Source organism: Copadichromis virginalis, linkage group LG3 (genome assembly GCF_057382275.1).
Source record: "Copadichromis virginalis isolate Kocher_CV1m ecotype Utaka linkage group LG3, C_Virginalis_male_GT1.1, whole genome shotgun sequence".
In the NCBI taxonomy this organism is placed as follows: domain Eukaryota; kingdom Metazoa; phylum Chordata; class Actinopteri; order Cichliformes; family Cichlidae; genus Copadichromis; species Copadichromis virginalis.
In genome coordinates, this window is record NC_140620.1 from 37,267,839 (window position 1) to 37,339,716 (window position 71,878).

At 39.1% G+C, this 71,878-nt stretch overlaps 3 protein-coding genes, 3 long non-coding RNA genes and 1 pseudogene across 7 annotated transcripts; 1 reads left to right on the plus strand and 6 right to left on the minus strand.

The window, feature by feature from the left end:
• Positions 1 to 1,769: 1,769 nt before the first annotated feature.
• On the minus strand, positions 1,770 to 3,103 carry LOC146714526 (uncharacterized). The gene is made up of 4 exons (XR_014918821.1): positions 3,044 to 3,103; positions 2,629 to 2,691; positions 2,352 to 2,414; positions 1,770 to 2,240 (listed from the first exon to the last, which is right to left on the minus strand). It is a non-coding gene; the product is annotated as an uncharacterized LOC146714526 (long non-coding RNA).
• Positions 3,104 to 3,560: 457 nt separating this feature from the next.
• LOC146714527 (uncharacterized) lies at positions 3,561 to 19,698 on the minus strand. The gene is made up of 8 exons (XM_085440167.1): positions 19,572 to 19,698; positions 8,640 to 8,675; positions 8,166 to 8,432; positions 7,410 to 7,677; positions 6,426 to 6,434; positions 4,170 to 4,267; positions 4,005 to 4,020; positions 3,561 to 3,925 (listed from the first exon to the last, which is right to left on the minus strand). Exons 1-8 carry the CDS (start codon positions 19,696 to 19,698, stop codon positions 3,754 to 3,756), a joined length of 993 nt encoding a protein of 330 aa, XP_085296293.1. The 3' UTR covers positions 3,561 to 3,753.
• Positions 19,699 to 25,949: 6,251 nt separating this feature from the next.
• LOC146714528 (uncharacterized) lies at positions 25,950 to 27,250 on the minus strand. Its single transcript, XR_014918825.1, has 3 exons — positions 27,175 to 27,250; positions 26,965 to 27,015; positions 25,950 to 26,845 (listed from the first exon to the last, which is right to left on the minus strand). It is a non-coding gene; the product is annotated as an uncharacterized LOC146714528 (long non-coding RNA).
• Positions 27,251 to 27,317: 67 nt separating this feature from the next.
• LOC146714529 (Fc receptor-like protein 5) lies at positions 27,318 to 35,743 on the minus strand (annotated as a pseudogene). Its single transcript, XR_014916577.1, has 12 exons — positions 35,728 to 35,743; positions 35,387 to 35,626; positions 32,412 to 32,684; positions 32,030 to 32,296; positions 31,559 to 31,831; positions 30,261 to 30,525; positions 29,497 to 29,780; positions 29,061 to 29,381; positions 28,604 to 28,903; positions 28,111 to 28,368; positions 27,608 to 27,856; positions 27,318 to 27,460 (listed from the first exon to the last, which is right to left on the minus strand). The product of XR_014916577.1 is annotated as an Fc receptor-like protein 5 (transcript).
• A 9,297-nt stretch (positions 35,744 to 45,040) lies between these two features.
• On the minus strand, positions 45,041 to 52,262 carry LOC146714530 (uncharacterized). The gene is made up of 11 exons (XM_085450943.1): positions 52,121 to 52,262; positions 49,102 to 49,365; positions 48,701 to 48,979; positions 47,657 to 47,917; positions 47,104 to 47,214; positions 46,988 to 47,003; positions 46,807 to 46,898; positions 46,629 to 46,679; positions 46,488 to 46,544; positions 46,311 to 46,373; positions 45,041 to 46,024 (listed from the first exon to the last, which is right to left on the minus strand). The coding sequence occupies exons 1-11, from the start codon at positions 52,194 to 52,196 to the stop codon at positions 46,017 to 46,019; spliced, it is 1,278 nt and encodes a 425-aa protein (XP_085307069.1). The 5' UTR covers positions 52,197 to 52,262; the 3' UTR covers positions 45,041 to 46,016.
• A 3,285-nt stretch (positions 52,263 to 55,547) lies between these two features.
• On the minus strand, positions 55,548 to 58,356 carry LOC146714531 (uncharacterized). Its single transcript, XR_014918822.1, has 3 exons — positions 58,162 to 58,356; positions 56,901 to 57,036; positions 55,548 to 55,616 (listed from the first exon to the last, which is right to left on the minus strand). It is a non-coding gene; the product is annotated as an uncharacterized LOC146714531 (long non-coding RNA).
• A 787-nt stretch (positions 58,357 to 59,143) lies between these two features.
• On the plus strand, positions 59,144 to 62,257 carry LOC146714532 (zinc finger MYM-type protein 1-like). Its single transcript, XM_085450919.1, has 3 exons — positions 59,144 to 60,650; positions 61,077 to 61,191; positions 61,400 to 62,257. The coding sequence occupies exons 1-3, from the start codon at positions 59,434 to 59,436 to the stop codon at positions 61,925 to 61,927; spliced, it is 1,860 nt and encodes a 619-aa protein (XP_085307045.1). The 5' UTR covers positions 59,144 to 59,433; the 3' UTR covers positions 61,928 to 62,257.
• The last annotated feature ends 9,621 nt before the right edge of the window (positions 62,258 to 71,878 follow it).

Genomic DNA, 71,878 nt, shown 5'->3' on the forward strand with positions numbered 1-71,878 from the left:
GACTGGCGTGGAGCAGCAGGTAGGGCAGGATTAAATAGTCCACCTGGTGATCGCCTGGGATGGGATGCAGGTGTGGGGTTAGCAGCCACGCTCGTGGGCGTGGACATCCCAGCAGCACCCCGGACGCCGGGCCGCGGACCATGACATGATGTGTTACAGTATTATTGTTTGGTATTGCTGCTTGAATGAAACAGTCACTTTACTGGTGTGAATTTATTGGAGTTTTATTTCAGCATTTTAAAAGTTTTAAATAAATTAAAAACATTAAACATTCCTAACGTGTAAAACCTTTCAAAAGATGAATTAAGAGACACAAACATGAGTCCAAAGCAACCTACACAGGTCCCTAACAGCTCAAAATGTTTTCACATCTTTAACTGAGGGTGTTGATTTTGACTGTACACTGTGTGTCCAGACACATGATGTCTGTGCTGCGAAGTAAAACAGAACGAGGGCTGTAACAGCAGCACAATAATCACACACTCAGGGTAAACACATAAAAACACTTTCAGCATTAAAAAAAATCTTTAATGACCTGAATCATTGCTGAGAAAAATTACATAAAAATACACAATAACATTAAGCTGTGAAGAGCTGCATGTCAAAACAATATTGGGCCATTCACCTCTTCTGTTTCTCCTTCATTAGTGCCTGAAAACCAATATGAAGGTGTTTTATTATCACCTACGCAGCTGAAATGGTAAATAAGACTCCTACACTTTCCTATAAACGTCACACTTAATGAGACCTTTTCTTAATCTATAAATAACGTTTCTTTCTTTCTTGTTTCCCTGTTGTCTTCACTTGATCCACTTTGCTTCTGTCTGCCTCTGTGTCCCACCTTTACTGACATTTATTTAATAATTTTAGTGCTTTTACTTCAAGTTTATAGTGTCATCTCCACGCCCACCGTGTCTTGTTTAAGTGTCTATTTTGCCAAAGTGTCTGACATTTTATTTCCCTTAATATCCACATGTGCTGGAACACAAATGAGTCTGATTTAATGCCGTGCATGTTCCTCTGTTTTCACACAGGTGAAGTCAGCTGAAATGAAAGAAGTGTTGGAAGGTCTTTTCCTTCAGCACAGCACAGAGCAGGTATAAATAAATACTAATCTATAGGAGGAGTGTTGGTGACCACACTGGCACCCAGTGGGGCATCACTAGTGTTTAGATGCTGTTTTGTTTCTCCTCATCACTTGCTAGAAAGTAGGAGGTGTCTCTGCGCTAGTAGAGCAGTAATGTGCCTGTTGTACAATGTAAGTACAATGATAAGCTTAAATGAATGTTTTAGGTCTGATGTTTCTGAAATTCTTGTGAGATCAGTTAATGATGTAAATGGAGTGGAGTGCAAAATTATAATACTGCGACTTCTCTGAGTCATGCTGACCACGATTGATGCAGAGCTTTAGTACTCTGTGATGTTCTGTCTCCATCTTTCATATGAGATTCATCACATGTACAAATTATCTTTTCCTTTGACTTCATCCTGTGACAGCAGCACACAGAGAGCTTCTCTCTGTAAATGTTCTACTTCAGTCCTCTGTGTCAGATACATGCAGACTGCTGTCATGCTCTGAACTGTTAGTGACCGCTTTGCAAATAATACTCACATCTGCTTATTTCAGGTTTGCATGATAATGCAGTTACAACCTGCTTGTGTTGTTAGTCTATCAATAATCTCAAACAGGAAACAAAAATCAAACATAAAATGTTCAAATGTCAAAAGATTTTATTTCTATCTTCTAGCTACAGATGCAAAAAAATGATCAGAAACACAAAAATATACATGAAATACATTCAAATGTATTCACTGCCTATGATATAATTCTTATTTATATAATGTACGAGATCTTTGGACAAACACAGTTAAAGTATTTGTTGTTGCCCATATCAGTATTTACTTGTGAAACACTGCAAACACTGACTTTAAGTTGTGCTGTCAGATACTAAAGATCACATATTTCACACTTTGTTCTCACTGCTGTTGGAACATGTTAGATACATTCAAGGTTTATTACAAAATCTTTAATAAAAAACTGAATATAAAAAGCATGAATATTAAATAGAAATACACCTGCATTTATTTATGCTATAAGAGAGCAATATGTCTGATATTGTGATTTAATATTGCAACTGTACATAAAGCTGAGCATGTCTGATATTTGGGCAGCAGAGGAGCAAGAGTGGCTTCATAAAAAGCTTCTTCTTGGCTTTGCTGCTACAGCTCTCCTCACTGACCTGTAAGACAAGCACAAAGAGACAAAGTGATTTCCAACATGTAAAGATATTATGAGCTGAAGACATTTAATAATGTGAAGAATAAATCAGCCTGCATGGCAGCAGAATTACTGAGAGAGCTTCCTGATGTGACTTCAGAATAAACTGCTGCATCAGCTGCAGGACTTGATTTTCCTGTGAATGAAGAGAAGATCATTGAAAACAATAATATCATTAACCAGGAGGAAACTGGATGTCTCCACTAATGCAAAGATAAAAGAGTAGATTTTAAATAGCTGACAAAGTGTGAATACATAAATATAAACTATAAAATAAACAGATTTACATTGTAAGAGCATATAAACATGATGAACAATATTCAGTGGAGATGATGGCAGACTTTGCTCACCTTTGTTTTTCTTGGCTTTTTCTTTTTTGGGCTGTTTGACCTCAGCATACATCAGACTGTCCTCTAAAAGAGACGTCAGAGCTCAGCACACATTTGTTCAGCACATATATGATGACAAGAACATTACAGAGTAAAAACATGAGAGAAACTGTTTAGATTGGGGACATATAGATGGACAATACCATACTGTACAATAACAATATCATTCTGTATATGAAGCAGACAAACTTACACTAAACTCTGAACGGCCCTCGATGTGTATAAGATTCAGTCTGCTGATGTGTAGTGGTCGTATGTAGTAGCTAAGCTTGGTCAGTGAATAACTAAACTCCATGTTGACCTATAATTACCTGCAATATAACGATGTGATGACACGTTCAAGTACAAACACTGAATGAGACTGTTGTGACTGTACCTGCAGCTCCCGTCTTCACCTCAGAGTAAACAGCACTCTGCTCTGGTTTATGATGCTTCTCTGTGAAGATGAGCAAATAAACAAAATAAAGTCATTAATATTGAAGCAAAACCCTTTCTAGCCTTTCTTTTCCATATTGAACAAATAAACAAATAAATTCAAATAATTATTTATTTAAAAAAAATCTATATTGTTTTCGACACTCACTGTTTTTTCTGACGTTTTTAAATTCAATACGAGCATATGTGACATCTTGGGGTTCATCTGCACCTGGAATGTAAAAATGTTGCACTTAGTTTCCTCTAACAAAGAAACAGAAATCTGTTTCTTTGTTAGATCTTACATGCCTTTCACAATATAGAAAAAACTGTTTTTGATCATTTTCAGTTTTTCCTACTTGATTCATAGAAGTTAGCAAACCAGAAACATGCATATTTAAAAATAAATGCAAAAACAGAAAAAAAATTTCTGTGGTGCTGTGTGATCAGATATTTTCAGAGCATGAACCCATCATGGTGTTACTGTTTGTGTTGTTCTGATATGAAACAATAACATTTGTGGATTCTTTCAGTCGAGTTAAAGATAAAATCAGGTTGTAAAATCCTGTTTGTTTCTGATCTTTTGTGCATGTAGTCAGTTGGTTATTTGGATGTTTGTCCAGCTGGATTTTGATAAATGTTCTTTGAAAAGCTGCTGAGCACAAACTGAACCTAAGAAATGTTCCTGTTAATGGAGACTGAATGAAAAGTCAATATTAATAATGATAATAAAGATCGGTTTAAGTGCTGACCAGGATGAAGAGAGTTGTATTCATGAGTTTCATTCTGGTTGACTCCATGATTTGTGGAGGAGCCCGGACTGTGACTCTCAGACTGGATCCACCTGAAACAGGAAATAAACACAATAAACTCAAAAGTAACTGATGTTTGTTTAAAATAATAATAAAAAGTATTTTACCAACCTGGTGAAGCAGGAATCTGTGAAAGAGACAAATGTTATTACACATGTTTGTGGTGTGAATTGTTATTTTGTGTCATGAGATCAGAATACATGTATATGTATGAATAATTAAAGTGTGTGTAGTAAATAAACTCTCTAATACAGCATGAAAAGAAGAGGCTCTTACACTTGGACTGTCTGCAGCGATACAACAAGAGCAGGAGAATAATAATGAGAGAGACTCCACAAACCAGTCCAACCATCAACCACACAGGAGACGAAGAGCTGTCAGCTCCTGACACAGTTACTGTGACAACAAACAATAAAGCTTAATTATATTTTAAATTTCATAACATCATTTTATAAAAATGATCTTGAAAAAAATCCAGTTCATCTATTTCCCTCGACTAGAAATCACTTTGAATCAACTCCTGCTGTATTTAAATGACTTGACTCCCAACAATGAACACAAAATGTTGACTTCCTTAAATCTGCTTTACAAACTTTTACTATATAAACATGTCAAACAGTCAAATCTTAATATAAAGAAACAAAAACTGATGTTTACATTGAGATTTTCTGTTTCCTGTCAGAAACTGTCAGCATGACTCTGCTCTGTGGTTTCATGTTGTGACTCCTGTTCTACACTACTTGCAGTCTTACTTGTAGAATTGTTACAGAACTAATTGTGAATTTATGTTGATTTGGAGATTTGCTGAAAGTGATTGTTTCACATTCATAATCCCACCTAGTCTCCCCTCCTTGGATCACATTCCTGACACTGATTCTCTAGACTCCACATTTTACATGACTATTCATGTTCAACCATTTCCAATAAGAACATTATTACAATTCCAAAGAGGTTACCATGAGATATGATGCTCTTTCTCTTCATAGTAATCCTCAATCAACAATCTATTCAACATTGTTGCTGAATACTAACTCACCAGTCATGTTAATCTGAACTTCTTGGCTGTCCTCTGTGTAGTAAACTGGGTTTCCTCTTCCTCCTCTGCACCTGTAGAGTCCTTCCTGTGAGACACTGATTTGTCCATTTGAGTGGAAAACTGCATCTTGTGTGGTCAGGGCTTCAGAGGATTTCTCATCTCTGTACCAGTAGTATTTCCATCCAGATGATGATGATGGGTTCACAGAGCAGGTCAGGGTCACACTGCCCCCTACTGGAACAGTTGTGTTATCAGCTCTCAGTTTGGCCTTTGGTTTATCTTCAGTTTAGAAAAAGAACAAACAAATAAATGACTGAATCTAAGTCATTTAATCAACTAGATGGAAATGAGAAACATGAACAAATCTTGAATAAAATAAACAGTAAACTCATTTTGATCAACACAGTAAAATTTTACATTTACTTTGCTGTATATAAAAAGTAATTTGTCATGGTCTGGTGTGTTAGGGTCCCTGGGTCGTTGACCCAGTGTTTTGTGTTCTTTGGTTCTTTGATTTTGTTATTTCATTATTTTCTAGCTTTGCTTTATGGGTTTTAGGATCATTCTTAGTTTAGGTTCTCTTGGTGGGGTTTGGTTAGAGTTTTAGTGTTCTGGTTTTCTGTCTGTGTTCCATAGTTGCTGTCTCCCCTGTCTGCTGTATCCCCACATCCAGTCAGTGTCTGTGTCTGCCCTGGTCCCACGTCTTTGTTCCCTTTGTTATAGTGCCTGCCTGTGAGTCTGTGTTATGTTTCCTGTTTTACTTTGAAAGTCCATGTCTGATGTTAATGTGTCTGGTTTTGCTTCCCCTTGTCTCGTTAGGCTAGATTTGCCCCAGCTGTGTTTCCCTCCTGTTACCCAATCCCTGATTGCTCCCTCTGTGTATTTAAGCCCCGTGTTTCTTTGTGTCTGTGTTGTGATCTACTCTCATTTATGCTGTGTGTTCCGTTTGCCTGGTCATGTAAGTTTATTTGGATTTTTGGATTTCAGATTTCTGTTACTTTTTGCCATCCAGCAATAAAAGCTGAGTTTTGAGCCACTTTCTGCCTCCGAGTGTCTGCACTTTGGGTCCTTCTACTTCCACTCCTACCTGCACACAGCCTTAACCTGACATGGTGACTCCGTTATTTAGTGGTTTTTCATGGTTTTGCCTTTTGTATTTCTAGTTCCCTTTGTTATTCTTTGGTACTTCAGTTATTATTCTAGCCCTTTCGTTTTGTCACTGTGCCTCTCTTGTGTTACGTCTAGTGCTCCTGGTTTCTATGTTCATGTATTCCTGTTTTGCTTCGACAGTCCCATGTGCTGCGTCAGTCTATTCTGTATTTTTCCTCCCTGTCTTCTCTCATCAGATTAGGTTCAGCTGTGCCTCCCTGTTATGTATTCCCTCGTTACCCACTGTATGTACTGTGTGTGTTTCCCTTTGTTCCCTGTCGATTCGGCTGCGTTTCTCCTGTTTATCACAAACTGCATTTCTCAGGTTTTGATGTTCCAATTCCCACGTCTCAGATCTTTAATTTTTTATTTTGGTTTTTTAACGTTTTCCCAGTTTAGCTTTTGCTTGTTTAGTCTCTTTCACCTTTTGCTTTTGTTTGTATTCTGCTCTGCCGTAATAAAGGTTCACTCTCAGTTCAAGTCGGTTTTCAGTGTCTGCATTCGGGTCTGACCTCTCTCAGCACCCAACTCTCCTCCAACACTGAATACTTTCACTAAAGTGATTGGTCATCATTGCTTTTTGTATTAAACCAGGTCATGTGTATGTTATATTTTAACAAATGGCAGTGCTTTATGACATGACAGACCAGAGTGACTTATTCTTTCTTATAGAAATTGTAGATTTGCTGCTATTTCTTTGAAATTATTATTATGTCATCATTGTCCTCAGGTGATGGAGCAGCAGGTCAGCATTGGCGTCTCTATACCAGCTGAAGGTTCATGACACAAAGTGGTGACAAACTGTCTACAATGAGGCTACTATCAGCTGCAGCTCTTTGTCTGACTAACAATGTAACATGCTTTGTAGACCATTGAATCCATCCTGTGCTGACCATTATGACATTTGTCAAATGGAGATCACACAACAAACATGACTTACTTGATGCTGACAATGTGAAGGCTTCACTCCACTCTGTTGAAGAATATGAGTCATCTCTGCGTCGACTCTTACACATGTAGTCTCCACTGCTGGACTCAGAAACTCTGAATGTCACATCATTATTGTGTGTCCACTGTGTGGGTGTCCTGGGTCCTCTCCAGTCATACTCCCACTCAGTGGTTTCACCTCCTTCCTGCACCTCACATGTCAGAGTGATCGTCTCACCTCTGAATATCTGAGGCCAGTTGGGTTGTTGTTTTACAACAACTTTATTGGAAACTGTTCACACATATTAACAGTTGAGATACAAACATGAAATCAACACAGAAAACTTCATATTGTATGTTTGATAATCATGAGTGAATGTATATTTCAAACTAAATGACTGAACTCACTGGTTTTCTCAATGGTGACATCACTTCTATCAGTGTAGTAAACTGGGTTTCCTCTTGTTCCTCTGCAGCTGTAGATTCCTCCTTCAGATACTCTGATATCTCTGTTTTGTTGACCTCTGATTTGAACTTCAGAGGTTGTTTGGGTTCGTCTGAACCACTCAAATATCCATCCATCAGAGCTCTGCACAGAGCAGGTCAGTGTCACACTGCCCCCTACTGGTATGATTTTTGTTCCTGCTGTCAGTGTGGCCCTGGGTCTATATGCTGTTATGAAAAAAGAGAAGAAAATGTACACTTCATCCATTATAAAGGTAGTTTAAAACATTTCAAATGTTTGCCATTTTTCTGTCTCAACATGGTGACAGAGCTGCAGTAATTCAGGTTGTAGATCTCTAAATAAACACAGTATAAATGTTTGTCCAATCTCAGGCCTGAAGAAGTCACACTGGATGTAAACTAATGGAGTTCACTGTTGAAGGAAACACAATGATGGGTTCAGAGGGATCTGCCTAGTTTCAGGTTTAGATAACAGAAACATCATCACCTTAATTTTTTTTAAGCTTTTGACGTTTCTTCTTCTCCTTATTTAAAATTTATTTCATCCACAGTTATTTTATTTATACAATAAAATACACACATATAGTAATAATAAATGACAGAGTGTGAGTATTGTAGTGCTGACATTAATGTATTGAGAATTTACATCTGTATTTCAAGAGGAATCATCACATTATTAGTCATTGAGGACTTACCTAACATAGTTACAGAGACAGTATTACTGATCTTTGTATAAGATGATCCCCTCCTGCGACCACAGCACTGATATTCTCCACTGTGACTTGAATATTTAATTTCTAATGTGTGCTCTTTGATTGTGCTGTAGCGGATTAATTCTCGACCATCCTTGTTGGTTTTGTATTCCCAGTCAGTGTCTTCTCCTTCATTCATGTCACATTTGAAGGTAACAAACTCACCGAAGAAAAAACTGGACCAGTTGGGTTCAATAGTTAGCAGAGCAGCTAGAATCCAACACAACCACAAAGTTAACAGCCTGAAACACTTTTATGCACGACACAATCTGTGACAGTATGTTCATACACTGTTCATATATTGAATAATAATTACATATAAAACATAGGTGAACTGTAATTAAGATTCAGTATTTTGAGATGAAACCTTACTAAATAAATGAAAAGAAAGAAGTAAAGTCAAAACTTTTCAGTCACCTTGAGCGTGTCCAGTGCCGAGGAGAGTACAGAGCACTACAATAAAGACAGAAACTTCAGGATTTATCAAACTAAAGACATGTTCATGTTTACAGTTACAGTTATAGTTCGTCCATGTCTGGCTTTACCTTTCCCCAGTTCTGGTTATAGTTTAATTTTACCTTTAACTTTTGCTTTTTGCGTTTCTCATCAGCCTGAATAAACAACTTACTTTTTGTTAAAGTTCAGTTCTGTCCCTCGTGTTTTCTGCTGCTAACACACCGGCACTGATTCAGAAATAAACCTTTCTTAGATAAACTAAACCAGCTCCACTCATTCCAACAAGGTCTGACCATGTTTGTCAGATTTTTATGAAAAGGCCTGTAACACACAGACTAAGCTGACCAATAGCAGACAGTAAGTTTTATTACACATACAGTGGCTTGCAAAAGTATTCGGCCCCCTTGAACTTTCCCACATTTTGTCACATTACAGCCACAAACAGGAATCAATTTTATTGGAATTCCACGTGAAAGACCAACACAAAGTGGTGTACACGTGAGAAGTGGAACGAAAATCATACATGATTCCAAACATTTGTTACAAATAAATAACTGCAAAGTGGGGTGTGTGTAATTATTCAGCCCCCTTTGGTCTGAGTGCAGTCAGTTGCCCATAGACATTGCCTGATGAGTGCTAATGACTAAATAGAGTGCACCTGTGTGTAATCTAATGTCAGTACAAATACAGCTGCTCTGTGACGGCCTCAGAGGTTGTCTAAGAGAATATTGGGAGCAACAACACCATGAAGTCCAAAGAAAACACCAGACAGATCAGGGATAAAGTCATTGAGAAATTTAAAGCAGGCTTAGGCTACAAAAATATTTCCCAAGCCTTGAACATCCCATGGAAAACTGTTCAAGAAATTCAGAAATGGACGGAGTATGGCACAACTGTAAACCTACCAAGACAAGGCCGTCCACCTAAACTCACAGGCCGAACAAGGAGAGCGCTGATCAGAAATGCAGCCAAGAGGCCCATGGTGACTCTGGACGAGCTGCAGAGATCTACAGCTCAGGTGGGGGAATCTGTCCAACTATTAGTCATGCACTGCACAAAGTTGGCCTTTATGGAAGAGTGGCAAAAAGAAAGCCATTGTTAAAAGAAACCATAAGAAGTCCCATTTGCAGTTTGCCACAAGCCACGTGGGGGACACAGCAAACATGTGGAAGAAGGTGCTCTGGTCAGATGAGACCTAAATGGAACTTTTTGGCCAAAATGCAAAACGCTATGTGTGGCGGAAAACTAACACTGCACATCACTCTGAACACACCATCCCCACTGTCAAATATGGTGGTGGCAGCATCATGCTCTGGGGGTGCTTCTCTTCAGCAGGGACAGGGAAGCTGGTCAGAGTTGATGGGAAGATGGATGGAGCCAAATACAGGGCAATCCTGGAAGAAAACCTCTTGGAGTCTGCAAAAGACTTGAGACTGGGACGGAGGTTCACCTTCCAGCAGGACAACGACCCTAAACATAAAGCCAGGGCAACAATGGAACGGTTTAAAACAAAACATATCCATGAGTTAGAATGGCCCAGTCAAAGTCCAGATCTAAATCCAATCGAGAATCTGTGGCAAGATCTGAAAACTGCTGTTCACAAACGCTGTCCATCTAATCTGACTGAGCTGGAGCTGTTTTGCAAAGAAGAATGGGCAAGGATTTCAGTCTCTAGATGTGCAAAGCTGGTAGAGACAGACCCTAAAAGACTGGCAGCTGTAATTGCAGCAAGAGGTGGTTCTACAAAGTATTGACTCAGGGGGCTGAATAATTACGCACACCCCACTTTTCAGTTATTTATTTGTAAAAAATGTTTGGAATCATGTATGATTTTCGTTCCACTTCTCACATGTTTGTATTGATCTTTCACGTGCAATTCCAATAAAATTGATTCATGTTTATGGCTGTGATGTGACAAAATGTGGAAAAGTTCAAGGGGGCCGCAAGCCACTGTATGTGAGCTGACTGAGCGGCTAAAAATGAAATGAAGAGATCACAAGTCCAATACTTGTTTAATTGTGAAGAACATTTATTTTATTTGACATGTTAAATACTGTTTGTCATAAACCATCACTAGTATCAAACATTTGTCTTCTCACATGTAAAGATACATTATTTACAATTTTTCAAAACTATTTATAATTTGTTTTTATATTTACAAACCTCCAAGCACACAAATGTATGAATAAAAGACAATAAATATCAATATATAAAAATATAAATAGTTAAACTAAACTCCTCTCTACCTGCATTCATACACTGCAGGAACTAATTAGAGGTGTTTTTACACCTGAAAATTAATTTGAACACACTGATGGATTAAAATAAGTTTAAAAATTAATGTCTTAAAACTTGACTGAGGTCTTACAGAAACAGACATTTTGTTTTATTTGTTCCTTGTTATGCTTTTTTATATTTTTTAGAAACTTTATTGCTAACTTTACTGAGCATAACTACCCTCACAAACATCGATGACAACTTAAATCACAAACACAATGACGCCGTTAATGTATGTGGCAGCCCTACTTTTTAAAATACTGAATTCAGACAGGGTCAAACCGCTGTGGATATTTATATGAAGAAACATGGTTTACAGTAAAGAATATAATGACCTTTTCCTTCCTATCATAGATATAATTATCAAGTACACTGTTGCTGCTTTGTAAAGAGCCACACGTTGTTGATGAGACACTAAAAGCTGCAGTACAAAATACAGCCAGGTATTTTCTTACACTTATGTGTCCAGCACAAAATCATTAAAGTCTTTGAACTATACAGTAAATACATTTCCATCAAGCATGAAAAAAGTAACTTGACTGTACCCGTCTCTCACCCTAAGACAGCTGGAAGAGGGTCAGTTGGAAGTCTTTTTCACACAGAACACACACCAAGAATATCTGAGCAACCAAATCAAATAAATTTCACTTTGATCTGCAAACAAACTAAAGTGATTTCCATGCTTCCTTTAATAGGCAGTGGGACAGTAACCTTTAAAGTTTAAATGGATCTAGCTTAAAGTTTAGAGCTCGCCTGAGAAAGCAACACTGGGAGAGCACTAGTAATTTGTAGTGTCACACGAATGCTCTAGCAACATTATACATATATTATAAATAGGATGAAGAGGAAAAACACCTCACCTTGAGTATTTCTATAGGAGAACGTAATGAGCACTGAAGTAAAGATGAAAAAGTCATGAGGCTCAAACTGACAGAAACTGACTCATGATGAATCCGGGCATTTTGTAAAAGTGAATTTCCAAAATTCATCAAAAGGTTTCTGTGCATATAAACTAATATCAGGACATTTCAAAATTTAAGGAAACAAAAAACCTAAATTTTTAAATTGTTAATAGTTTAAAAAACTAATAATGTAACAAATTTTAAACAATAACAATGAGTCAACTCCAAAAACAGTGGTGTATCCAACAAAATGCTCCACCCTAAACTGAGCCAAAACAGCAACCAACATTTTGCTTTAAAATCATCAAAATATTCTCAGTTTGAACTCCCAGTTAAATTGTTTTAAAGCAGTGATGCACTGTAATTCTAACAAATAATACATCAAACAACATCAAAAATGTACTTACAGAATAACCCCGTCATACAGAGCAAAGTGTGCCCCATCATCACTGCACTCTGATCCACTCTGATGCGATGCAGATGATCACAAAGTGTTTTCTATGAATAATAAATGCAGAAATAGAAGCTGAACTTAAACCAGATAAGGTCAGTTTTTCTCTGACTTTTTTTTCTGTCTTTCACCTCTCTGTGCTTCCTTCGCTTTTACACCTACCTCAAACAGTTCCTGTAGCTTTGACCACAGCAGTTGTTTGACATGTTTACATTTCCTGTCCATTGCAAACACATATAGGTTTCTTTCACATGTTGTGTTTCACATGTCTTTCTCTATAATATACAAATGTGTATTTTGTTCCAAGTCAGGAAGTCAGTTCATAGTTTTTGCCTTTTACTTCTTTGAAAACTCTCACGGCATTTTTAAGTGTCCTGTGAAACAATTTTAATCTGCAATGTTCATCTTCTGTCAGGTCTCTGGGAACTTGGAGTCACCTTATCAGCCAGTAATTTTATATATCCACAGATATTCATAGTGCCATCTATAAATCTTAAAAAAAAATGTATATGTACTGGTTGTCATAACATTACTACCTTGGGGACTCTGCACACACAGCAAGACCTAGTCCTGTTCTGGACTCCATCTGAACACATTTATCTTGGTCTGATTTGACAAAAGTGGTGTCCCAGCATTCATCAAGCCAAATCTTTTTTTTTTTAATTTTTTTAATTTTTTTTTTTTAGAACAGTTTAGTTTTGCAGTTATATGAGTTGTTCTTAAGCAGTGTCCTTTATGCTGTTTGAGCCGCAACTCAATTTTATTTATTTATTTTTTTCAAAGTAACTGTCGGTCTGATGTACCTCTCTCTCTCTCTCTCTCTCTCTCTCTCTCCCTGAACTCACATTTATTCTGTCTTTTCATTTATTTATTTATTTTAATGTCCAGTGGATAATGGAAATCACGGGTGCATTTTTATTGTTGTTTACTTCTAACTTATAAATATCAAAGTTTTGTAGAGTTTAGAGCTTTGTAGTCTTTGCTTTTGATTGATTATAACAAGAAATATGTTAAGATGTTTCCCCCATACTTCATAAAAACATATATGATGTATTTCATAGTTCGATTAAAGATTATCATGTAGCACTGAAGTGAAAAAGCTCGCTCAGCCTCAGAATAGATCTGTGAATGTTCTCACTTTGTGGTGGAAATATGTTTTAAATTTGGCTGTGACTCCAAACACAGGAAATGACTCACTGTGTGGCTGAACTGTAGCTAAAGCTTAACACGAAATCTAAAGACAACATTTATATTCAGTGTTACTTTTTTTTATCTGACGGCATATCAAAGTAACATTAAGTACTAACACATTTGATCTGGAAACAATTCTTTGTCTTACTTGGACATCAACATACAAATTAGACCTGAGCATCTGACTAAATGTCAAAAATCAGGAAAGAAAATCCAAATAGATGATGTGAAAAACTTATTTAAAAGCTGCAATTAAAAAAAAAACCGAAAAAAAAGGTTTGTTTCAAAAGCTACATGTTGTGGATCAAGTTTATGTCTGTGAAGGTTCTCAGTTATCCAGGTCATCGTAGTCAAAGGAGCTTGGAAAGAAAAGCGTCTGGACTTCTTTAAGTTACTTGAAGACGTTTCACCTCTCATCCGAGAAGCTTCTTCAGTTCTAAGGTCAAATGGTGGAGAGTCCCAGATATAAACCTAGTGGGAGTGACCCCCCACAGAGGGACAAAAGGACCCCCTGATGATCCTCTAATCGCCTGACCCAAGGTGTGAAACTGGGTGTGGGTCCCAATCAGCCAGAGTTTCGGGTGTGTTCATTGTGAAACCTGGCCCCACCTTATCATGCGAATTCCTGAGGTCAGATGGCCCAGGATGTGAGTGGGCATTAAGGCGTCTGGGAAGGGATCTCAAAACTGGATTATAGATGGCAGAGAGTTGGTGTCGTAAACCACCGCCTCTGTTCAAAGATGGTCGCTCACAGTGGACATAGATGGCTTCTTTCACTCCTCTTTCAAACCATCTGTCCTCTCTGTCCAAAATGTGAACATTGGCATCCTCGAAAGAGTGTCCTTTATCCTTAAGATGCAGATGGACTGCTGAGTCTTGTCCTGTGGAGGTGGCTCTTCTGTGTTGTGCCATGCGCTTGTGAAGTGGCTGTTTGGTCTCTCCAATGTAGAGGTCTGGGCATTCCTCGCTGCACTGTACAGCATACACCACATTGTTAAGTCTGTGTTTTGGCGTTTTGTCTTTCGGGTGAACCAGTTTTTGTCTGAGCGTGTTGCTGGGTCTGAAATGCACCGGGATGTCATGCTTGGAGAAAACCCTCCTGAGTTTTTCTGATATACCGGCAACATAGGGGATGACAATGTTGTTGCGTCTGTCTTTCTTATCCTCCCTCGCTGGTGTCTGGTCTTCTTTTCTGTGCCTCTTTGCTGACTTTAAGAACGCCCATTTAGGATAGCCGCACGTTTTGAGTGCTTCCTTTACATGTGTGTGTTCCTTCTTTTTTCCTTCAGGCTTAGAGGGAACATGTTCTGCCCGGTGGTGTAGGGTCCTAATTACTCCAAGTTTGTGTTCCAGAGGGTGATGGGAGTCGAACAGGAGGTACTGGTCCGTGTGTGTGGGCTTCCGGTAAACTTCGATGTTGAGGTTGCCCTTCTCTTCAATGTGCACAGCGCAGTCCAGGAAAGGCAAACAGTTGTCCTTTGTGTCTTCCCTGGTGAACTTGATGTTTTTATCCACAGCGTTAATGTGCGCAGTGAAGGATTCCACTTCTTGTGTCTTGATTTTGACCCATGTGTCGTCTACATATCTGTACCAGTGGCTGGGTACTCTTCCTTTGAAAGAGCCAAGAGCCTTCCTTTCCACTTCCTCCATGTAAAGGTTGGCTACAATAGGTGACACGGGGGAGCCCATGGCACAGCCATGTTTTTGTCTGTAAAAGCCTTCGTTGTATTTGAAATATGTAGTGGTGAGGCAGAGGTCTAACAGTGTGCAGATCTGATCGGGTGTGAAGTTGGTCCTGTCCTCCAAGGAGCTGTCTTCTTGTAGTCGTTTTCTGACAGTCTCCACGGCCTCCGTGGTGGGTATGCAAGTGAAGAGAGAGACTACATCAAAGGACACCATGGTTTCATCTGGATCCAGGGTAAGTTTCTGGACCTTGTCGGTGAAGTCGGTGGAGTTCTTGATGTGGTGTGGGGTGTTCCCCACGAGAGGAGCAAGGATGGTAGCAAGGTGTTTAGCAATGTTATAAGTGGCTGAGTTTATGCTACTGACTATGGGTCTGAGTGGGACAGCTTCCTTGTGGATTTTAGGAAGTCCGTAAATGCAGGGTATGGCATCCCCTGGGTAAAGGCGGTGATATGTAAGGCGGTCAATAATTTTGTCCTTTTCAAATTCTTGAAGGCAAGCTATAACTTTCTTTTTGTAGCTGCTTGTGGGGTCTCGCTTTAAGGCTTCGTAGGTATTGTTGTCCCTGAGGAGAGTAGTGATCTTTGTATGGTAATCTGTAGTGTTTAGGACCACTGTGCATCTTCCCTTATCAGCTGGTAAAACAGTGATGTTGTGGTCTTTGCTCATTGAAGCGACGGCCTTCTTTTCCTGTATTATGAGGTTGGATGGAGGGACTTTGGCACTGGAGAGCGTGGCTGAGACTTTCATCTTGATTTGCTCTGCTTCTGTCTGTGATAATTTATTAATCCGTATGGCAGATTCTGTGGCTGTGATGAGGTCCACTATGGGCAACTGTTGTGAGATCCCTTCCCAGATGCCTTAACGCCCACTCACATCCTGGGCCATCTGATCTCAGGAATTCGCATGATAAGGTGGGGCCAGGTTTCACAATGAACTCACCCGAAACTCTGGCTGATTGGGACCCACACCCAGTTTCACACCTTGGGTCAGGCGATTAGAGGATCATCAGGGGGTCCTTTTGTCCCTCTGTGGGGGGTTACTCCCACTAGGTTTATATCTGGGACTCTCCACCATTTGACCTTAGAACTGAAGAAGCTTCTCGGATGAGAGGTGAAACGTCTTCAAGTAACTTAAAGAAGTCCAGACGCGGATCAAGTTTATGCAACTCTACCATGTAGAAATTTAAAGTATGTATTTCTAGTATTTAATTTACAAATGTTTTGAATTACATCCTTCTTTAAACCAAAGACTGATATTGATTACTTCGATTAAACCGAAGTCCAGCCCTCTGTCCAAACTATTTAAGTATGTGTAGAACACCACATCAGAAGATGCTGTGATGTATTACCTGACTTATGGTGATGACCAAAAGTCTTGTTCTGTAGCCTTGTTGAGAGATATATGAGCATTTACAGCATGTCCACGCAGAGACCCTTGAGGGCAGCTGCTTTTCAGTGTGAAAAACAAGCTTTTCACAGTTTCTCTTGATGCCCACACAGTTTTTTTCTGTCGATTTTTGATCTGTTTTCACAGAATATTATGCATACTTAAGTGTAGCAGTGATAATTATTACAATTATTTTACTACATATAAATCATTTAAAAATTTACCATCCACACAGGGATCAAAGTGAAACTTCCTTTGTTCTTTTTGCATCTTTTGTCAACTCTCGTCAACTCATTCTTGTTTGCTGCACGCTGCTCTATGATCTTTAAAACAGACCACTTTGGGCTGAGACCACAATCTGCATTTCCTGTTTTCTCGGTAGCCTGACTCGAAACCATGTTGTTTTTCAGTAGATTAAAAATAACAGTTTTACACACATGAAGGCCTGCTCAGAAGAACAAAGATGTTTCCAGTTTGGTCTTTTAATACTGCTTGATATTGCTTCTCATCATTGTAGTTTTTTGTAGATCTGAATTTACTGTATTTTTGTTTGATTGTTTAAAAAAAGTTTTGCGTTAATGAAAAAGTCTACAGTATTCTGTATTTGCAGTTTATATTGAGAGATTTATCCAATAACACAAACAGAGGTCAATACAGTCTGCTCTGGTGCTCAACAGCTCCAAAGTTCTTCATGTCAACAGCTGAGGTTGTTGATTTTGACCATACACTATGTACTTCACACATGATTGCAGTGCTGCAAATATAGTGCTGCACAGTAGAAAAGGCAGAAAGAAGGCTGCAAAGGGACAAGAGTCACACACACAAACTCTTCACAATCCATTAACAATTCAATCATTCAATTAATTTCAAAATACTTTACTTCATTAATGAATTTAACTTTTACTGAGACAAATAGGACATACAGTAAGCTGTATATATATATAGATATATATATATGTATATATATAGATATATATATATATATATATCATTATGGAGCTTTTTGAAGTACAAAAAGCTCCATAATGACCCACACCTTTTTTCACAGCTCGGCTCATGTGATGACTCACGTGATTAATTGTGGGTCTATGACCCACTTAAAGTAAAACCCTCACTGAGGTTAAAATACCTGGGACTCTTTACTGTTTGCTTTTAGAAGTCAAAGAGCCTCTTAGATGAGAGGTGACACATCTTCAAGAAATGTAAAGAAGTTTAGTCACTTTCCTTCCAAACTTCTTAGACCACCATGAGCTGGATGACTGAGAACCTACACAGACATTAAACCAGAAATAGAAAGGAGGCACATAGATACAGTAGTTCATACTGTTGCCTCACAGCAAGAAAGTTTCCTGTTAGAATCCACCAGCTGGGCTGTTTGTGTGAAGTTTGCATCTTCTCCCTCCACCTGTCTGGGTTCTCTCCAAAGTCATATATTATTATGTTAACTGGTGATTCAGGTGATTGCCTGCAGGTGTGAATGTGAACATGAATGGTTGTCTGTCTCTCCATAACCTGTCTAGTTGGACCTCATCTTTCACACTATGAAAGCTACTATAGGCTCCGCCCACATTAGAGTCCAAAAGGACAACACAGCAGTGAATGCTTTAAGGTGTGGTAACTTTGTGATTGGGTAGTCCCCTCCATATGAGAATAAGGTGTACCTCAGTTTCTCACTTCTCATTCTCAATATACAGTCTATAATATTAATAATAGTTAAAGCCTGCAAACACAGCATCTATCCTTATTCTGTCAAACACTTTCTTACAAAGGTTATGATTAAGGTTTGTTGCAGTATCATCTACACACACTCACAAACATGTTGATATCGAAGTGTTTTAGATTGTTTAACAGCAGGTGTGTTTCTCCATCCCTCCACTTTTCTGTGGGAAAGGTAAAATACATTAAGATGTTGCTTCATGTTTTATGTTATTTGCAGTTTATATGTTAACATAAGTGCAAAAGTTTCAGTACATATCAATATGTTATGAGGCTCGAAGACATGAAATCTGAAAAGGCCTAAAAACTTGTCCAGCAGACAGTTTGGAGTCAAACACTGACGTCATCATCACAGGTGTAGGAACCATTTCTGTAAAACCAGACAAACAGACACATTAGTATCAGTAGGTTTAGATGATTTACTGGCTCCTCTGCTGGTTACAAAGCAGTGATTATACTTTGGAGTTTTGTGTTATACTGTGAGGAACTGACATGTTTGGAAGTTGCAGTACGAAGAAAAACATGTCTGTATATGATGTTGTGGACAGAGAGAGTGATGGATGATTTTATTTATTTCAGAGATAAATGAACGTTTACAGCACGTCCATGCAGAGACTCTTAAAGACATGAGCGTGAGAAACAAGCTTTTCACCGTTTCTCTTGATGCCCACATGCTTTATTTATTCTTTAGTCCAGCATGTGTCATCACCACAATAAAGCTACTTTTAACCTGTTTTCACACATTGTCATACCTGCACATTTCCACTGTGCTGTGTTGACTTTAAAGAAGACAAACGTTAGACTTCAGGCTGAAACCACAGGCTGCATTTCCTCTTTTCTTGGAGGCCCAGACAGAAATTTTGTGGTGTCTGATTTTCAGCAGATAAAAACAAACCAACAACAGTCTTTTCCACACATGCAGTCATCACAGTCTGCTCAGAGAAAAAAAGAACAAACGGGGAGGGGGTGACCTGAACCACTAGACTCATATGTACTATCATCTACAGGTTGAGTCATCTGCCAATTAATAGTACTCTGAAACTTCCTTAGTCCCACCCCAACCCAAACCCCTGAATTCATTTTAAATGAAACTCAGACTTTCAGCTTTCAGCAAATGTGAGAAACTAAAGCATATTTTAACACAGTCCCAACAGTGGTGGTCTCACAGGGGCTTCATCGAGCTCTCCATCTGTGGAGGGTACTCCATCCTGGAGGAGGGCCAAGGGATGGGTCCCGTGACTGCCAGTTAGTCCTCACAGATGACTCCCCAACAGGTTGGTGTACAGTCCATGAAGGCTCTCGGCTCAACAGCTGTTAGATCAGTCATTGGGTGTCTCACACATAAATGCTGGAGCTTCAAGCTGTCACCCTGGCACTCAAGCAAGTTCTGTCGGGTCTGCAGGGGCACCATGTCATCGTCAGAACAGACAGGGCAGAAGACAACCTTTTTCTTTTTATATAGAGAGTCAACATTTTTCTATCTGTTCATCTCCCTGCAGAACAATGTCCCTCCCCTTGCATGTGACAACCTGGCAAATGCTTTTCCCTTCCCTCTATATTTCCTCCTCCAGTCATTCCTTTGCAAGGTCCAGACCGAGGAGGTGGGGTTGATCCTGGTGGCCCCACTTTGGCCCCACATGGCCTGGTTTCCAGCTGTCCCACTACTCCTGTCCAGGACTCCCTTTTCTGAAGGTCCTCCTGTCCCAGGTGAAGGGGGTCACCGTTCCATCTTTTCCCAGTAGGACCCAGTAGCGCTAGGGGTGTTTTGCCGGAAACCAAAAAGAACATAAATGGGAAAATAAATGACAACTGGCCAGCTTACTTGATACAGTCTGACGTACAGATTCCAGGGAAGTTAGAAGCCAGACTTAAGAGGCACAGAGGGAGACTGAGAGGTGAGGTGCTGGGACGTGAATTGAATCTCTGTATAGACTCGGAGAAGATGATCTCCACAAGCTCCGGTAGGTGGGTGAGCAGTTACACAGACCCCCCTGAAAAGGACAATACTCCGACACTAGACGACCATCGTGCAGCTCCTTAAGAACGCTTCTGATGAAAGCGTCTGACGAGTAGCAGGTGTGCCAGAGGCTCAGTGAATTGGTGCCCCGCCTACCTGCAGTGATGGGAATAATGGTGTTACAAGTAACGGTGTTACTAACAAGGTTACTTTTTTCAGATTAATGAGTAATCTAACTAATTGCTATTTCAATCGTTACAACATAGTTACCGTTACAAACGTTACGCAACGGCATGCGGTGCGGTTGCGTTACTTTTTGTCAACAGACGGTTGAAGCTGTGTTCAGCTTACCACATCCTATATCAGTTGCACAGAAGTAGCTGTCTACGTAAGTCATCTGGGTGCTACGGCTTTAAGTAACTGCGCGTGCTCCTGCGGACGGCAATCACTTTCTGGAAGACGACCACTTTTTGGCACAACACCTGGAGCTAAGGGGGCAAAACAATCGCATGAGTGCTGCTGTTCGACTGAGGAAGAATAAAGTAGTCGTGGTAAGCCAATCACACGACTACTTCAAGATGACAAAGCAACAGGGTGATATATAACAGTTTTTAAATTGTGTTTATAGGCCAGAGTCATGATAAACAATATGTACGTGTGTTTTTTCCTGAATAGTTTCGTCACGTTTACTGTCTAAGAACAACGCTAGCAAACAGTTTCAGACTGACACCCAGTGACTTACAAATAGAAGGACTGGTCCCCCATTTCCTCCCATGAGTCCTGGATCTGGTTCTTCAGTGCTGTGCTTTTGAGATGCTGGAGGTTGCTGAACTGCAATGTCTGTCCCTGAAAACCACTTTTTTTTGCTGGCCATAAAATCTGCCAGGTGGATTAATGAGCTCTGTCGGTACACAGGCAATGCTGGTTGCTGGACTGGAAAGTGGTGATCCTCCGGCCCAACAGTTACGAACATCTCCCACTGGGGACCTGGACAAGGTTGCAGGCCTGGTTGCCCCGTGCCATCTCTGTGCTTTGTCACAGCATGTCTTGCAAATCTGGTCGTTCAGGAAGACAGACCAGCTTTTTGTGAGCTTCCACTGTGGAATTCTGGGCAGACCCCTGTCTAAGTCACAATTGTTCCACAGGGTTGTGGAGGCCATTCAGCAGGCATATGCCTCTTCAGATGCTGATCTTGGTTCTTTGGACACAGTTACACCTACATTTACAACACACAGAGATTTATTTTTCTTCTGCAACATGTTGTGATGTAAATAATAGACTCTGAAGTCAAAGTCTTTTTCCTTTATCATCACAACTCTGGGAAATATTTAACACTCAGACAAGCAGACTAATGCATTGCAATAAAAAATAACTGAATTGCGCCCTCTGTTGAATACCAGCTCTAAACACAACCCAGTGTTTATATTGGAGAGGTGTTTTTGTATGAGAAAGGTGGAGAATGACAAGGATCTGACTGTCTGAAGTTACACAAAGAAAAATATATTCAGATCTGGTTTTGTGGGTAGAGAGAGTGACAGATTCTCTTGAGATTTAATGCAAATATACATACACTTTTGCAGTGAAATGCTGCAAAGAGAATACATTCAGAGAATACACATATAACCAGGGACAGGGACCCTAGAAACAGTACAACAGTAAATTGTTGCATTTTTCTTTTTAACAGAAATTATTAACCTATGCCCATAAATGTAAAAGAGAGATCTATATGTGCATGCAGCTAAATTTGTGCAGGTCCACCACGACAAACAGTCACGTGTTAGAGAGCACAGCAGTGAGAACCTTGTGCGCTGTCCATGGTGCTGAAATTTTAAGGTAAATAAGTTTAATATTTCACTATTTCTAGACGTGTGTAATAATGCAAGCTTTGATATTAATCTGATTTCAAGTAAAATACAAGACTGATACCAGTGCCAATACTTTTTAATAATTAAGCTCCATCATCAGATTGCTAATTCTGACTGAATTTTCATGACCTTTAAGTGTTTTCTTTTTTCCTTTGGATTATTAATTAGTTCAAACCTGGGACAGAAATAAAACAATAATCTAGCACATCTAATAGTATTTTAACTACAGTAATCAGACAGTATCTTTTTCACATTTAGCACAACAGGGTAATTATATTGAATCAAATCTGAGTCATACTATGTTTGGTATATTTGTTTCAATTCCTGTAATTGTTTTCATTTAAATGTTTCAGTCAGATAAATGTATTATATCAATGTTTTAGCATAAATGACACTTTATGAGTAAGAATCAGCCGGTCCCACTTTGAAAATTAAAGTAATATAACTGAAATATTACTATTACCACAGTTATCTACATAGATATTCTCTGCTTACTGCGTTGCTGGATGGTCCTGGTTAGCTGAGCACGTTTGCTTACTTGTTTTACTGGCACTGCTGAGTCAGGTGACAGTAAAAAATAAAACACAAGAGAGGAGAAGCAAACTGTGGCTGCTCTGTGACACCTGAAAGCAGCAGCATTTACACAGACAGCCAGGTTGCCTCTTTGATGAAACTGCAGCGGTGCACACAGGAGAACAGAAACTGAAGTATCAAGCTCATTACACTCGTATTGATCAACATTGATACAAATGCTGGTATCAAAATTATCAATATTTGAATCAATCTGCACATGATTACTATTTATTTGAGTCCAATAAAACTTTATTAATGAAACTGTATTTTTAAAGTGTATTAATGTAAATGCTTTGATCACTATGACATCCATCCAAGGCCTGATTATTTTCATGATAGGGTCCAAAGTCAATATCATTCCTCTGTTCTGTCTGTTCTTCAGTCATATCAACTCTTCTCACTCCTTACAATAAATTATAAATGGATTAATGTCTCCCTCTATTGGCCACCAGCTGTAAGCACAGTCCAGTGCTTGGACTTGGAAGCTGTGTTCAGAGTTTGACATGGGAAATATGGGACAAGGAGCTATAACTTTATATCCACACTGACACTTAAAGCCTGTCACAGGACCGACCTTGAACACTGATGTCTCTCTGATGTGGAGAATAGATGACTTCAAATGTTCTATTAGAAAGATTTCGGGTAGCAATGAAGTGAAAACAGAATAACTAAATGAACATATCATAAATAATGATAAGAACAGCTAAGATAAGATAAGATAAGATAAGATAAAACTTTATTAATCCCTCGGGTGGGTTCCTCTGGGAAATTCGGTTTCCAAAAGCACAGCACCGACAGAAGTTACAGTTACAGAATATTATATATATAAACACACACACATATATAAATACAAAGACATATATAAATACAGAGACAATATAAATAAAATATACGAAGGGGATAAATAGAATAAATAGGAATAAAAATAAAAATACAAGTGAATTGCACATTTCAAGTATTGAGGTCTATTGCACCATTGACTATTAACAAAAGTATTGCACAAAAGGTATTGCACAGTGAGGTGAAGAGGCACTACAGCTTAATTGTTCCCCCCTCCTTTGTCCACCTGTTTCCCCTCCCTCTCCCCTCCAGAGAGGAGTTAAACAGTCTGATGGCGTGTGGGACAAAGGAGTTTTTAAGTCTGTTAGTTCTTGTCTTGGGGAGAAGCAACCTGTCACTGAACAGACTCTTCTGGTTGTTAATGGCCGTGTGCAGAGGATGCCCAGCATTGTTCATAATGTCCAGCAGTTTTTTTAGTGTCCTTTTCTCTGCCACTGACACCAGAGTGTCCGGCTTCATGCCGACCACAGAGCCAGCCTTCCTGATCAGTTTCTCCAGCCTGGATGAGCTGTTAGGAAGCTGGAGTTCATGGAGGAAACCCACACAGATGCAAACTCCACACAGAATCACCTACACCTGTGATTCAAGAACAGTACAGCACATATGGAGCACACACAGAAAATGGTATCATTAATATGAAAATGAATTTGCCTCTAAAAATTAAAATATGAGAACTTAAATTAAACAATAAATTTGATGGTTCTTTCATAATAAATGAGCAGATCATAAATCAACAATCAGGAAAACAGCTGCTCATGAAATTCCCGCTGTGCTCCTTGTCTGAACTCCTTGTTTCCTCTCTGCTGTGTGAAGTTTGATGAGAACATGAATCAATCATAAATCTGCTGAAAAGAAGACTTGTGGCTCAAACCACAGGCTGTGTTTCCTCTTCTCTATGTGGCTCAGTCAGAAATCAGGAGCTCCTTTAATTTCAGTGCATAAAAAAAATCATGAAGCAGAAGAGAAAGTTAGAAACTATATTTTAAGTAGTTTAAAAGCGATTTGATTTTTACCAGCTCACTTTATTAAACAGATAAAGAATCTACAGTGTAATAACATAGATAAAATAGAAATAGAAAATCAAGATTTATATGTCATACACAGAGTTTTCATGGCTTTGGTGAACATGAGACTGACACTGTCAAAATAAATTGGTAGTACATGAAAGTACAGGCCAGACCTCCCAGAGAAAACTGGAAAAACTGCTACACAGTAAAAAGGCTGCTGAGCATCATCAGAGCAGTTGTTACTTCCCATCATGTTTATAGCTTTAGTTCATTTTGGAGGGTTTGAAGCTGTTTTAAATGACAATGAGTGCCTTTAAATAAAAGCTCTCTTTCAGTGGATTCATGCACAACACTGAACAGCTGTAACATGTACTCTCAGTCTGACACACAACAACAACACACTTTATTTATGTCACACTTTTATTAACAAAGTTGCAAAGTGCTTCACAGAAAGACATTTATAATATATTACAAATACAAGAAACAATTAAAAAGACAAAAACAGATCTGCAGTACATTAAAGTCCATTAAAATTACTATCTAATGGGAGAGAAACAAGTGAAACACACTGAGCGAAGTGAGGAAATATAAACTCAGGCTATCAGGATCATTGCTTTGAATTCAAAACCTTCTCCTTGTCACTCAAAGCGACTTCAAGTATTTAAGAGACTTTAAACAGAAACAGAAAAACAGCTAAAGAGCTGCTGTTAAGACTTTAGAGCTGTGGCTGAATTTGGATTTTGTCACAATCTGTAGCTGCAGACTCTTTGGCTCTTTGTAAGGACCCAAATGCAGACAAAATCAAAATTTTAACAAAAAAACGTTTTTCATGGCTGGAAACAAACATGAAGCAAATCAGGTTACCCAAAAATAAACAAAGAACTGACTGAGAAAAAACAAACAAACTGGGAAAGCTGAAACTTAAAGTAACAGGAAACCTGGAACACTGGGAATACCTTTGAAGGATTGAGAGAACATGGAGACATAAGGATTAGCAGATGCACTGACAACAGACACTATGGCTGTATCCCAGTTCAGGGTCTGCAGCCTTAAAGTACGCAGCCTCAACGATCCTCAAGGGCCGTGTACTCAAAGACCGCTAAGGCCGGAAGTGCGAGGCTTGTGTAATGGGACGGTCTAGCCTCCGTTGCGCTGATACTGTTGTTTGTCAATAAAGTTTTAAAAAAAAAGCCTCCGTTGCGCTGCCCAGGTTGCCTAGCAACCACAATACTAACCACTGGAAACGTGTCACAGCTTTGTTTGACAGAAATGAAGGAGAAAATCTTTTGTTCATTTGTTTGTTTGTTTCTACATGAGCTTTGATCATTCTCTGTAAGATTAAGCTCAGCTATTGAACGGCGTATATTTTAAAGTAAAGGCTTTGAAACCAAGTTAGTACAAACGTCACTAATGTCACATAACTTTGCCGACATGTGGCCAACAGTAATGTTTAATGTTCTTCGTTATTAAACATTTGCACATAAATAAGTGACATAATATTCAGTACTTAAAGTTTACTCTTCGGCCGCCCCTCATCCGCCGTTTTTTTCTGCAAATTTATCCACACCCATCACGCGCTATGCATTCTGGGATATGTTGGGCCACAAAGTCTACACTGCCACAGCCTTAAAATTCAGGGAAATGAATGACGCATTTCAGGGCCGCATTTCGAGCAGCCTTTGAATTGGGACAGCCTTCGGCGCGCCGCTGTGACGTAATCGGCCTTGAAATGCGTACTTTAAGGCTGCAGACCCTGAATTGGGATACAGCCAATATATACACAAGAGGGTGATCAGTGGAAACACATTGGGAAAACAGCTCTGATGAATTAAATATAACGAGACAGGGAAGCCAAACCAAACACACTGAACACGGGATGAAATGCTGTCAAAATAAAACAGGAAGGACACGAACGCACGAGCTTGATGCAGAAACGGGGATAAACAAACAGAGAGACAAAAGACGAAACACAAGGAGAAGACAAAACACATTGACACAACTAAGACACACGGAGGGCGAGTGAGCAGAGACATGGATGACACGACAGACTCTCACAAGCGACACAGGGATGAGACAAACACACAAGTGGAACCTCACAGACAACAAACCATAAACTGGAAATACAAGAAAACTCAGAAACACAGAAAGAACTAAACTCCTGCTTAAACTGTATAAACTTAAACTTAGACCATCTTCACACTTTCACAGAGAGACTCACAAAAGCAAAATAACCTCAGAATCTTTGGTCAACGACCCAGCACCCTGACAGATTGACATTATTGTAGTCAGAGCTCTCCTCTGCGTCACCACGTTGCCCTGTTGAGGTGATCAAATGAAAGCATTTCAAAACACGCATGGACTTCAATGTTAAACACAGTTATTATATAATCATCCAGCTTCCACAAGCTCAATATTAATGAAAGTTTATACTTTACCATTTTCAGAGTTTTCAGACCTTCTGATTATCTCATAGCCACAACGATCACCTGCAGGTCAGAGAAAATCAGTCACCTCATGTCTGTGATGCTATTTTAAAAAACAAATATTATTGAAAATAACATTTATATTAAAAGCTGCAGCAGATTTAATAAGTACAGTCTTGTTGCAAACAGCAGTATAATATTATAACTGGATGAAAAACTAACCAGCAAGAAGAGAGGAGTACACTTGCTGCTGATGGTGTTGATTGAAGGCCTGCTCATTAACAGCACCTTTATTAAAAATGTAGAATAAGACTTTTGCTTTTAAATGAACCTCATGATGCATTTGTGTCTTTGAAGAGTTTGTGTTAAGTAAAGGAAAAGGTCTCACTGTTGGTTGTTGTGCAGCGATACAACAAGAGCAGGAGAATAATAATGAGAGAGGCTCCACAAACCAGTCGAACAATCAACCACACAGGAGATGAAGAGCTGTCAGCTCCTGACACAGTTACTGTGACAACAAACAATAAAGTTTAATTATACTTTATAATTCATAAAATCATTTTAGGAAAGTTCTCAGAAAATAAAGCGAGGTGACTTCAAGCCTTAAAACAAAACTCATTTATAAAAATCCATCACATGTTTTGATCCTGCTCACCTTTAACTGACATCCAGCTCTGTGCTGACTCTCTTCCTGAGTACTGACACTTGTAGAAACCTTCATCAGACTTTGACACTGCAGAGATCTTCAGCTCCCCTCGGGGATCATTTTGAAGAAGTTTGTCATTGTGATAGAAAAACACATTGGAAAGTATTTTTTGTGTTCTCAAACTGCAGCTCAGACTAACAGAAGCTCCCTCAGTCACAGGATGAACAGGACTCACCAGGATAGGACCATTACCATCATCTGTGACACAATCACACACAATTGTTTCAGTCACATCAGCTGGTGCACACTTTTAGAAAAAGCTGACAAACAATAATAAGAACAGATTGTACAAATGTTTTTCATCATCAAGATCTGATCTTCTGTGTTTAAAAATTACTGTATGTGTTTTATTTTTCCCACATGAAATGACTTCACATACAGCAAAGCTGGAACAAATGTTCATGTGACGTCTAAATCATCCAAATCCAAGTAGTAAATGTATAATAACATACTCTGTACAGTGATGTTGACTACACTGCTGAACTCTCCTGATCCAGACTCACACCAGTACACTGCAGTATCTGACTTTGATGTGTTGATGTCACATGTGGATCCAGTCATTCTCCTACAGTCAGAGAGTCGACCGTCCTCAGAGAACTTCCTCACTCTCCACTCAGTGAAGTTTCCCTCACAGGTCAGTGAGACAGAGTCAGAGGTGAAGTGTTGCACTCTGTCAGGACTCACTGTGAGAGACGCTGCTGAATGAACATCTGGAAACAACATGCAGTGAAGAGACAAAGCTCACAGATGTTAGGATTCAAAATATCACAGTGAAAATATTCTTTTACTTTAATGTTTAAAGGTCAGTGCTAAAAGACGCAGTGTTCGTATAATTTTCACCTTCAATGCTACCCCCCCCCCCCCCCAAAAAAAAAAAAACCCCCATCAATTTACATTTTTTTGCTGTTGCATTACTTGAAAAAAGATAAACAGAATCAAACTGACCTGCAGACCAGACAAACTTTGGTCGACTGTGATCAGTGTGATACTCTGGGTCTCCTCTTCCAGCTCTGCACACATATCCTGCTGTGTGTGTCTGTCCATGAATGATGTAGGAGTCCTGTGCAGTCCCACTGCCATCAGGTAGCAGCTCATAACTGGAGGATTTCTCTGATAGATCAGGAACAGCTTTATACCAGTAGAAGCTCCATCCTGCAGACGGATGTTCAACCTCACAGTTCAGAGTTACTGAGGCTCCAGGACTCAGCCATGATGGAGACACAGTGAGGACAGGACGGGGTTCATCTGTTCAACAAAGATTTTCTCTCAATCTTTCGTCTCTTAACTCTGAATTCAATGTCACTAAAATGTTGACTCACAAATATTTATGATGAACTTTAAGAGTGAGACTATCTAAACATATCAAATATCTCAACATGTACTAATAAAAACACATTTTTACAAACTGTTTCTATTTCCAGGTTAAATGAACTATGACTCTACTTACTGTCAGAAACTGTCAGTGTGACTGAATCACTCCACTCTGTTGTTTCATGCTGTGAACTTTTCATTCTGCCCTTACAGCGATAGTTTCCACTGTTGGATGATGAAGCAGATCTAATCCTGTATTCATTTTGATTTGGAGCTTTTATCCTGCTGTTTGTTTCCCACTCATAATCCCACTCAGTGTCTCCTCCATGGATCTCACATCTGACAGTGATCGTCTCTCCTCTGTATATCTCAGACCAGTTTGGATACAGAGTCACAACAGGCCTGTTTGAGGCTGTTACTGTTCAAGAAAGTACAATAAAAACACATGAATGTCAAAAATGTTAATGCCTTTTGTTCTTCATCTTCCTCCTTAATCAGGAATTTATCGGACTTCATGTTAAACTGACCAGTTTTCCCAATCCTGACTGACTGGCTGTCCTCTGTGTAGTAAACTGGGTTTCCTCTTCCTCCTCTGCACCTGTAGAGTCCTTCCTGTGAGACACTGATTTGTCCATTTGAGTGGAAAACTGCATCTTGTGTGGTCAGGGCTTCAGAGGATTTCTCATCTCTGTACCAGTAGTATTTCCATCCAGATGATGATGATGGGCTCACAGAGCAGGTCAGGGTCACACTGCCCCCTACTGGAACAGCTGTGTTATCAGCTCTCAGTTTGGCCTTTGGTTTATCTGCAGTTCAGTTTAGAAAAAGAACAAAAGTCAATGACTGAATCAAACCAGTTGAAATAACTTGGTGGAAATATGGAAATAATAAATATCACATAACTTTAATGGTGAAGCTGCAACAAACTGTACAACTATCACACAAACACAACACCAATCTTTCATATTTAATTTGCTGCATTTCTAAGTTAAAAACACACATGAGGAACAATCAGTGGATTTAATGTTTCTTAGTGGATGTGGTGGAGCAGCTGAGACAGATCCAGCATTTGTTCTGCATTTCATCTTTCATGTATTAGAGCTGCACAGCAGAGAAGTTACTCTCATATGTTTTGTTCTCTTCACTGTGAATAAAAAGCTGCTGTTCAGGTTTTTGTTGTTGGAATAAAAACTAAACATTTTACTGACCAACATGAAAGACAGTTATAAAGCTGTAAGAAAGAAGAAGTGCTTTTTCCTTATTTAGATACTCTGGATGAAAGATCTTACATGATACAGTCAGTGTGATGATATCACTCCACTCTGAGAAGAAATAGTCCCTCCTGCCCCGGCAGCTGTATCCTCCACTGTCAGACTCAGTAGCTCTGATGATTCTGTATTCATTGGATGTTGGAGGTGTGTTTAACTTGGCTGCTCTCCATTCATACGTCCACTGAGCTCCTTCACCTCCCTGAATCTCACATCTGACAGTGACTGTCTCACCGCTGTATATCTGAGTCCAGGATGGCTGCAGGGTCACAGTGGGCTTACTGGGAACTGTTCACAGAAAAATATCCAGTTAGAGACAAATAGAAACATAAAACTTCTGATGTTTAAAACAGGAGAGTAACGTGAGTGAAAAACAAATCAACCTCCAACAGGCTACAGGGTTAAACCACACCTCGGGCCAGTCTGACCACTGATAACTGTTTTTGATCACGGCCACATCCCACTTTGTAAAATAGCTCTAAACAGCACAAAGACAGTCAAAACCTGTCCAGAGGCAGGACGGCTTCATCAGGATGCACTGAGATATTCTCAAACACCCTGACCTGTAGCTGGTTTTTGATAGCATACTGTGCTACATGAAGAACTGTATAGCACAGCTGCACAGTAGCACAGAGGAATTAGCTCCACAGGGTTATACAGGTCACCCAGAGGATAGTCGGCCATCCTTTGCCCTCACTTGAAGACCTGCACAGCTCCCGCAGTCTCAGGAACACGAAGAAAATCCTTCAGGATCCATCTCACCCAGGTCATGCACTGTGTGAACGTCTACCTTCAGGCAGACATTTCAGAGCCATAAAGACAAAAACTAACAAACTAAGGAACAGCTTTGATCCCTCAGCCATCACCATGCTGAACACTGAACAATCAGATCCAACACAGCTCTCATATACAGTGTTTACATTGTTACAGCACAGTCTCATGTTTACACCTGCAGGTACGGCTGGTGTTTACATCAACACTGTAACAAAGAAACAATTGTTTTGTTGTTTGTTATTAAAACAAAATCTGAAACTTTTCACTGCAAGGTCTCATTTTTCTCCTCAATTTGAAGTTTTGTAGCTAAAACACATTTTTTAAAGGTCTGAATTGTTTTGTTGATGTTTTTTGGAGAGCACATTCTCTGTCAGGGTGAGTCCTTAATCTCACAATTTTGGACTTAAATCAAAAACAAAGTTGAATAAATGTTTCTATTTTCCCACCTCTCCAAGTAATCTTAATGAGCAGAAAACTTATCTGAGGGTTAATAAACTCACAGCTATATGACCTCTCAGTCTGGTAGAAATAAAATAATTAAACTCACGAGTTTCTCTAACAGTGACGTCACTGCTGTCCTCTGTGTAGTAAACTGGATCTCCTCTCCCTCCTCTGCAGTGGTACAGACCTCCTTGTGAGACACTAATAACTCTGTTTGCTTCATTTCCTCTCATGAGCTGAGCTTTAGAAGAGACTGAATCACGTCTGAACCAGTCAAACTTCCAGCCAGCAGAGCCCTCCACAGAGCAGCTCAGTGTCACACTGCCCCCTGCTGGTATGATTGAATTCTGTGCTGTCAGTGTGACTCTGGGTTTACTTGCTGTTGAAGAAACAGGAAAACATACATCATATTATCATTTACTTCGGGGAAAATAACAATAACAAAATGAATTAATTAATAAGAAAATAAATATTCAAACTTCAAATACCAGTTCAGTTTCGAATGAACATCAATGAGTAGTAGACAGATGTAAACATGAAAACATGAAATGTCAGCATGAATCATGGTCCAACTCACATGAAACTGTCAGTCTGAAGGCATCACTCCATCCTGTTAAGAGATAGTCACTGCTACCCCGACATCTGTAGTCTCCACTGTGGGACACTGAAACTCTGCTGATCCTGTATTCACTGGATGTTGGAGGGCTGTTTGTGTTGGGTGCTGTCCATTCATATTTCCACACCTTTCCTTCACCTCCCTGAATCTCACATCTGAGAGTGATTGTCTCACCAGTGAATATCTGAGACCAGCTGTGCTGCAGTTTCACAGCAGCCCAAACTTTCCCTAACAAACAAATAAACACAAATATTAAACTGAAAAAATAATATTTATAAATGGTTACTTTAATGTAGTCATTGTTTGTTTGTTTTTTTATTTCACAGCAAAATTTCACCCTCACCTTGTTTCTGAATTGTAACTGCAGCACTGTCCTCTGTGGAGAAAACTGGATCTCCTCTCCCTCCTCTGCAGTAATAGATGCCTCCTTCTGAAATACTGATCGCGTGCTCTGATGTTCCAGCTCCTATTTTCTGAGCTCCAGAAAACTGTGAATCACGTCTGAACCAGTCAAACTTCCAGCCAGCAGAGCCCTCCACAGAGCAGCTCAGTGTCACACTGCCCCCTGCTGGTATGACTGAACTGTGTGCTGTCAGTGTGGCTCTGGGTTTACTTGCTGTTGATGTTACAGGAAAGACAAACATCAGACTGTCAGTTGCTTCAGGGAAAACTTTGTTATATAACAAATAAAGATTTCAACATAAAAACTCAATAGTAATTTTAAAAAAATCCAATTCATTTTCATTAATTTACAATTTATGTATTTTTTTAATTCAGTAAGTGCTTAATAGGTCACGACCCTGGACGATGGGTTAAGAAGATGGATGGAGTTCAATAATAGATCTCAGGTTTCTCAGGTAGGTCGGTCCCTGATCTCAGTGTGATCATCACACTTGATGCAAACAGCACCAACAGCACAAGAAAAAAAGTGTCTTCAAAGCAAATTTGATGAGAATCAACAACTGGCAGCAGCACACATGAGGACAGCACAGGTATCTCAGCTAACTGTTAGCCAGCTAGAGAGCCAGGAGCTAACGCTGGATGTATATAACATGATGAAAACTTTATCAGAGTGAATCAAGAATCAGGTGAGACTGTTTTTATGCTCTGTCACCAAACTGTACTCCTAAATGCAGAGACAGGTGAACTATACACTTTTAGCTGATCTGAGGCCAGTTGATTGTGGTCGCTCTTATTATCACATTTTTTGTTAATCTGTTTTTTATTTAAATGTTTGTTTTAAGGATCATGATCACATAAATATATATGCATAAAGTAGGGGTGCAACGATACACAAAATTCACGGTTCGGTTCGGTTCGATACTTTGGTGTCACGGTTCGATATTTTTTCGATACAAAAAATGTTCATGCATTTTTAATTTGTCATTTATTAAAATTATATATTTTAACTCAAAAGTACAGTTTTTAAATTTAACCCTAACCCTTGTGCGTGTTTTTTATTTTGACAGCGAATGCGCACCTGCGGACCACTTATGTGCAGCCCTGGTTATTTAGCTCATCATATTGCAGCCACAGAAATTCTTTTGTCCATGAAACCATAAAGCTGCACTTTCTTTTTGCCTTATAGTCTGATTTGTCATAACTTCTCCGTTTTGTGGTAAGCTTTTCTTTGGCTGTCACTTCTTCACCCTGACCTGTCTTATTTGGCTCAGCAGAACTAAAATATATATCCTGCTGCTTTTACACACGCACTCACATAAGCTCAGTGATTCTCTGCGCGATCAACCTCTCACATGTTTAAGCTTGCTGCATCATGTTTGCATAGTAAGCTAACATTAATAAGACGATGTCAGAGGAATTGGTGCACAAATTATCATCACTCACAGATCAGTGCTGTCGCTCTCTATACACAGTTCGTACGATTGCAAAGTGAAAGCAAAAAAACAAGCGCAAATTCAAACGCGACTTCAATATGTCACATATTGACAGTGGCTCACCGATGCCAATGACATAATTACCCAGCTACATTTCTGAAAGAATGCAAAAGCATTGACATATATTTTTCCTACAATAGCCTGACGGGCAGGGAAGAGATAGATTTTGGTAGCCCGACTGAAAAAATCGCTAGCTCCGGGACGTCGGGCTAGCAATATTGCAAGCCCTGTATCTGATTGAGGAATCACTCATCTTTGGAAAAGAGAGTTTATTACAGAGAAATGGCTCTTTCCAAAATAAAAGCTATACTATCCGCTTCTTCTGGGCTATATTCTCAGCAGCATAAGGAGAATCATGTGCTAACAGCTGTCTAAATGACTCGGCTAAAGTTAGTAGCATGCTTGCTTTTTTTTGTCTGCTTCCACTTGTCTTTGCACTAGGATGATGTCGGCGTAAATGTGCAGTCATATTCGTTGTGTTCCCACTAGTGCTTTCAGGTTAATCTCGTTGAAATGACCTTAACGCCACAACACGGCAAATCTCCGTTAATGAGCTACCGCCGATCGCTCCGTGCATGGGGCTAGACGGCCAACACGTTAACGAGCTAACTGCGCTAACACACTAGCTCCCACCCATGTAATTGAGCATTGCATGGCACATCCAACATACTGTTTTACTTTAGTCCATGACTCGCTTACCTTCAGGGTCATACGTCACATGAAAACCAAAATAATTCCAAACGCCAGATCTGAATGAGGGTGGGGGAGGTGCCCTGCGCTCTTCCTTCTGACTATGCTGTCTGTGTTGAGCACTCAGTGGATCTGCGCTTGACAGTGCAGCCTAGGCGGAGTAGTCGAACGCAGATTCACTGAGCGCTCAACACAGACAGCATCGTCAGAAGGAAAATTGATAAAATAAATTACAAATGTTGTATTGTTCGATACATATGCATACCGAACCGAAAGCACTGTATCGAACGGTTCAATATCGATACGAATATCGTTGCACCCCTAGTATAAAGTGTATAACCAGTCAGCAGCATTATCATTTATAATTCACACAGATGTTTTTCATACTGTATGCTATCCCCGACCCCAACCAGGGCTGTGATGTGATAACAGAACTCTTCTCTGTTGATGATCAGCCTTTTCTTTTTTCAGCATCTGTATTTTCCATCGTCAGACAGCAGCGCTGCTCATTCTGTGTTTATTGATCATGTTTGATCCACAACTTCAAATAAATTATAAAAACAAAATAATTGTGTCATAATTCTGAGCTGCAGTGGTGGAAACTACACATGTGCAGGTACTGAAGAAACTGAGATCATCACATCTGTGTTTAATGTTTGTCACGATTTTGTCTGATTTTGTTACTAAACTAAAACAAAGAACAATATGACTCAATGAAATGTGTCCAACTTACATGATACAGTCAGTGTGATGATGTCACTGCAGACTGAAAGACTCACGGTGCAGCAGCTGTATCCTCCACTGTCAGACTCAGTAGCTCTGCTGATTCTGTATTCAGATGTTCGAGGTCTGATTAACTTGTCTTCTCTCCATACAAACAGCGACTGAGTTCCTCCACATCTGACAGTGACTGTCTCACTGCTGTATATCTGAGGCCAGGATGGTTCAAGGATCACGGTGGGCTTATTGGGAACTGTTCATATAAACACATCAAGTTAGAGATTGATGGAAGCATCAAGTCATTTTGAAGCTGAACTGATTTTTATTGCTGCTGTTAAGAGTCAAAAGATTTACTGCATCCTGGTGACATTTGGACTTTAAAATAATAAGATGTGTTTTCATGAAACAAATTAAAGCAGTTAATTAATATTCTGAGTAAAACCACGGAGTGACTGCACAGAGCTGCAGGATTTAACTCACTCACTGTTTATAAACCCATTTAGTATCTTAAATAAAACGATGCACAAACAGAGGAACAGAATGTGATTTAAAATGGTGCATGAAATATAAATTATCAGATAAAATTATACATATTATATAAATGTGAAGAAAAGAAAGAAACATTTCTCACCTTCAGCATTAATGTAGAAGAGAGAACCGAGCACTAAAGTAAAGATTAAACATCATCAGCATCAAACTGACAGAAAATCAAACTCAAAATGAACAAAAGTGTTTTTTAAAGATTAATTTTCACATGACGCAGTTACTGCTCATCAAAATATTTCTGTGCATAAAACACTATTAATATATGAACTTGTACACAACAATGAGTCAAGTGCAACAAGCAGCGATGTATCCAACACGATACTCCAGACTAAACTGAACCAAGGAACCAGCCAACATTTGTCTGTAACTTTCATAAACATCACAAATATGCTTTGTTCAAACTCTCACATAAACACTTCAAACCAGTGATACACTCTAATTCTCACACATGAGAAACACTTTCATTAATCAGTGCCATTCAAACAATGTCACAAATGTACTTACACAATAACCCCGTCATGCAGAGCAAAGAGTGCCCCATCCTCACATCCAGCCCTGCTGCACTCTGATCCTCAGCTGATCTCAAACACTTTGGCTTTACATCAATAATAAAAAGAGAAGCTGCATTTAATACAGATAAGACCAGAGTGTTTCTTCTGACTGTGGCCTCTCTGTGCTTCCTTTCCTTTTATACAAACCTCAAACAGCTCCTGTAGCTTTGACCACAGCAGTTGTGTGACGTGTTCACATTTCCTGTCCACTGCAAACATGCAGGCTTGCTTCTTGTGTTTGCTTCTTACCTCCTGTTGTTTCAGGTCAGGTGACATATTTTACCAGCTCATAGTCATGTTTTATTATTATTTATTTTTATTCTTTTATGTGATTTGTGCAGTGTCCCGTGTGGTCATCATAAAGCTGCGATATTTTATCTTGAGTCATCTTATCAGCAAATGTTTCTGAACATCCACAGACATTTATTGTGCCATACATGAATGCTGTCTTCCCAAAATGTGTTGTTTTCAGTCTCTGGCCACCACACTCACTCACTCTCCAGGATTATCGATAGACAATGATCTCAAAATATTTATTTGGTTTCATCTGCTTCCAATATCATATCAAATATCACTCATTTAAAGGTGCCAGTGTTCACATTTTGAACAGAAAATACTGACGGTTTGAAAGAGGAGTGAGAAAGTACATCTACAGGGAGTGCAGAATTATTAGGCAAGTTGCATTTTTGAGGAATAATTTTATTATTGAACAACAACCATGTTCTCAATGAACCCAAAAAACTAATTAATATCAAAGCTGAATGTTTGTGGAAGTAGTTTTTAGTTTGTTTTTAGTTTGAGCTATTTTAGGGGGATATCTGTGTGTGCAGGTGACTATTACTGTGCATAATTATTAGGAAACTTAACAAAAAACAAATATATACTCATTTCAATTATTTATTTTTACCAGTGAAACCAATATAACATCTCCACATTCACAAATATACATTTCTGACCTTCAAAAACAAAACAAAAACAAATCAGCGACCAATATAGCCACCTTTCTTTGCAAGGACACTCAAAAGCCTGCCATCCATGGATCCTGTCAGTGTTTTGATCTGTTCACCATCAACATTGCGTGCAGCAGCAACCACAGCCTCCCAGACACTGTTCAGAGAGGTGTACTGTTTTCCCTCCTTGTAAATCTCACATTTGATGATGGACCACAGGTTCTCAATGGGGTCCAGATCAGGTGAACAAGGTGGCCACGTCATTAGTTTTTCTTCTTTTATACCCTTTCTTGCCAGCCACGCTGTGGAGTACTTGGACGCGTGTGATGGAGCATTGTCCTGCATGAAAATCATGTTTTTCTTGAAGGATGCAGACTTCTTCCTGTACCACTGCTTGAAGAAGGTGTCTTCCAGAAACTGGCAGTAGGACTGGGAGTTGAGCTTGACTCCATCCTCAACCCGAAAAGGCCCCACAAGCTCATCTTTGATGATACCAGCCCAAACCAGTACTCCACCTCCACCTTGCTGGCGTCTGAGTCGGACTGGAGCTCTCTGCCCTTTACCAATCCAGCCACGGGCCCATCCATCTGGCCCATCAAGACTCACTCTCATTTCATCAGTCCATAAAACCTTAGAAAAACCAGTCTTGAGATATTTCTTGGCCCAGTCTTGACGTTTCAGCTTGTGTGTCTTGTTCAGTGGTGGTCGTCTTTCAGCCTTTCTTACCTTGGCCATGTCTCTGAGTATTGCACACCTTGTGCTTTTGGGCACTCCAGTGATGTTGCAGCTCTGAAATATGGCCAAACTGGTGGCAAGTGGCATCTTGGCAGCTGCACGCTTGACTTTTCTCAGTTCATGGGCAGTTATTTTACGCCTTGGTTTTTCCACACGCTTCTTGCCACCCTGTTGACTATTTTGAATGAAACGCTTGATTGTTCGATGATCACGCTTCAGAAGCTTTGCAATTTTGAGACTGCTGCATCCCTCTGCAAGATATCTCACTATTTTTGACTTTTCTGAGCCTGTCAAGTCCTTCTTTTGACCCATTTTGCCAAAGGAAAGGACGTTGCCTAATAATTATGCACACCTGATATAGGGTGTTGATGTCATTAGACCACACCCCTTCTCATTACAGAGATGCACATCACCTAATATGCTTAATTGGTAGTAGGCTTTCGAGCCTATACAGCTTGGAGTAAGACAACATGCATGAAGAGGATGATGTGGACAAAATACTCATTTGCCTAATAATTCTGCACTCCCTGTATGTCCACTGTGAATGACCAGAGGTGGTGCCTTATGGCATCAGCTGTCAGTCACCTACACTGTAGTTTTGAGATCCCTTCCTTGTGCCACAACCCCTCCATGGTACTTTCCTCAGGTGACCTCAGTACGTTACATGATGGGGGGAGGCAAGGTCTCAAAGTGTTCTCATCCCAAATCTCTGGTGATAATTTTTGAATAAGACAGAAGTTGGAAATTCTGAGTTACCAGTCGAAAAGTTTTTTTGTGGAACTAAACTCACATTTACCGCTTGGAAAGTCTGAGCAGACACACAGACTGTGAGTTACCAATCCAAGATGGCAGCACTGAACCTAAAACAACAGTCAAACTGTAAACTTTTATTTGTACTGCCACTCTTTTGTATTTTTGAATCTCTAAATAAGCCAAACACAGAACACTGATTAGGTTTGATTCATGAATGTGTTTTTTAACTCCAAAAACTTATAGGTCTATAATGACCCACACCTTTTTTCACAGCTTGGCTCATGTGATGTCGTGATTAATTGTGGGTCTTTGACCCACTTAAAGTAAAACCCTCACTAAGGTTAAAATACCTGAGACTCTTTACTGTTTTATTTTTAGAAGTCAAAGAGCCTCTTAGATGAGAGGTGACACGTCTTCCAGAAATGTAAAGAAGTTTAGTCACTTTCCTTCCAAACTTCTTAGACCACCATGAGCTGTATGACTGAGAACCTACACAGACATTAAACCAGAAATAGAAAGGTGGCACATAGATACAGTAGTTCATACTGTTGCCTCACAGGAAGAAAGTTGTTGGTTTGAATCCACCAGCTGGGCTGTTTGTGTGAAGTTTGCATCTTCTCCCTCTACCTATCTGACTTCTCCCCAGAGTCCAAAGTCATATATTATTATGTTAACTGGTGATTCCAATGATTGCCTGCAGGTGTGAATGTGAACATGAATGGTTGTCTGTCTCTCCATAACCTGTCTAGGTGATCTTTTACACAATGAAAGCTACTATAGGCTCCGCCCACATTAGAGTCCAAAAGGACAACACAGCAGTGAATGCTTTAAGGTGTGGTAACTTTGTGATTGGCTAATCCCCTCCATATAAGAATGCGATGTACCTCAGTTTCTCACGTCTCATTCTCAATATACAGTCTATAATATTAGTAATAGTTAAAACCTGCAAACACAGCATCTATCCTTATTCTGTCAAACACTTTCTTACAAAGGTTACAGTTAAGGTTTGCTGCAGTATCATCTACACAAACTCACATACATGTTGATATCGAAGTGTTTTAGATTGTTTTACAGCAGGTGTGTTTCTCCTTCCCTCCACTTTTCCGTGGGAAAGGTAAAATACATTAAGATGTTACTTCATGTTTTTATGTTATTTGCAGTTTATATGTTAACATAAGTGCAAAAGTTTCAGTACATATCAATATGTTATGAGGCTTGAAGACAGCAAGTCTCTGTGATACTGCAGAGTCCAGCAGAGAGTTTGGAGTCAAACACTGACGTCATCATCACAGGTGTAGGAACCATTTCTGTAACAGCAGCCAAACAGACACATTAGTATCAGTAGGTATAGATGATTTACTGGCTCCTCTGCTGGTTACAAAGCAGTGATTATACTTTGGAGTTTTGTGTTATACTGTGAGGAACTGGCCTGTTTGGAAGTTGCAGTAAGAAGAAAAACATGTCTGTATATGATGTTGTGGACAGAGAGAGTGATGGATGATTTTATTTATTTCAGAGATAAATGAACATTTACAGCACGTCCATGCAGAGACTCTTAAAGACATGAGCGTGAGAAACAAGCTTTTCACTGTTTCTCTTGATGCCCACATGCTTTATTTATTCTTTAGTCCAGCATGTGTCATCACCACAATAAAGCTACTTTTAACCTGTTTTCACACATTGTCATACCTGCACATTTCCACTGTGCTGTGTTGACTTTAAATAAAACAAACGTTAGACTTCAGGCTGAAACCACAGGCTGCATTTCCTCTTTTCTTGGAGGCCCAGACAGAAATTTTGTGATATCAGATTTTCAGCAGATAAAAATAAACCAACAACAGTCTTTTACACACATGAAGTCATCACAGTCTGCTCAGAAGAACAAAGGGGGGTCAGAAAAGAATTAAAGGGTGACCGGAACCACTAGACTCACATGTCATATGTACTCTTGTCTACACGCTGAGGCATCTGTCAATTAATATTAATCTGAAACATCATCACCCTCCTTTTTTCTTCTTTGTGTGTGTGTTTGTATTCAGATTTGTGAAGTTGTGCCCTTAATCTTCATAACATCAAAATCAATAATCAAAAACACCAGCAAAGTGCATCATGATGAGACCCAGAATCAAAACATTACAGCAAAGCTGAATACACTAGTGTATATAACACCCAGCAGTGTGGTAAATTGTGCTGAGAGAGTATCTGCACCCCATAAGACCAAGAAGCCAAGAGCACCAGCATGCTGTGTGAGAAACATGCATGAAAGTCAGAACACCTCTGTCAGTGCATTCACGTGGCTAGTGGGTCCTCTCTGTGGCTGACTGGCTGTTAACCCAGTGAGTGAGAGTTTCTCCCACTGCATTGGGCCGTATCCTTCTGCTGCACTAAAGGACAGTTTTGCAGCCATGTAGCTCTGCTCATGTCATGTACAGCCTTCCCACATCACATAATTTCTGGGCATGACTGTGGAGTCCAACAGAGCCTCCATGTCCCTCACCCTGAATTGACAGCAGACCTTCGGGGTGTGCCTAGACCCATTTGGGCTTCACTCGTGGGGTCAGCTCCTGAGGCTGAGGGCTCTACAGTCTACAGCTCTTATATCAGTCATTGGGCGTCTCTGACATAAATATGCTGGAGCTGCAAGCTGTCATCCTGGCACTCAAGCAGTTTCTGTTGTGACTGTTAGGGTACCATGTTATCATCAAGACAGAAAGCATGGTCACAGTAGCCTACATCAACAGGTAAGGGGGCCGAGGGTCTCCCCTCCTCTGCATGATAGCTACCAGACTGTGGCAGTGGGATCACCCCGTTCTACTCACTGAAAGCAGTTTATGTGCCAGGACCATTGAACGTGACAGTGGACATTACAATATGTTGAGGGGGAGCCCGATCCAAGAGGAGTGGAGACTCCATCCAGAGGTGGTCCACCAGATCTGGAGTCGCTTCAGAGGGGCAGAAGTTTTTATCCCCCAGAGAATCGACACATTGCCATCTGTTCTTCTCCCTGCAGACAACTTGGTGCACTCCTCACCACAGGCTCTTCTCTGTGCCTTCCCTCCATACCCCTCCTCCAGTTATTCCTTCACCAGGTCCAGACCGAGGAGTTGATCCTGGTGACCCCTCTTTGGCCACACATGCTAGTTTTCAGTTATCCTGCCAGTCATGACCAGGACACCCCCGGAGCTCCCTGTTCTGAGGGACCTCCTGTCCCAGGTGAGGGGGTCACTGTTCCATCTTTTCCCAGTAGGGCTCAGGGTGACAGCCTGTACCCTGAGAGGGAGAGGCTCCATGCCTGGCCTGATCTAAAAGTGAGAATGCTGCAGGAGTTTTGTGCGCCATCCACCAGGACTGCCTACTGCTTCCTTCGGGGGCTGTTTGCCTCCTGGTGTGCGGCCCACCAGCTGGACCCCCACCAGACCACAGTTAACATGATTCTTTGTGAGCTGCACACTCTGTCGGTCCAAAGGCAATGATGAAGGTGACACAGGGGTTATCCTCGGGCCTAACCCTGGGTTGCTGCTGACGACCCCATCTGAATTTCACCTGTCCAAGTCAGTGGAGTTATGAATATTCCTCACAGGGGACCTGCACAAGGAGGCAGCTGGGAGCCAGGTTGCCCTGTGCCATCTCTGTGCTTTGGCACAGAACTTCTTGCTTATCCGGCCGTTCAGGAAGTCAGACCAGCCGTTTGTGAGCTTCCACTATGGAATTCTGGTCAGACCCTTGTCTAAGTCTCGATTGTCCCACAGGGTTGTGGAGGCCATTCAGCAGGCGTATGCCTCTTCGGATGTTCCCCTCCCTTCCAGAGTGCGGACCCACTGTGTCACAATATTAAAAATTTTAATCACTTTCAGCCAATAATCAATATACATATATTTTTTAATTAAAATTATTAACCTATCACAGAGAGAGCTATGTGTGCATGCAGCTAAATTTGTCCACCACTACAAACAGTCACGTGTTAGAGAGCACAGCTCATGCAGTGAAAACCTTGTGTGCTGTCCATGGTGCTGAAATAATATCAGTTTAATGAATTTAATATCACTACTTATTAGTCGTGTGCAATACTGCAAGATTTGGTATCAATCTAATACCAAGTAAAGACCAGGCCTATATCGCTGATACTGATACCAGTACCAATACTTTTTAATAATTACCATCATCAGTGTTGCTAATTCTGAATGAATTTTCATGACCTTTAAGACAGCCAGGTTGCTTCTTAGATGAAACTGCAGCAGTGCGTACAGGAAAGAAACAGAAAGTAAAGTATCGAGTTCATTACACTCGTAAGGAAAAAGAACGTGTTGGTTGACCAGGGGGACTGGGAGACTATGACAGATACAATAAATTATAAATGGATTATGTCTCCCTCTATTGGCCACCAGCTGTAAACACAGTCCAGTGATTGTACTTGGAAGCTGTGTTCAGAGTCTGACATGAGAAATATGGGAGAGGAACTATATCGGTATGTCCACACTGACACTTACTCTTATTTACCATGGGCCCACCAGCGGAGAATGCGGTTTAGAAAAGAAGAGAAGCTGAGATTTACAGGGATATTTGGTGTATTACGGTACAATCACAATACTGTAAGCATAGTTTGATTTCCAAAACACTTCGCCCAGTCATGAAGAATTTTCTTAATACTGTTTGTTTAAAGAAAAATTTAACATATTTAAACGATGCCTTCTCTGTGCGATCAATGAATGGTGAAATAAAAAATGTGATATAGGCTTTTAGGCAAGAAGTGCAAAACAAAAAATAACTTAAAAACCTCTGGAATGAAAAAAAAATGGTATACTGGTACTGGTACTGGTAATTTTTCTGTATAAGAAAAATTACCAGTACTGCGATGGTACGAGGGAAATTTCTTTTGCAGTTCGTCTGAAAAGCTGCACTTGCGCTTTGGCATCTTTTAAAGATCATCTGTTCCATCTGTGAGGCAGAACAACCACTCACAAAGCAGCAGCTCGGCATGTGACATCACACATATGACCCATATGTGTGATGTCACACCTGTAGGCCTACAGAAAAACCCGGACATTTTCATCAGTCTCGAAAATCCCCTCGGACAGAAGGTGAAAAGAGGACATGTCCGGGGGAAAGAGGACGGTTGGTTACCCTAGATCACACGCTATCGCTGTCTTAACACAGAAAAGTCAACTCGGCTGGTTTTACCAGGGTGACTCGCACTACTGTATCTCTCGACCAGTTGGGCTAGAGAGAAACGGTTACTGAAAGATGAGAAGAAAAACATTACGAAACTTTACGGTGCATCATTAGAATGCACGGTCCAATCACAGGTAAGTAATGATGACACGTGGAGCACTTGGCTCTCCACAATAGAGAGAGATTTGCAATATAAAAAGAAGGATATACAAAAAATGAGTGGGCTAGGCTCAAATACGTTTTTGTACTAGTATAGTTCATATTTAAAGTTGATGTTGTATTACATTTCATTTCTGTTAAATCTGTTTCCACTTCACTATAAATCTGAAAAAACAGAGTCTGTTTTTTCTCCACTGTTGTTCCACTGTCATACGAATACAATAAAGTATAACGACTGCCAGGTGTTGAAAGCTGAGGATTTTCTGGGGGAAAAAAGGGCAAAAGCTGTCACTTACAGTATGATTTCTGACACTTTTACAGACAAGATTATGATACCTGGTAAAGGGTCTTTTAAAGGACCTTTGAACAATGATATCTGCTGTTTTCTGTCTGTACCGTTCGGCACTGTATTTTTGTCTGATATTTTTCTAAATGAGAGTTTTCATCAGTTGTCACAGTGTGGTATTTTTCCTAGTACAGGTAGATCATATAAAATGTGCAGTCCACACAGAGAACAAGTGCAGTGCTACAGGGGCACACCTGACACTTTTATCCCTTCAACTAAGGAAATACTTTATATTTATATCTGACAATATCAGCATGTAGCTGTCAAGAGAACAACACTGTGCTGTTATTGTCTGCATTTCTTGTTGCCTGTTTGCTAAAACAAGTCATTTACTTTTTCTCTTCAACCACAGGCTGCTTTTCTTATTTTCTGGGGGCTCAGGCGGAAATCATGAGTCACTTTCAGCAGATTAATAAATAGGATATAACAGACAGTTAGAAAATACATTTTTATCCACATATAAGCATCACGGGTCACTCAGAAGAACAAAGTCGTTTTGTCGTGATATTATTTGATTATTTTTAAAAGCACCACAATTATTTTACACACATCAAACTGTAAACAGCATAAAATACACAAACATCACCTACAGAAAACAATTTGATCACACACAAAATGTTCTCTGTCATGGCCTCAGTGATGACATGAATAACATTGTAAAATCTGAACATTGACAATAAGTTTTTGTGTTCTTATAAATCAGCACTATAATGCATCATAAGACAGTGTAATATTTCATCCCTGTTTTTTCTCAGAACAAATAATCAACTAATTTTATTACATGTACATGGGGATTTTCACAGTTCAGCATCAATCATCAAAATCTGCTGGGGCAGTCCCAACAGCACACAGAGGTCAACAACCTTTGTCTTCTCAAAACTAGGCGCCTGCTAATGTCTCTCTATCTGCTGTCTCCCTTTCTCGTGTCCTTGCTGCCCATTTCTTCGCACACTGTGTTCTCCTTTCTGTCGCCTCTGCTTCTCACATACACCTCTGACTTATTCTCCCAATTCTGTGTGTCTGCTCTATGTGTGAGTGTTTAGCAGCTTGACCTATGGCCTACTTAAATGAATAACGGATATAATGCTTTACTATCTACAACTAAATCCCTAATACTAAAATAATCTGTTCTTACACTTTAAAGATAACATGTAAAATTCAGCAGGAAGTGAGTGAACATCTTATAGAAATAAAACAAAGAGACTGAAACAAACTCACAGAACCAAATCATGAAATTGTGTCTTGATGGAAACAATGTCCCACACCATCCACCCTCCACTTATTACAACAGAAATAAACACAATAGGATTTTAATACAAAGATGAACCATATAATCAGTCTTCCAGTGTTGATATTAAACCAAGAGCATGTCATTGTTTACACTGACGTTGTTGACGTTGTTCGTGAGTCTTGAGTTTTGTTGAAATAATCTTTTTATGGACCTGAAACAAAATCAGAACAAATACGAGTTTGAAAGTGAAAAACAAAGAAATAATGTTGCCAAAGATGTGATGATGCTTTCTGACACGTTCATGCTTTAATCACACAGAACTGATCTCATCTATTTTATTCAGACATCACAACAGCAGCAGAACACAACTAAAGCCAATCGTATAAAAAGTGATTCAGCTCATCAGCTCCACAAACTTTAGCAATGATGTCACACATTTAACTGCACATGTAATCTGATTACTAATGACTCAGTGTCTGTAGAGTTCACATTTGCACCTGAGGCTGATTCAGGATTCACATTATTGTAGTCAGAACTCTCCTCTGTGCCATCATGTCTGCCTGTTGTGATGATGGATTATTGTGTTTAATAACATGGAGACTGTCTTCCTCTAAAATGACACAAGTTACAAAAACATTCGACCAATTATTACATTTCATGTTTCTTGTACTCACTCCTTTTATCAAGACCTTCAAGCTGAAATCCAGATGTGACGTTGTTGTATTCATCTGCTGAAATAATGAAGTTTGATCAGTCAGAATAAATATTTACATTTCTTACAGCTCTGCTATTATCAAAGTTTATACTGTTTGTACCACTTCCAGTGTTTCCAGAGCCTCTGATTGATTCATAGACTGAAAGATCACCTACAAGTCATTGAAAATAAGAAAGAAGGAAGAAAAATATTATTTCTTTTTGTTTTTGTCACTGTTTGCTGGAAAACTGAGTGTTGAAAACTGTATTAAAGAGAAAAGTAATAATTTCTGGTCTCACCATGAAGAAGAGAGGAGTAAACCTGAGCTTCATTCTGGTTGGATGTTTGTTGTGAAGCAGAGCTTTGATTGGTGCTCTGAGACTGAGTGAGACTGAAACAAATAATGAAAATTTAATGAGGAATAATTCAAAGTTAGTTTCATTTGACGTTATATAAATGAAACTAAACTGCTGCACCAACCTGTTACAACAGGGTTCTGTAAAAAGCACAAAGATTATTACATCAGTTTGTTTAAAAGTGTCACAGGATTAAAAAAAATATTTTTCTTGTAAATTTTCAAACAGAAAGTCTCTCACCCTTTATCTGTTTATAGCAACACATCAGCAGCAGCACGACAATAATTCCACTAACAAGTCCGATGATGAACGGAACGATAAATGAACTTCTTTCACATCCAAAACCTGAAACTAGAAAATGTCAGATTTTGGATCTAAAATCTTAATATAAAGAAACAAAAACTGATGTTTACATTGAGATTTTCTGTTTCCTGTCAGAAACTGTCAGCATGACTCTGCTCTGTGGTTTCATGTTGTGACTCCTGTTCTACACTACTTCCAGTGTTACTTGTAGAGTTGTTACAGAACTAATTGTGAATTTATGTTGATTTGGAGATTTGCTAAAAATGATTGTTTCACATTCATAATCCCACCTAGTCTCCCCTCCTTGGATCACATTCCTGACACTGATTCTCTAGACTCCACATTTTACATGACTATTCATGTTCAACTATTTCCAATAAGAACATTATTACAATGCCAAAGAGGTTACCATGAGATATAATGCTGTTTGACCTTCATAGTAATCCTCAATCATCTATCTATTCAATATTGTTGCTGAATCCAAACTCACCAGTTGTGTTAATCTGAATTTCTTGGCTGTCCTCTGTGTAGTAAACTGGGTTTCCTCTTCCTCCTCTGCACCTGTAGAGTCCTTCCTGTGAGACACTGATTTGTCCATTTGATGTGGGGACAACATCCACTGTGGTATTATCTCTGTACCAGTAGTATTTCCATCCAGATGATGATGATGGGTTCACAGAGCAGGTCAGGGTCACACTGCCCCCTACTGGAACAGCTGTGTTATCAGCTCTCAGTTTGGCCTTTGGTTTATCTGCAGTTCAGTTTAGAAAAAGAACAAAAGTCAATGACTGAATCGTGTACATACGGATGTTCACTGTTCATAGACACAAACTGCATCTTTCTTGGCTGCTACCTCAAAGCAGATTGTGCGCTGTCAGTCCTGTGTGCTGCATGTGACTGAATCAAAACCGTTTAAATAACTAGATGTAAATGGTGAACATCAACAAATCTTGGTGATCTTGAAGAGATACAAATTGTACAATCGTTTTGATCAAAGCTGTGAAAGTTTTATATTTTCTTTGCTGTATTTAAAAAGTACTTGAAGGTTGATTAATAAGCTGGTCCGTCTTTAGGACCTGGGAGTTTAAAGGGATCAATCTCAATCAGCCTCCTGCTAAAGGTGAGTGGCAGTGACTCAGAGTTATGAGACTGTTAATCATAGAAACAGTACCACTATTTTTGGTGGTATGTCTGTGTGTGTTTATTTATTTGATCAGATGATAGTTCAGAATTACTTTTATTCTTTTTATAGAAATTGTAGATCAATTGTTATTTGTTTGAATATATTATTTATTTATCCTGTTTATATCATTATTGTCCTCAGGTGATGGAGCAGCAGGTCAGCATTGGCGTCTCTATACCAGCTGAAAGTTCGTGACACAAAGTGGTGACAAACTGTCTACAATGAGGCTACTATCAGCTGCAGCTCTTTGTCTGACTAACAATGTAACATGCTTTGTAGACCATTGAATCCATCCTGTGCTGACCATGATGACATTTGTCAAATGGAGATCACACAACAAACATGACTTACTTGATGCTGACAATGTGAAGGCTTCACTCCACTCTGTTGAAGAATATGAGTCATCTCTGCGTCGACTCTTACACATGTAGTCTCCACTGCTGGACTCAGAAACTCTGAATGTCACATCATTATTGTGTGTCCACTGTGTGGGTGTCCTGGGTCCTCTCCATTCATACTCCCACTCAGTGGTTTCACCTCCTTCCTGCACCTCACATGTCAGAGTGATCGTCTCACCTCTGAATATCTGAGGCCAGTTGAGTTGTTGTTTTACAACGACTTTATTGGAAACTGTTTACACATATTAACAGTTGAGATACAAATAGAAACATGAAATCAACACAGAAAACTTCACATTGTATGTTTGATAATCATGAGTGAATGTATATTTCAAACTAAATGACTGAACTCACAGGTTATCTCAATGGTAACATCATCACTTCTATCAGTGTAGTAAACTGGGTTTCCTCTTGTTCCTCTGCAGCTGTAGATTCCTCCTTGAGATACTCTGATATCTCTGTTTTGTTGATCTCTGATTTGAACTTCAGAGGTTCTTTGGGTTCGTCTGAACCACTCATATTTCCATCCATCAGAGCTCTGCACAGAGCAGGTCAGTGTCACACTGCCCCCTACTGGTATGATTGTTGTTCCTGCTGTCAGTGTGGCCCTGGGTTTATCTGATGTTATGAAAAAGGAAACATGTACATTTTTCATCCTCTTGACTAAAAATACAAGAAAATACATTTAAACTTTAAAAACTCCCCAGATGAAAGAACAAACTTTTTTCTCTGCACTTTAAGACAGTTTGATTTTCTGTTGCTGAATTGTGTCTATGTCAACATGATGCCAGAGCTGCAGTAACTCTTACATCACAAAGTAAGAATAGTAAAACTATTTGTCCATTTTCTGGCCTGAAGAAGTTACACTGAATGTAAACTAATGGAGTTCACTGCTGAAGGAAACACAATGATGTGTTAAGAGGGAAATGTTTGGTGTTTGTTTTATACTGTATAATAGAAAGAAGTCACCTTTTGTGAAGGTTTAAATGTTTCTTTTCCTTTTTAAAACTATATTTTTATCTGCTGTTGCTGTTATTATACATTAAAACACATACATGTAGTAATGATCGATTACAGCATTTGTGAGCAAAGTAACAGGTAAAATACAGCAGTCCTGGTTAAAGTTTCAAATTTCACAGCATGAAAAAAGTTTCCATAACAAAATTAATTAAAGATACTCTGTATTTTATACTATTTCTGAATATTTGAACACACATTATGAATAAATGCTACTGGTTACAGTGATAAAGCAGGGAGGTCTTCACTGATACAGTCAGAGACAGTAACTAACATCAAATATCAAAAATCACATCATTAATAATATCAGTAAATCAAACATATCCATCACTTATGTGATTCTACATTCACACACACACACACACTGAACTGGACCATCTTCAGGTTCTGTGAGTGACTTTAAAGGGCTCAATCTCAGTATCCTCCTGCTGGAGGTGACTAGTGGTGGAGATTATGGTAGTCATAGTAACAGTAACAATATTTTTATGTTTATGTTATATTTTTAACTTCCCTCCCTCGATTCTCCTCCATCTGCTGCTTTGCTCTGGTGTCTTTTTTGGAGTGAAGCTGGTGTGGCTCCAACCATAAATGTTTTCAATTGAGCTCTAAATCTAATTGGTCATCATTGCTTTTTGTATTACAGTTTTTTCTGATTGCTTAAGCACATTTTTTGTAACTATTGGCTAATTTTGCAAAACTCTTCACACAAATAAGAAAACCTGTCACCCAATAATCAAAACATTGTAGTTCTCTTGCAAAAGCGAACACAGCTAGATTAACTCTTCACACCTTCGTAAAAATGGTGTTTCCGTATCAAACAGTACACACAAGCCATCATCTACTAAGCACACAATGCGCCAACTGCACACTGATGGTATGAATACAAAACACATCTGGCTTTTGCTTTCTCTTTGCACAAGGTAGGCTATGTCAGTTTGAGCTCATACTTCTGTCATAGATCCATAAGCATAGAGGGATCCAAACTTCAAGTACTGGTGTTTATTCAAACACATCAAAACAAACACAAGTGTTTATTTCCAAGTATAGGATTATTTGCAATCTCCATAATGACTATATGGGTTACTTGGTCTGCAGTGAACATGCTTCCTCTGCCCCCAGCATCTGGTCATCTAGCAATTCTGTAAAGTAACAATTTCAGTATTTTTACATCAATGGTATTGGTGTGTTTCTCATTGGCATATGGCAGTGCTACAAATCTTTGTGCGAAGTGACTGTACTAACCGATTCTCATTTCAAGATGTCCTTATGGTACTTGCTACAGTGTAGCGGCTCGAGTTAGGGTGGACCTGTTGGCCAGCTACCCTCAGGGTCATTCCACGGTTGATTACATGGTCCACTATTGTAGCTCTGATGTCATCAGCAATTCTATTTCTTACTCTTCCTACCCTTCCTCTCCCCCCTCCTCATCTTCCTCTCCTCCCTCCTCATCTTCCTCTTGCTCCTCCTTGTCCTTGTCGTCCTCTTCATCCTACTTCTTCACCTCCACGTCCTCTTCCTCGGCCTCCTCTACTTCTCACTCTTTCTGCTCCCTCCATTGTACTCCGCACACACAGCTTACCTGTATTATAGTGCTTAGGCTGATTGCAAAGTGAACTAATTATCTAAAAAAGTTTTCACATGTGAAAGTGTGCCAGACAGTTGGCAAATTAGTGTTAATGATAGCCATACATGTGTATACTTTTGCTAGGAGTGTGTTGGAAATTTGGTAATTGAGTGTTGTGCAGTGAATTGTGCCTACAGTTTTGCAAAGTGTGTGTTACAAAATTGCAAACTGAGTGCAAAGCAGTTTTTGTGCTTTTAGTTTTGCAAACTCAGTGAGTGGTTTTGCTATAAGTCTGAATAGTTTTGGAGATTGTGCTACAGGAATCACAGTTAGGGTTTAAGCATTCAGAAAAAACTGTAAACACAGTCATGTGTGTGTTTTATTTTAACAAATGGCAGTGTTTTATGAGAGGACAGGCCAGAATGACTTAAAAAAAAATACAAACTGTAGATTTATTGTTATTTGTTGTAAACTACTACTACTATTATTATTATTATTATTATTATTATTATTATTATTATTATTATTATTATTATTATTATTATTATTATCTCTGTTTATTTCTGTCAGTATTGTCCTCAGGTGATGGAGCAGCAGGTCAGCATTGGCGTCTCTATACCAGCTGAAAGTTCATGACACAAAGTGGTGACAAACTGTCTACAATGAGGCTACTATCAGCTGCAGCTCTTTGTCTGACTAACAATGTAACATGCTTTGTAGACCATTGAATTCATCCTGTGCTGACCATTATGACATTTGTCAAATGGAGATCACACAACAAACATGACTTACTTGATGCTGACAATGTGAAGGCTTCACTCCACTCTGTTGAAGAATATGAGTCATCTCTGCGTCGACTCTTACACATGTAGTCTCCACTGCTGGACTCAGACACTCTGAATGTCACATCATTATTGTGTGTCCACTGTGTGGGTGTCCTGGGTCCTCTCCATTCATACTCCCACTCAGTGGTTTCACCTCCTTCCTGCACCTCACATGTCAGAGTGATCGTCTCACCTCTGAATATCTGAGGCCAGTTGGGTTGTTGTTTTACAACGACTTTATTGGAAACTGTTTACACATATTAACAGTTGAGATACAAATAGAAACATGAAATCAACACAGAAAACTTCACATTGTATGTTTGATAATCATGAGTGAATGTATATTTCAAACTAAATGACTGAACTCACAGGTTATCTCAATGGTGACATCATCACTTCTATCAGTGTAGTGAACTGGGTTTCCTCTTGTTCCTCTGCAGCTGTAGATTCCTCCTTCAGATACTCTGATATCTCTGTTTTGTTGATCTCTGATTTGAACTTCATAGGTTCTTTGGGTTCGTCTGAACAACTCATATTTCCATCCATCAGAGCTCTGCACAGAGCAGGTCAGTGTCACACTGCCCCCTACTGGTATGATTGTTGTTCCTGCTGTCAGTGTGGCCCTGGGTATATCTGCTGTTATGAAAAAGGAAACATATACATTTTTCATCCTCTTGACTAAAAATACAAGAAAATACATTTAAACTTTAAAAACTCCCCAGATGACAGAACAAACTTTTTTCTCTGCACTTTAAGACAGTTTGATTTTCTGTTGCTGAATTGTGTCTATGTCAACATGATGCCAGAGCTGCAGTAACTCTTACATCACAAAGTAAGAATAGTAAAACTATTTGTCCATTTTCTGGCCTGAAGAAGTTACACTGAATGTAAACTAATGGAGTTCACTGCTGAAGGAAACACAATGATGTGTTAAGAGGGAAATGTTTGGTGTTTGTTTTATACTGTATAATAGAAAGAAGTCACCTTTTGTGAAGGTTTAAATGTTTCTTTTCCTTTTTAAAACTATATTTTTATCTGCTGTTGCTGTTATTATACATTAAAACACATACATGTAGTAATGATCGATTACAGCATTTGTGAGCAAAGTAACAGGTAAAATACAGCAGTCCTGGTTAAAGTTTCAAATTTCACAGCATGAAAAAAGTTTCCATAACAAAATTAATTAAAGATACTCTGTATTTTATACTATTTCTGAATATTTGAACACACATTATGAATAAATGCTACTGGTTACAGTGATAAAGCAGGGAGGTCTTCACTGATACAGTCAGAGACAGTAACTAACATCAAATATCAAAAATCACATCATTAATAATATCAGTAAATCAAACATATCCATCACTTATGTGATTCTACATTCACACACACACACACACACTGAACTGGACCATCTTCAGGTTCTGTGAGTGACTTTAAAGGGCTCAATCTCAATATCCTCCTGCTGGAGGTGACTAGTGGTGGAGATTATGGTAGTCATAGTAACAGTAACAATATTTTTATGTTTATGTTATATTTTTAACTTCCCTCCCTCGATTCTCCTCCATCTGCTGCTTTGCTCTGGTGTCTTTTTTGGAGTGAAGCTGGTGTGGCTCCAACCATAAATGTTTTCAATTGAGCTCTAAATCTAATTGGTCATCATTGCTTTTTGTATTAAACACAGTCATGTGTGTGTTTTATTTTAACAAATGGCAGTGTTTTATGAGAGGACAGGCCAGAATGACTTAAAAAAAAATACAAACTGTAGATTTATTGTTATTTGTTGTAAACTACTACTACTACTACTATTATTATTATTATTATTATTATTATTATTATTATTATTATTATCTCTGTTTATTTCTGTCATTATTGTCCTCAGGTGATGGAGCAGCAGGTCAGCATTGGCGTCTCTATACCAGCTGAGAGTTCGTGACACAAAGTGGTGACAAACTGTCTACAATGAGGCTACTATCAGCTGCAGCTCTTTGTCTGACTAACAATGTAACATGCTTTGTAGACCATTGAATTCATCCTGTGCTGACCATTATGACATTTGTCAAATGGAGATCACACAACAAACATGACTTACTTGATGCTGACAATGTGAAGGCTTCACTCCACTCTGTTGAAGAATATGAGTCATCTCTGCGTCGACTCTTACACATGTAGTCTCCACTGCTGGACTCAGAAACTCTGAATGTCACATCATTATTGTGTGTCCACTGTGTGGGTGTCCTGGGTCCTCTCCATTCATACTCCCACTCAGTGGTTTCACCTCCTTCCTGCACCTCACATGTCAGAGTGATCGTCTCACCTCTGAATATCTGAGGCCAGTTGGGTCGTTGTTTTACAACAACTTTATTGGAAACTGTTCACACATATTAACAGTTGAGATACAAACAGAAACATGAAATCAACACAGAAAACTTCACATTGTATGTTTGATAATCATGAGTGAATGTATATTTCAAACTAAATGACTGAACTCACTGGTTTTCTCAATGGTGACATTATCACTTCTATAAGTGTAGTAAACTGGGTTTCCTCTTGTTCCTCTGCAGCGGTAGATTCCTCCTTCAGATACTCTGATATCTCTGTTTTGTTGACCTCTGATTTTACCTTCAGAGGTTGTTTGGGTTCGTCTGAACCACTCATATTTCCATCCATCAGAGCTCTGCACAGAGCAGGTCAGTGTCACACTGCCCCCTACTGGTATGATTGTTGTTTCTGCTGTCAGTGTGGCCCTGGGTATATCTGCTGTTATGAAAAAGGAAACATATACATTTTTCATCCTCTTGACTAAAAATACAAGAAAATACATTTAAACTTTAAAAACTCCCCAGATGAAAGAACAAACTTTTTTCTCTGCACTTTAAGACAGTTTGATTTTCTGTTGCTGAATTGTGTCTATGTCAACATGATGCCAGAGCTGCAGTAACTCTTACATCACAAAGTAAGAATAGTAAAACTATTTGTCCATTTTCTGGCCTGAAGAAGTTACACTGAATGTAAACTAATGGAGTTCACTGCTGAAGGAAACACAATGATGTGTTAAGAGGGAAATGTTTGGTGTTTGTTTTATACTGTATAATAGAAAGAAGTCACCTTTTGTGAAGGTTTAAATGTTTCTTTTCCTTTTTAAAACTATATTTTTATCTGCTGTTGCTGTTATTATACATTAAAACACATACATGTAGTAATGATCGATTACAGCATTTGTGAGCAAAGTAACAGGTAAAATACAGCAGTCCTGGTTAAAGTTTCAAATTTCACAGCATGAAAAAAGTTTCCATAACAAAATTAATTAAAGATACTCTGTATTTTATACTATTTCTGAATATTTGAACACACATTATGAATAAATGCTACTGGTTACACACTGTAAAAAAATATTCCGTAGAAAAACAGAAAATGTCGCTGTGTTGCTCCTCCATCTCAGCCACTGAGACTAGTCGCAATTTATTCTGAGGAAAAAAAGAGAAACAACAAGACATTTTTAAAAAGTTTGTATTTTTATAATTTTTTTTTACCTAGAGCATAAACAACATAAACAAAAAAAGGATTAGGGCTGTGCGATATGACGATATATATCAGATTACGATATAAAAATGTCTATCGTTTCATATTATACACTATTCTTTGTTTTGTGGTGTTGCAAAATAAACTGTTTACGGCAATATTTTTTTCATGGTTTTGATGGTCACTGTAGTTGCTATATTATTTCTTAAAGTTCTCTCCTTCTCTTATACTTAAAATAACCACACTATGGACGGACAAGTGACTGTTTTTAACGCGTACTTTCGTTACCAACAATGAGGATAAAACCATCGTGTGGCTCCGCCGTCCGCTTGTTTATTTTCCACATAAACCTTTCACAATAAAGCTCAAGTTTCTGTTGAGACTTTTCAAACTAAACTGAAATTATATACATTATTCTCAAACATAAAATTTCAGAATATGCATCAAACAAATGACCTCAAATAAAAACATCAAGTAACTATAAATGGCGCTTACAGTCACCACGCAGACGAAGGCACAGAGAATACCAGCATGGCCAGCAAGGATGAGGCAGAACCAGAAGGACCAGTCAAAAGAAATCGAGGACCTTATTGTTAAATGAGGGGCTACCTCTGTAGCATGGACATGGTTTGGTTATGAAAAGTCTGACACGCCCCAGAAAACTGTACTATGCAAATTATGCCACAAACTGGTCCCCACCACCACTCGAACACGACAAACCTCTTTAACCACCTACACAAGAATCACATGAAAGAGTTTCGAGAGAGTTTACGAATGAAAAGCAAAAAAGAGTCGTCAGGTGCTCAAAATAATCCTTAGACTCAAACGTTAGAACAGGCTTTTCCTTGCAGCACGCCGTGTAATAAATACTCAGAAAGAAAATGGCGGCCATTTAAACTCATGTCTAAAAATGTATAGTTTCATGCATCGGTCAAAACACTCGACTCCAGGTACACGACGCCCAACTGAAAACATTTCACATAAGTCGAGTTGCCCGAGAATCACAGAATTTACAGAAAATGCACTATTTTGTGATATATATCGTTATCAGGAGAGATACGTCTTATATTGGGATATGAGATTTTGGTCATATCACGCAGCCCTACAAAGGATTATAATTCACGTAGAGTTGCATACACATAACACCATTCTGTTGCAACAAAAGCAGTTTATAATTAAAGTAACATACATACCTTGAAAAACTAAATCAACCACAACATTAAACTCACCTTGTGTTTGTAGAGAAGGTGATCAGGGTTTTTCTTCATTTCCTGAGACCAGCTGCTCTGGATCATCACCAGCTTGTATCTTCATCTTTTTTTTCCACTCGGGGAAGTCTTTCCTTTTCTTGGCCATTGCTCTGCACTGGAAAACCAAAGTGTGTGATCAAAGGTGAAATAAGGGATATTTTTCCACTGCAGGACTTAAAGTGCTTCAAGTAGTGATAGCTGTTGATCCATTTCTCAAATAATCTGTAAGGATCTGGATTTTTAAGAAAGATACAAATATCTCTGCTTATATTTGGCTAAAAGCTTGATATAGACAAGGCATATAGAGCCCCTGCACACCAGCACTGCACGTACATTATAGTTCAATCAAGAAATAGTTATTATTGATTTATTATTGAATTTTTTTAGTAATAATTTTTAGTATTTAATCACATTAGCACAGTGGGGTGACAAAAATATTCCACATACAAGAAATACTGCTCAGCATTTCATAAATTACATTTTCAACAAATGTTGGAGTAAAAACACAGTTACAGGGAAAATGTGTCTGTCTGTAAATATTAACTAAACATTTCTATGTGCTACAAAATAGACATACTGTAATTGTAAATGTGCTGAGGTGAAACTATACTTTCAATAATTTTACCACTACAGTCTGTTAACCACCGAAATAATCTATGCTGGTCAGCTAGCTAAAAGTCTTTACTTTAGCAGCCCAAATCAGAGGCTAACATTAGCATTTGCTAGCGTCAGCCAGGAAGGTCTGAGGCTTAAACTAGGGTTAGTGTAACTTTGCCTGAAACCCTTTAAAGTGTACAGTAGAGCCAACTGTAAAACACAGGTATTGATACAGTACTTATTAGAGTCCTAGAATAATTTCTAGAACCATGAACTTCTCACTTTCCCAGTTATCCACATCGCTGACTTTTGCTAATTAGCTAGTTAGCAGTCACAGCTGTGTAATACCCAGAGAGACACAGACAGCTAACTATAATATTTATGAAAACTGGTTCAGCCACTGAAGGGCAAAACTGGTGGTATCACAGTAAAAATTATTTTAACATTAACTAAAATAAAGCTTAAGTCATGTTAAACCTAAATAACAATTATTTTAAAAAATGAGTCAGCAAAATATTCCTGACTTGTCTGGAGACAGCCGAAACCAGTTAACAAATAAATTAACAATTCTTTCTAAATAAAAACACGGAGTCTTTTGAAAAACATTATTTTAATAAAACGAAACATGAGTTTTAATACTTACCACAGAAATTTGAAGGCAGTTTCTCCAACTTCAGAATCCAAAATCCAGATGAAGCCTGGAAGAAGCCTAATGGCTGCTCTTGCGCTTACTTTTCCCTCCTTTTCAGGTTCTTTTTCCCACAATGCATTGCAGTAGTTGAGAAATACAGAAAAATACCTGTAAATGACTAATACGGAAAATTCCTTCACGTTTATACAGTAGATTGTACTGTATTTTTACGGATTTTTTTTTACAGTGTAGCTGTTAGCTAAAAACGGTAATTTAGCGTAGTTTGCCCTGAATTCAGCTTTGACAAACAAACATGATCGACTGTTTCTAGTAGAATTCCAAAGTTGTCATCTTGTACCCTCTCAGAGTACCCCCTCTGTATGCTTGCAGAGACCCCTGCAGTAGGGAAACATGCAAAACGGTGCCCAAACCTTTGTATTTTAGCTTTATTTATGCCTTACACAGCATCCCAACTCTTTAGCTAACTTAATAACTTTAGCTAAAGTGAATAGTTAGTCTAATTCATTAGTGCAGCATTACTGGATCATCTCTGTTTGAAGTGATATAATGTGATATACAACTATCACTGAAACAGCAAACTTTGTAAATAAGCAAACAACACTTCTCATTCTCTAAACGTTTGGCCACAGCTGTAGATTACACTATCAGTGCTTGTTCACTCTTGACAATAATTACATTTCTAAATTTACTTTGTGCATTTACAGGTAAACAATATTTTATCTAAATGACTGCTTTGTCTTTGAAAAGGGTGAAGAGCCTGAGGCCGGTGACAGTCCAGTTCTACTCTAAGTACATCCTTACAGTGGCTCACAGGACAAGGCCACATTCTTGTCCTGCCAGAAGAGAAGAGAAACTTCAGAGTCTTCATGCAGTTCAACCACACCTGTCATACTCCATATGACAGGGGTCTCAAACTCCAGTCCTCAAGGGTCAAAGTGTCATGCAACTTTTCCATGCCCTCGAGGCAGTGGCGGCTGGCCCATAGGGGGCGCTCGGGCTCCGCCCCCCCAAATGTGGAGGAGTAAAAATATATATTTTTAAAAAATTCATCAATGATAGTTTTACTATGTGTGTGCCCATATACAGCCAGGCGTATTTTAACATTTTCACCAGCTGACTCATTAAAGTTCAACCAACAAACGGTGTTTTTCTTCTTCTGGGGCGCTCGTCAAAGCGCCCTTGATATGCAGCGAAATAGCCTATCATTAAATGGTTGCCAGGGGAAAATAATAAATATTTGACCTATCAGCGTCGCTGAATTAAATGGTTTGGGGGCGCTTAAAATTGCGCCCCTGCAGAAAACGTGAAAGCTCACGAGTTCATATGGACAACAGTGTAAAGCTAGCTGTGCTAGGGAAAACTAGCATAGCGGCGCAGCTAGATGATGGACATCGGATTGCTTTAAGAAGGCACAACGAAGAGGTAGATAAAAACCGTCATATTTTATCTAAAATCATCGATTGTATTAAGTTTTGTGGTGCTTTTGAGCTAGCAATGCGGGGACATGATGAAAGTGATTCCTCAGACAATCCAGGGATTTTTAGAGGTTTAGTCGACTTGATGGCATCAATTGATCACGACTTGAGGCAACACCTTGAAAATGCTACTGTATTTAAAGGCACCTCGAAAACAGTCCAGAACGAGATCCTGGATTGCATGTTGGCAGTTCTGAGAGAAAGGATCGTGGAAGAAGTAAAGGCAGCGAAGTTTTTAGCCATTCAAGCTGATGAAACCACTGACATTTCTACACACTGTCAGTTAGTCATGGTGCTAAGATACATTGACCAACGAAACCGTATTCAAGAGCGTTTTTTTGAATTCATCAAGCTACCCAATGCTTGTGCAGATGCAATAGCCAGTGCCTTATCGGAGAGGCTGCGCTTCATCCTCCCCCAGGGACAAGAGAGAAAGTTGATCGCCCAGGCCTACGATGGGGCCGCTGTAATGAGGGGTACCACTGGAGGAGTGCAGCGTAAGATACAGGACATTTATGCTAACGCTCACTACGTACATTGTTATGCCCATCAGTTAAACCTGGTAATGCAACAAGCAACCTCCCACATCCCTCAAATCAGTCACTTTTTTTCCGACATAGCAGGATTCGCTTCTTTTTTTACTAAATCGAGCAAGAGGACTGCAGTGCTTGACGAGGTGGTGGCGCACCGACTTCCAAGTGCATCGGCAACCCGTTGGAACTTCAACAGTCGTGCTGTGAATACAGTGTATGAACATAAAGACGATCTGGTGAGGTGTTTTCAGACCATCCGTAACAGTGAAGGATTTGATGCCCCTACAAAGAGAGATGCCGGTGGTTTCGTGAGAATGCTGGAAGACGAAGCTTTCTGTTTTTTCCTGGCCTTGTTTCACAAGATAATGCCACATGTAGACATGCTGTATAACCACCTACAGAAGAGAAACATCGATTCTGTCACCATCGCAGGGATCACCCAGACATTCATCAGCCGCATGCAGGCTATCAGGTAGGCATAAAAGCATAAATATGTAACCTAGAATAAATGTTAATTATCTATGCATAGATTCTATCAAATTCTCTGCATATATTCTGTGTTCTGTGACTTAAATGTTTAATGGAATTCAGATAATTTTGATTTATATCAGCCTTTGAAGTAATTTTATGAAAAAAATATTTGATTAAGTATATTTGATGAAGTATATTCCCAGTAATGATTTGATGTAGCCTATACCATAGGCTATTTCCTGAAATTATGGCCAGGGCCTTTATTTACTTGCACTGGTTTTCCCCCAGCCATTAAACCAGGTCCGGTTATTAATTAAATCCGGTAATTCCCGGTAATTAGAACACAACCTTTGTTTGGTTTGTGTTTGGTTAATATATCCCTATTCAGTTTTCAGAAGCCATTAATGAAACTTATGTATTGGATCAGGGAGGCACTTCCTAATCTGGTTGTGGATGAGGAGTACAGGGGACCTGTTCAAGACCCACCCACAAAGAGACGGAGAACATTGGGGGAAGACAGGCAACACCATTTGGCACTGGAGGTAAGCACTAGCTGCTTGGTCTGATTTAAATCGGATCATCAGATAAAATCTAATGACGATGCTGTCAGATGTCATTTGATATAGTGGTCATGACTGTTTTGTTTTGTTATGGACAGATTTTTTTTTTTCAGAATAATGATTAACATGAGACATGTGCCAAAGTCTTACCACTGAATCTAACTCTTACCAATTATATATTATTGGATAGGTGTGCGACACCATTATGAGCCATGCCAAGGAGAGGTTTTCTTTCACCAAGCACCTTGTCAGCGCCACTCTGTTGCAAGGAGACTTGTTCCAACAACACAGCAAAAATTTTCCAGATGCAGCACTACAAACCACAGTGGAAGCCTATCCCTCATTGGACAAAGCCAGACTTAAAACAGAACTGTCCCTGATCTACGACAACGAGGAGTTTCAGAGTTGTAGTGGTGCGCTGGCGCTCTATCAGGTTCTGATGGAAAACAACCTTCAAGACACATTCACCGAAACTGTAAGTCTTCTTAACATCCTCATCACCACACCAATGACAACATCAGAATCGGAGAGGTGTTTCTCTACTTTAAAGAGGATAAAAACTTTCCTGAGAAACAATATGGCTCAGGATCGGCTCAACGCTCTGGCTATGCTGTCCATAGAGAAAAAACTCACACAAGAACTTCCTGATTTCAACACCAGGGTCATCGAGAAATTTGCCACTCAGAAAGACAGACGAGCAAAGTTCTTGTACAAATAAGAACCCTTAACCATATTTACTCTCTTTCTCCATCCCTCTCTCTTTCTCTCTTTAGCCCACCCCCCCAATCAGTTTACAGTTGTTGTTTTCAATAGTTATTTTTCATTCATTCAAAAAAAAAAAAAAAAATCTGTTCATGTTCATTTTTACAAATCTATACAAATGGCCAGAATATGGTTGTTCATTTTTACAAATCTATACAAATGGCCAGAATATGGTTGTTCATTTTAAATTTAAATTAAAATTGTGTTGTTTGATGTACTCATTAAATGGGTCATTTTAGTCGATATCATAAAAATTGCCCCCCCTGAGATTTTTTTCAGGAGCCGCCACTGCCTCGAGGACTGGAGTTTGAGACCCCTGCCGTATGGTGTTCATGCTGTTTTCTACCACACAGTTACAGCATGTCTGACTACCTGTTCAGCATATGCAAAAATATATGATGAGTTTAAGCATGTGATGACTAAGGCTTTCCATTATGGTGTTTGTCATCACATGTCACAGACATCTGGATGATCATTTGGAATAAATAAAATACTAAAAACGTGTTACTTCATCTTTTATCTTTATTATTATTATTATTGTTCTTATTTTACACTTTTCATTGTTAGGCATTAGGTTTATTTGTAGTAGTCCTTTGCAACGTCTTTCCCTCTTCCATGTTACTGTGTCAGCTTGTCAGCATCTATTTGGGTTTGGAAGTGGAACAGAAAGTAAAGAAATCCAAAGTGCCATTAAAACCAGGAGAGGTTCTTATATTTCAGAAGAAGGGATTAATTCAAAAGAAATGACCTCAATGCCATATTTTATTTAGGAACCCTAGAGAGCACTTTGCAAAATAACACATTCTTATAATTTCACCCTCAGATGAGCCAAGCTACAACTGTCAGGGAAGGTGATGTAGGTACAGAGCATATGAGAGTGGTTAAGTTAATGTCTCTTGTCTAGATGAAGGCACAAGAGGGATCAATGGCAAGGCATAGAGATTCAGTATCTTCAGTCTTCAGTGGACACTCCATTTCTGGCACAAAACACCGTAAAAGATGGTCGATTTAGGAGGTGACCCGACAACTTCAGCCTGTCAAACATATTAATGGAGCAGTGTGTTTAAAAAAAAAAAAAATTAATTAAGCATGCACTCAGTACCCTAAGAATTATTATGGTAGTTAAACACAGTGATAGTTGTATATCATATCATATCACTTCAAACAGAGGTGATCCAGTAATGCTGCACTAATGAATTAGACTAACTATTCACTTTAGCTAAAGTTATTAAGTTAGCTAAAGAGTTGGGATGCTGTGTAAGGCATAAATAAAGCTGGCTGTTATCTTCACGAACAGCGGCACACGTGCTTTCAAGGTCAGCGACTTGTTGGCTCAGGTCTTCAGTTGCAAGCTCCAAGGACGAGACTCTCTCGACCTTTTCCTCTAGGGCTTGTCGTACTTGGTCCAGTTTTGAATCGAGGGTGTTAAATGAGGATTTAAATTCAGATGCTAACTCATCTTGGTGCTGCTGGAGCAGGGTGGTGATAGCCTTCAGTGTTAAGCGAGCGTCCTCCTTTTTATTTGCTTTTTGCACACTTAAAAGCCATTGAAAAGTATAACACCGTTCCCACCTCGCCCGGTGATCATCCACCTGCACCGATACGAGATCAAGGACCTCATCATCCAAGAAGTTAGGAGGAGAGGGAAATTTGACTACCGAGGTGTGCCCATCTAAATTGTGGAGAACTACAATCTCGAAGTCCTCAGTCAGCGGGCGCAGTACAAGGACATTATGTCAGAGCTCTACGGGCGAGGCCTGAGGCCGGCTCTCCTCTTCCCAGCACGGCTTTGCCTAACACAGGCCAGCAGCGCCAGAAAGTTTTTCAGCTCCGTGGAAAATTTCAGGATGCGTGGTTCAGCCCTGGCAGAACTCATAGGCCAGCAACTGGATTTCTGGAGGAATGTCTATGCAATGTCAGGAAAATGCTTTGTTCAAACAGGGAAATAAATTCAGCACCAAAGGAACCACAAGAAAATGTTCATCTTGCCTGGTACTAGAAGATAGATTTGTTTCTGCTTTTTTGCAGCAATCTAAAGGCCTGTTGATGGCTGCTTCGAAGCATTTTTTGTTTTTGATGCAAGTTACCCAAAGCCATGTGCCCAGGAATTACTTCACACTGTCATCATCCTGGAAATAGATGAATCCCAGGACATGAATCAAATACAATCAAATTAATGAGGTGTCCTTTAGCTATGATGGAAGTCTAAAATGTTGCTCACGAAGGTGCATGAAATGATCTGAGAGAGAGATTCCCTCTTGCCACTTTTCCAAAGTGTTGATGCATGTTAAGTACTGAAAAAGTCATCAATTCATCAGTTTTTTAAAGTTAAGATTTTTTACACGTAATTTGTTCTAAAACAGAGCCAGCTTTACATAGCATGTCTTCATGTGTATTAACATGTACATGTGCTGTAACACACACACACACACACACACACACACACACACACACACACACACACACACACACACACACACACACACACACACACACACTATCACAGTAACCTATTTGTCTCAGTTACTAGTATCTTTAGAAACATACTGCCTGATAATTTAAGTTCTTGGTTGTGTTCTGTTTCTGGGTTTTGGTTCAAGTGTGACAAAAAAGTATAAAAATGAAGAGTAATTTTGAGTGCTACAGAAGATAGAAGATAGAAGATCAATACTGTTACAGTTTTTTACAGACGCTAGGACACATTTCTCAATACTTAGGTCACTTTTGCAAAACTCTTCACACAATCCTCCTAACTGACCGTCAGCTTGGCAAAGCAGTTCATTTCACATTCAAAATGCACTACAACTACCAAAACACTTCATTCAGGTCTCAAATAAACTCATTCTTCCAGAACACTAGCAAAGGTTGACAGCCGACAAACACACTTTGTCACCCACAAAACAATGACCTAAAAAACACTAACAACATGTAGCATTACACAGTGTTTTCTTGTGTAAAACAAGGACACATCTCTCTTTATAATTTCAATATATGTTACTGGAATGAATCAGACATCATGCAGAATTCGTTAATATTTGTTTATGTATTTTTATTGTTTTTGCACTAAGTAATCCCAAAATACAAGAATTTGTATACACACCATCCACTGATACACATACAATAGTAATGCTAATCTACTCGGTCTTCTCCATTTGGCCACAGGTTCTCATCCACATCACATCTTATGTCATCTAGGGCAATACACCTAGGAAAGAATCTTCTGGCTGCCAGAATTGAAGGAGTTGAAAAATTGAAGGAGTAACACCTGTGTAGATGTTCATCTACAATGAGAATAAGCTGTGGCTGGTTAAACTGCAATTTTAGATTTAAAATATGTTTCAATAAAATATTGCTGTTGGATTTTGCTGTCTTTTCAAGTTTTGCATTGTGTTATTGTTTTGGCCATAAGTTTAACAGTTTTGAAAACAGTATGTAAGTACATGCAAAATGTCCTGTCCGTACAAAGATTTTTGGCAGTTGTGTCTGAGTGAGAAGATAATTCATGAAATTTGAGAGATGTAGTCATTGAATGCATTTTGTGCCAAAACAATGATAACTGGTCCTCAGTTTAGCCCACATAGACTTCTGTTGTGCTCACTGTGTGAGGAGTTTTGCAAACGTGACCTAAGTATTGAGAAATGTGTCCTAGCGTCTTTAAAAAACTGTAATATTCAATAAAGAGGAACAAAAGAAAAAAAACACATCTTACCTTCAGCATTTCCATAGAACAATGTTCTGAGCACTACAATCAAGATTGAAACATCATCAAAGTGACAGAAAATCATCTCATTATGAACTAAAACATTTATAAAAAGGTGAATTTTCAGATGACACAGCTCATGCTCATTCTCCATTTTCTTTGCTTTCTAGACTTTAAACTGGTAGTGTAAAACAATTGAACACAATGTAGCATCAAATTCTTAGACAAAGTTGTTCCCCCACTCAAAAACTCTAATTTACACAAATGAAAAACAGTTTTTTATTTAATCAGTGCCATATAAACAGTTACAATTAGTTATGTACTTACAGAATAGCCCCAGTACACAGAGCAAAGAGCGCCTCATCCTCACATCCAGCTCTGCTGCACTCTGATCCACAGCTAAGCTTTAAGTGTTTCGGTTTTCAAAAATAATTAAGCAGAAGAAAGAGATGATGTACTTAAGACCGTCCTTCTTTCTTCCTTCCCTTTTACACTGAGCTCAAACATCTGCTGTAACTTCAACCGCAGCAGAGTTTGCGTTTCCTGTCTGTTCAGAATATACAAGCATGTTTCTTGTGTTGTTCCCTTTCTCTGTGTTATTAAAAAAAACTGTTCTCAGGCAACATTTTCATCCAGGTTATAGATTTACTTCTTTCTTTTTTTGAAACTCAGATTTTTGCCGTGACCCATGGATTGTTGTCATACTTATTTGTGGCTGAATGGCAGCATGCTATTTGAATCTGACAGTCCTGAGAGGGTTCATGCAAAACATGCTCTGGCCTAGCTGAAATGAACACACTTGGTTTGGTCTTATCTGACTAAAGAATGCTCCCATTACGCTGCAGAAAAAGATTTTGACTTTTTGCTCAACTCTTTTTTTTTCCTTTTTTTTTTTGGCATTATTACAATGAAAAGCATCCTTTCACTTCTGCATGCATCTGTAAATGTTTTCATCTTGTGGTTTAATTCTGGTTAGAAGGTGGTTGTGACCAGAGTATTTATGTGGCAGAACTGAACCACTGATTTTTTTCACTGACCAGAGAGCAAAGATATCACACATATATTGCTATAAATTGCATAGCTACAGCTTCTGTTATAAATTTGGTGGGAAAATACACCAAATAAAATGCAAAAACACAATACTCAATATGTTTGTGTTGAAAACTACATTTTGTCAACTGAATCTATTGAAGAGCAAAGAAGCCGATTGCCATGCTTCTGCGATATTCTACCATGTACCGTTTGTCCACATGTTCCTTGTTTGCACTTTCAAAATATTTTGTAGCACCAGGTTCTCGACTCTAAAGGAGACACCAAATATCAGGATTTATGTGTAACAACGTCTAGTTCCAGCACTATTATAATAATTGAAGTTTATTGAATAGTATGTTTTTCTAAATTATATAGAAGCAATAACTTTAAAAACTGAATACATGTTGAGAAATATATAAAGCAAAGCAAAAGCCATGTATTACTTCATTGTGCTAAACGGTTCACTTAGACTGAATTTCTTGGTAACACAAAAAGAGGTGTCTATCTCTACTATCAATTAAGTGTTCTCTGGAAGGCTGCACACATTCAGCTTAAATTTTTCTTCCTCATTTTAGTTGAGTAGACCAGAGGAAAAATGGCAAAGTCACTGTGTTTTTAACTTAGGAGATACACAGATAAGCCTGTAGCTGTCAGTGCCTGTGACAATAACTTTAAGTTGCACTTGCAGTTCTTTTCACAGGCATAATAACTCTGTGAAAGGCCTGTACCAAATAAGCACACTCATTTAAACAATTCCTCATTCAACAATTATGTCCAGTGAAATAAATGGTAGCAGCGTTTCGGTCTGTGGTGGTTGGATGTGGTTTGTGGTTCAGCTGCAATGAAGAGGTGGTGCATTAGGTTCAGGGGGAATGCCAGGGGAGGCTGAAGGGAGAACTGCCAGGCATCTAATTCTGTCCATCCTGGTTTACACAATAGTATACCCGGACTGTGGTGTGTGTGACTTCTGGAGTGAAACAGACAGAATAACATTTGTATAAACACAGTTAACTATATAAAATTGGAAAGCAAAACTATAAACTGTGAGAACTGTGGACAACAGTGTGAGACTGTGTGTGCAGTGGGAGATGTGCTACAAACAGATTGGACCTGATTAAAATCACAAGCCAAAGAAAGCTTACTTACCACAGCAGTGATTCATTACTGACTATGCTTAAATAAACACCTAACTTTCTACTAAGCACATATCAGAGTCAATAATTACAATGTGTAATTATGTCTGAGCAGCACAATAACAATGTGCTGAACTACATGGCTCAAACCAAAGAAGTCAACTTTTGTCAAACATTACAGACAGAAAGCCAACTGCAACACAAATCTAAACTGCAAAAAACAAGTCCTCATTTATTACACCCTGGCTCATTGGCTGCAACAAGACAGGGAGATGGAACAAGGTGATAACTAATTAGGAATCGATTACTGACAATATAAATAAAGAGAACACATTTGTCAGCAGGTCAGTCGTTTGAAGCATGGATGGATATGTGGCAGTGTATAAATACCAAATAACTCATGAAATCATGCTGCGGATAAGCAAGATCAAGTCAGGATGCTGATGCCAAAGTCAGGACAGAGAGAAGCCTTCATAGTCTTATACATTCATATACGATTCACAAAAATTATAGTTTATTGTTTAACTGTTTAAAGTGAGATATATAACTATTTCATCTTACTATCTTGTTCAAGTACTTGCACAGTCTCTATGTTTTGGACGCAGGGTTTAGATTTTCATAGGATATTTAGGTTTGATTTAGTTTTGTATTTTCTATAATCTGTGTAATATGGTGCTTTGTTCTGTATTATTGATATATGCTGATAGACAATAGTTTTTGGCTTTCCTTATTCATTTGTTAGCTTTAGTTCCTTGACTCATTTAGCTAAAAGTTTGTTTATCACTTTTTATATTCCCATTCTCTCCTTGTTTGTTTATCTTGCATCTCTGTGTAAAGCCTATATGTCTTAGTCTAATATGTCTTGCCGGGATCTCATCTTGTCTTACTGCCCTCTTTACTGTGTCCAAATTCAGGTGTAGCGTGCTTCACATTTGTAGGCAATTATGTCACCGCGACGCAACAAAGCCTGTCCAAATTCGATGGGGCCAACAAATGCGTCTTCCTTTTCCCTCGATTTGACGGGGAGTGCATCCTTCGTGGCCCAGCCTTTCGCAGAATTCATAGCATGGCCCAGCCAATTCCAGTTTCCAGCGATGGCGGTCTTTCGTTACTCAAGTTAAACATTATATATAAGCAGGGGTGCACATAAGTGGTCTGCAGGTGTGCATTCGCTGTCAAAATAAAAGACGCACTCCAGATAAGACGTTGCAACGCTAGAGTGGAATTTTCACGCCATATTCGCACCACATCTCTGTGCGTTCATCGTTTGTTTGAAGCCAGCTCACCTCCTGCAACCACTTTTCCGAGAATACGCGCTTCTTTTGTGGTTCGGACTCCTTCTGACATTTCTTTGGAGGTGGAGGAACACCAAAGTAATTGCTTAAAGGAGCTTCTTCGACATCTTTAAGAGTTCTAAACAAATGTCTGTCCTCCTCCAGAAAATCTTATGTACGCAAACGCATGCTTCAACTTCTTATCTGGTGCGCATCTTTTATTTTGACATCGAATGCGCAGCTGTGGACCAGCTGGTGACGGAAACCCTCCGGCCTACCTGGCCAGCATGCTACCTCTGAATTTGGACACAACACTTTTTTGTAGAGTACTTTGTGTTTAGTTCTTCGTCCCCTGTCTCGTCATCTGTATTTGGTTTCAGCCTTCCTCCCCTATGTTGCATATCCCCTCATTATCCTGTGTCTACATATTGCCAGTCTTCCTTGCCCTTTGTCGTGTTCTCATTTATGGTTGTGTCTGTCCTTGTGTGTTTGGTCAGAAGAGGTTTGGTTTCAGATTATTTATTTATTATTTATTATTACAACTAATTTGATTAACTGTTGACAGTATCTTGAGTAGGGATAAAAGGAGAATGTTTAAGGGGCAGAGTTTCACCAGCCTACAAAAAACTATGTCTACAAAATGTGGAACGATTCCAGAGTGATAATTGATCATTTTCCTCAGCTTGAAATTGTGAAGACTGTGAATGTCTCATTATAACTAGAGATGGACCGATCCGATATTACGTATCGGTATCGGTCCGATACTGACCTAAATTACTGGATCGGATATCGGAGAAAAATAAAAAATGTAATCCGATCCATTAAATATCACGAAAGCACCTCACAAAACTTGCAACACGCCGTAACTCACCTCAGAACGTTAGCATGTCGGAGCAGTATGCATCACGTGATAGAGCAGCTGTGGCATGCGGGACCTGTCGGTGGTCTGGATAGCATGTGGAGCTTCGCTAGCAACCCGGCATTTCATCTCCGACAAAGTTATCCCCGAGAGAAGTAAAGCAAGTGTGTAAGTCCATCTCTGAATGTTTGTAAAGCATTCCTGCGTTAAGCTTAACAAGCGACTGCCTCTTCTTGCTGCTACTTCAATCATGAAACTGCTTAATGATCAGCTGATCGGCTTTTCTGTCGCGAGTCCGTGTCTCTAGTTTGCTTTTGGCCCACTTTGCACCAGAAAGAGGAAACCAGCGGCTGAACAGCAGCAGCACGTTTAAGCTTGATCAGCTGTTGTTAGAATGTATTTAATATTACTTTCTACTCGAGGATCTTTTTCTACGTAGCTGACGCTGGTAACTGTGCAGGGGCGGATCTAGCAAAGTTTAGCCAGGGGGGCCGATAGGGCATGAACAGGGGAAAGGGGGCACAAAGACATACTTTTCTTTCTTATTCTCGTTTAAAATGTCTAGCTTTTAATAAATAATTATCTGACACCCAAAGTTTTAATTTGATGTAAAATGAATAGAAGTCAATTACTGTATATAGTGACTATTAAGTCTAATATTTATACCCTAGTAAGCTATAGTACTTTTTCCTTTGGGAAGGTACCATCTGTGCAGTCTGCAATTTTGTTGAAGAAAGATGTTGAATCTATTTAATATTTCTTGAAAAATAATTGATTTCTGTGCATTTTTTTTTCACACTGCATCAAATTAAGGTTGATTACGTCGATTAAGCATCATGAGGTGGCGCGTGAGGGGTGGTTCCCTATTTTTTATTTATTTATTTTTGTTGTTGCTGGGAGTTGGAACCCTATTAGTTAGGTTGCTTAATATTTATGCTAAGTACTCTTTAAAATACCAGAATAGGGAGGATGGTGTAGGTTTAAGTTTATTAGATTGATCAGTATTGCTGAACTATGAAATATTTTTTTTGTATACAGGTATAACAGAATAGCTTTAGTGTAGTTGTTGTTTTAAACTTGAGTATGAACTTATACAAAATGCAGCAAGATATTTAAAAAAAACAGTTTTGTTGATTAAAAAACATTATATCGGATTCATATCGGTATCGGCAGATATCCAAATTTGTGATATCGGTATCGGTATCGGACATAAAAAAGTGGTATCGTGCCATCTCTAATTATAACAATACATAATTTTTTTTTTTTTTTTTAATTGAGAGGCTGTAGAAACTTCTGCATACAAGGACAAGGCTGAAATCTGGCATAGAAATCACTGTATGAGTGTTTTAACAGGAGATTTTCCAGGTTAAAAGTAGAGACACTTCATATCAGATAGACTCAGTTTGCTTTTCACTGTGGTGTTCTTTTTTGTCCTTTTCAAACACAAATTCAAAATGATACTTCACTGACTTAAATGCTGTCTTGCTGGCATAATAATAGCTGAGGTATCTGACACAACCTGCAATCCAGCTGCCAGCAAGTAAAGGAGGGACGGAAACATACAGATTTTCCAAATACTGATTTTTGCTGTTGGTGATGTTTGGGTTTGTTTGTTGGCAACAATAGAATAGGGGAAATACATTTAAATGTAACCTGCTGTTTATGGTATATTATTTGTTTTTTATATACTGCCTATACAAGTTTCAATAGCTATTCAGCAGGGTGGCTTTGACATATAAAGGTTTGAAAATAAAAATAAAAACTTGAAACATGGGGAAATATTATTTATTTTTTTGTATTTATTTTAAACAGACTCATACAGGCTGTTTCAGTGTGAGTAATTTCAGTTTCACAACATGTCACTTTTTTTGTTGGATTTTTTCCACCTTCCATGTCTCAACACGACAGT

Coding starts and splice junctions, on each gene's coding strand:
- LOC146714527 (XM_085440167.1), bottom strand. CDS start 19,698: ATGGTGCCCCTGCAGACCCGACAGAACTTGCTTGAGTGCCAGGGTGAC. Junction 8,433..8,639: donor CGGCACTGGACACGCTCAAG/GTGACTGAAAAG, acceptor GTTGGATTCTAG/CTGCTCTGCTAACTATTGAA. Junction 7,678..8,165: donor TGTCTCTGTAACTATGTTAG/GTAAGTCCTCAA, acceptor TTTTCATAACAG/CATATAGACCCAGGGCCACA.
- LOC146714530 (XM_085450943.1), bottom strand. CDS start 52,196: ATGTGTAAGAGTCGACGCAGAGATGACTCATATTCTTCAACAGAGTGG. Junction 47,918..48,700: donor CTTCACATTGTCAGCATCAA/GTAAGTCATGTT, acceptor ACTGAACTGCAG/ATAAACCAAAGGCCAAACTG. Junction 47,215..47,656: donor AATTCAGATTAACACAACTG/GTGAGTTTGGAT, acceptor GACATTTTCTAG/TTTCAGGTTTTGGATGTGAA.
- LOC146714532 (XM_085450919.1), top strand. CDS start 59,434: ATGGTTTGGGGGCGCTTAAAATTGCGCCCCTGCAGAAAACGTGAAAGC. Junction 60,651..61,076: donor AGCCGCATGCAGGCTATCAG/GTAGGCATAAAA, acceptor GTATTGGATCAG/GGAGGCACTTCCTAATCTGG. Junction 61,192..61,399: donor AACACCATTTGGCACTGGAG/GTAAGCACTAGC, acceptor ATTATTGGATAG/GTGTGCGACACCATTATGAG.